This window comes from Mus caroli, unplaced genomic scaffold (assembly GCF_978045245.1).
Source record: "Mus caroli unplaced genomic scaffold, Mus_caroli_1 scaffold_15, whole genome shotgun sequence".
NCBI lineage: Eukaryota > Metazoa > Chordata > Mammalia > Rodentia > Muridae > Mus > Mus caroli.
This window is the reverse complement of record NW_028227270.1, coordinates 66,979,590-67,051,678: the sequence shown is the minus strand read 5'-3', so window position 1 is coordinate 67,051,678 and position 72,089 is coordinate 66,979,590. Positions and strand designations below refer to the sequence as shown.

Genomic DNA, 72,089 nt, shown 5'->3' with positions numbered 1-72,089 from the left:
GTGGATCTTGGGAGGATTTTGTTTTCTCGGGTTGGTTTCTCACCTTCCAGGTTTGGTGTCACAAGTTGGTGAGGTAATGGCTGATACTGGGAATGCTGTGGAAGTCCTTTAGCCTGGGATGGAGCTTCGTGTGTTTGTTTTGGAGTGGATCTTGGGAGGATTTTGTTTTCTTGGATTGGTTTCTCACCTACCAAGTTTGGTGTCACAAGTTGGTGAGGTAATGGCTGATACTGGGAATGCTGTGGAAGTCCTTTAGCCTGGGATGGAGCTTCGTGTGTTTGTTTTGGAGTGGATCTTGGGAGGATTTTGTTTTCTCGGATTGGTTTCTCACCTTCCAGGTTTGGTGTCACAAGTTGGTGAGGTAATGGCTGATACTGGGAATGCTGTGGAAGTCCTTTAGCCTGGGATGGAGCTTCCTGTGTTTGTTTTGGAGTGGATCTTGGGAGGATTTTGTTTTCTTGGATTTGTTTCTCACCTTCCAAGTTTGATGTCATAAGTTGGTGAGGTAATGGCTGATACTGGGAATGCTGTGGAAGTCCTTTAGCCTGGGATGGAGCTTCCTGTGTTTGTTTTGGGGTGGATCTTGGGAGGATTTTGTTTTCTTGGATTGGTTTCTCACCTACCAAGTTTGGTGTCACAAGTTGGTGAGGTAATGGCTGATACTGGGAATGCTGTGGAAATTCTTTAGCCTGGGATGGAGCTTCCTCAGGGTCACTGTCATCACTAAACCTCACAGATTTACGTCTTCTCAAGGAAGGGCTTCTGAGCTCATGGGCAGTAGCCACAACTGATTCAAAGTCAGTAGAGAACGTACCCCAGAGAAATGGACTGAGATTGTTTTGTGAAGGATGCTCTAGGACCCTGAGATAAGAGGACAGCTGTGAGAGAGGAAGAGCATCCATGTTCAGTCTGAGGTTCGCAAAGGGTTGTGGTGTGAAGTCCAGGTAACATTGCTTGTTGGGACTGCCAAAGACAGGAGGCAAAAGCATCAGCCCCAATCAGAGGATCAAGAGGCCCATCCGTCTCTGTAAATATGGCACCTCCATCGCCTACATATCCTATGCCCCTTAGTCTCATATCCAAGAAGATGCCTTCAAATCCCACCCTGCATAGCATATTCAGAATGAAGATGCCCAGACCCTGAGCCCACATCTGGTATGAAAATTCCATAGGACAAAGATTCTTACATTTCCATATGTTGTGATAGAGTCTTGGTCTCTTCCTCCTCTTTTCCTCCTTCCGTACAACCTGGAGATAATTAAGTAGGATCAGGATGAGGAATGAGAACACACAGGTGTGAGGCATCCTCTTGTGACTCCCCATGCTAGGACTCTAGTGCTCAAGCACCATAACACAAGGACAGAGAACTGAACCTGAGCAAGGGGAATGGAGGGGCCTCATCTCTCCATGTACACTTTTCTTGCCCCTACCTCAACCTTTATAATTCCACTTACAACATTGTAATAGCCACAGGATCTGAAAGAGAAATGCATTTGAGAGGTTGAAGCTACCTGCTGTCAGGTGAACCTGAGTCCCCCCCATCCAGGGTCACAGCATCACTCTAGTGCCTTGAACAACACTCCCATGTGTAGCACCCATCCCAGGCCAACCACAGCTCCTTTGTATCCCAAAACCTGGGGGTTCCATGATTTTCCTTTCCAGAAGCCGCCACGTCTTTCTTGCATACCATGTCCTCTTCACTAAAGGCTAGGCCAGAGGGAATGTCTCTCCTCAGGAAAGCATAAGCCTACCTTTTCTAGGAGCAGTTTTCTTACTCGTCTTCTTCTGCCCCCTCTTCACATCCTGCCAGTTAGAAACAACACACATGAGCTGGAGACCTTTCTTCCTTCTTCTGGTAGACAAGCTTCCTGCTCTCTTTGGTCCTCAAATACATGAAATCTGCATTTTCCAGGAAGTGTTCTCTCATCCATCCTTGACTCACTCATACTGTGCATAAACACATTTCCTTGTCATCTTGTTGGAAAAACAGAAGAAGGCACTGTCTATGCCACAGTTACCACAGAAGTCCACAGTTAGTGTTCATCCCACAAGCACCTACCCAAGGCTGAGCTCTGCAGCTGTGTCTGGGATGTCAGGTGATACCTGCTTTCTCAGAGCTGAGGAGACTGAAGCCCTGACCTGAGGCCCTTGGTCTCATCACCTGCTTCACATCAGCTCAGTACAATCAAAAGAAGCGCCTGAACAGAGGACTGATGATCTCCTCTGAGCTTCTCCTGTCCCCCCCCCCAACTCTGAAATGCAGTCTGTTCATGGAGCCTCACTCATCCTTAGTGGCCTCTCTGTCACCATGTACAGGTGGTCTGTGAGCTTCCTGAAGACACCTCAGGACCACTCTCACCTCTGCCCTGCCTGTCAATCCCATCAGACTCTTTCTAGAGATTTCCTCTTAATGTCTGTAGCTAAACATAAGCTACTTTCTTTGTCTTTCTTCCAATCTTCTCCACCCTTTTCCTTCCACCCATTCTATCCCCTAACAGTTGGTAGTAAAGGGGAGAAAACCATAGAGGGGAAATGGATAGTCATTATTAGAATACTTTCTGCTGATTGTGGGGCGGGGGTTGAGTTCCTTGGGGATATTTCACCTTCACTGTCAATATATCCTATTTCTATTTCTTCTTGTCTTCTGTCCACATAACTGCTGATCAAAGTACAAACACAAGCAAGCAATAAAAACCAACATCAAAGGACAACCCACCATGTCTCCCAGGAACTAGCATTTATGTAGTCTCTGAAACATCCCCAGAATCACTAAAGCTACCAGAACAGAGAAACTATCATCTTCTAGCAAAATCGTGCCCTGTCTTGAACATCAGGCAAGTCATACTCAGCTGCTGTGGATATTTTGAAGCAGCCCCATATCTCATATCTGATACTAAAACAAAAGATTATATTCTGTTACTTTTTTTTTTTAAATGTCACTAAACCAGCTTTCCTAGAAAATGTGAAAGCAACAGCCATGAACAACAGACTGCTGCTCCAGTGTGTGTGAACTAAGGTTCTCCTCACCTGTGGTTTGTCCCATACATTCTCAGATGCTGGTGACACTGGGTACTCCTTCAGGAAGGGGATAAGTAGGAAAAAGAGCCCAACTCCACACATAAAGCCAATGGTCATGTCCATTGCTATGTCCATGGAGCTGGGGCTCATCCATGAATCAATAATGCTATTCATCAGAGAGAGAAAATTCTCCATCTTCTGAATCGCAATGCAGCTCTCAGGCTACTGAGTCCTTGAGTGCAGTGTGAGATGTGTCAGGAGGGCTCAGGGCACATCACACAGGTGTGGCCTCTTCATCACAAAGGGCTGCTGGCAGTAGAGAGGCTGCCACAGCCCCTCACCAGCCTCCAGGAGAAGGTCACCTCCTGTGTCCTTTTCCTGCTTCCTTTTTCCCAAATCCTGCTGCTGAGTCAGGCATAAATAGACCTCTGGCCATGTGTTGTTCCTTATCCCTGAGTATCAGTGCTCCTCTGTGTAGGCATTTGTTTTGTTCAGCCTACTTTAACAAGGGTTAAATTCCCTCTAGCCCACAAACCACCAGATGAAGTGGGAAAGAAAGGTTGTTAGGATATGGGGGAAGCAGACCTGTATAGAAATCTTTCTACTGGGCAACTACAAACTTTGTTGGTCTCAGTCCAGTTCCCTAGCAAACACCAAACAGGAGTCAGTTCCTGCAGACCAGACCACTGGGCAGACACCACACAAGAGTCAGCGAGGGCAGTTGAATGTAGACGAATCTGTGAGACTGCCAATGAGGTCTGAGTTCAAGGAAGCAGCAAAATCCTCAGGAATCTCAGTAGAAGTTCTTTGGTGAGTTTCTCTGTAAGAGGACTCCATGGGTGAAGCTCAGCAATTGTAATGTGAACCAATACAAGCTTTACACCTGCAATGAGTAGCAAAATGGAGCGAGGCAAACCAAACCTCAAGCTCCAACTTTCTGTGGGATCATATTAATGATCCATCTAAACATTATTTGTCATTTCATATGTTTCCTATAGGAAACATTCTTTCACCTGTGTCTGCTTCAGCCAAACATTCTTTCAGGTGTATTTCAGGTGTCAACCAGAAAGTTACATTGTATGTTTGCCTCCTAGAAGATACCTACATGAGTAGATCAGGTTCTTAGTTTTTGAGAAAGTGAGCTTCTCTGTGGAACTTGAGTTGTTTCTTTGATATTGTCACTGTCACGCTGTCTTCTGTCTGCAGAACCCTATCTGTTCATTCTGTGATCACAGATTGTCTCAAGTCCGACACAAAGCTTCCTTTTGTCACTTATTTATTTAGATTTGTTACTATTTAATATAATCAAAACTAATGTACCTTTTTGTCTTCGGGTACAGAATTTTATGAAAATGAAATTCATTTCCTAACCATAAGAATGCATGTGGCTAATTAAGAACCAAACCGCCTATGATAGTTTGAATGCTTAGTAGTGTTTGCATACTTTCCTTTAATATTCAAATTTTCAAATTAGCAAACTCTAATAGAATTTATTTAGGTATTTTTACAATGCCTAATTGTCTTGCCATTGGGAGTAGGACCACAATCACCATGGATGTTCTTGGAAGGATGTAGACAGCATCCTTTGAGTCCAGGCTCAGAAATATTACACCAGAGCCTATGGTAGTTCTATTTTCAGGAAACTCTCTACCAATATCCACCATGGCTGTTCTAGTTTACACACCCAATTGCAGCTTCTGACATGTCCCTTCCCTCATCGTTGCTAAAATTTCTCCTTTTTTTTTTTTTTTAATCTTAGGTGTTGTCATTAAATAAAATGGTATCTCAGTGTTGCCATATTCTTAACTACCTGAAGGCAAAAAATATTGAAGTATTCCCTGTTGAGAATTTTCCATTATGCTCTGTACCTTATTATATGATTGGGTTATTTTGTCTGTTGCTATCTAATTTCTTGTATCTTTATATATTCTGAAACTGAATTAACCTGAAAAGCTGAGAATGTTGAAGTATTGGTAGAGTAATTATCATCCCCTGTGTATTACCTTTTAAAAACTATTCTTTAGTCCTTTATTGATTGGTTTAATTTTGATATTTAGTAAACACCATTGTTTGTAGATTCTAAATGTTCAGGCCACACACAGAATTTCATTGGTGGGATGATCTCTGACCATCTATGCCTGAGATGCCAGCTTCTTTTTCTGTACAAGACCTTTCAATTTCATGTTATTCCATTTTCAATTTTTAGGCTCTTTTCTGTGCTATTTGAGTTCCTTTATTCCCATTAAATTTTTACTCACTTTACATCCTGAATGTAATCCCTTCTTCCAGTCCCATCCTCACAGATCGCTCTGCCCATTACTCCCTTTCCTTCTCATCAGAGAGGGCAGACAACCCCCCCCCTTGGGTACCAACCAGCCTCAACAATCAACTGGAAGCAGTGCATCCTGTGCCACTGAAGCTCACCTAGGCAGTGCAGCTGAGGGAAGGGAATCCAAAAGAGACAACTCCTGCTCAAATTTTCAGGGACCTGCATGAACTCTAACCTGCACACCTGCTACAAATGTGTAAGGGGCCAATTTCCAAACTCTGCAAGCTCTTTGGTGGTGATACAGTCTCTGTGAGCCCCCATGTGCCCCAGTTAGTTGACTATGTCAACTAGGTCATCTGGTAGTGTCCTTGACCCTTATTGTTCCCTCAATCCTTACCCCAACTCTTTCACAATACTCCCCAAGCCCTGCCCAATGTTGGGCTATGTGTGTCTGCATCTAGTTGCATCTGCTACTCCTCCAACCCTGTTGTTTCCTTCCATCTACCTCTGATGTCTATTGTATTACTTCTTCTGAATGTGATTCAATCATCCTCTCTTGGGCCCTCCATGTTCTGTAGTGTCTCTCTGACTGTTAATTGAGGAATTTTATATTTTGTAATTAATGTCCACTTGTTATTGACTACTTACTATGCATGCCTTTCTGAATCTATGTTACATCACTCAGGTTGATATTTTCTAGTTTCATCTATTTGCCTGCAAATGTAATGGTGTCTTTTTTTATTTATTGTAAGTATTTATTATAAGTATTAGTATTAGTACTTAATCATTTTACAATCCAGTTGTTATCCCCTTCTCAGTCTTCCCTATGACAGTTCCTCACCCCATTCCTCCTTCCACATCTCCATGAAGATATTGCAACATCCCAGCCCACCCCACTCCATAGGGACTCAAGTGTCTCAGGGTTAGATACATCTTCTTCACTGAGGCCAGACCAGGCAGTCCTCTGCTCTATATGTGTTGGGAAGCTCATATCAGTTAGTGTATGCTGCCTAATTTGTGGCTTGTTGTCTGAGAGATCTTGGGGGCCCAGTTTGTTTGAGACTGCTAGTTTTCCTATGGGGTCACCCTCTTCCTCAGCTTCTTCCAGCCTGTAACCTACCCTCTCCCAGCCTTAATGGTTCTACTGTTTATATGTGGATGGAGCTTGCTGCTCAGTTGTTCTGCCACGCCCACTGCTGGAGCCCACCGCTTTGCTGTTCGGAAGCCATCATGTGGTCACCCTGCTACTGGACCCCAATAGTATTTGGCAAGAATCGGGCCCCTTCCCCTTCCTTCATAACAGAGTGCTGGAATAGTAAAAATTGAACCTTGAGCAGAGAGCTTTGTCTTGATTCCTTCCTTATCTAGCGCAGCCTAGCCCTTCTTCTCTTCCAGGTTTCCAACATGCCTTTCCAGCCTAGGACCCAAAACTTGTGGTCAGCTGGCCAGACACATCACCAGCCTTTCCCTAATTCAACCACAGGGGTCCCAGCTTCTGTCCTTTGGTTCACTGTAACTGCATCTGACTCTTAAATTTGCTTGTTGGAGCAGCCATGCTGGCTTCTGTATGCAAGCATACCATAACATCAGTAATAGTGTCAGGCTTCGGAATGTCGCCTTCAGTGGTATACTAATTTGGGCTGCTCACTGGACCTCCTTTCCCTCAGCCTTTTCTCCATTTTTGTTCCTTCGTTTCTATTAGACAGGGAGAATTCTGAGACAGAGTATTTGACTGTGGGATGGAAATGCCATTCTTCCACTTGATGCCCTGTATTATACTGGAGGTGGACTCTACAAGTTCCCTCTCTCCACTTTTGAGAATTTCATCTAAGGTCCCTCCATCTGAGTCCTGAGTGTCTTTCATCTTCCAGGTCTGGTACATTCTGGAGGCTTTCAACCTTGTTGAGTTCTGTGGATTGTAACTTATGTATTTTGTGCTTTTATGGCTAATATCAACCTATTAGTGAGTATATACCATGCATGTCCTTTTGGGTCTGAGTTACTTTTTCAGGATGATATTTTCTAGTTCCATTCACTTTCATGCAAAACTCATAATGTCATAATTCTTAATAGCTGAATAATAGTCCATTGTGTAAACGAACCATATTTTCTGTATGTATTTTTCATTGTGGGACATCTGGGTTGTTTCCAGCTTCTGAATATCACAAACAAGGCTGCTATGAACATAGTGGAACAGGTGTCCCTGTGGCATGATGGGGAATCTTTAGGTATATTTCCAAGAGTGGTATAGCTGGGTCTTCAGGAAGATCTATTTCCAATTCTTTGAGGAACCTCCAGATTGATTTCCAGACTGGTCTACCAGTTTGCAGTCTCAATAGCAATGTTGGAGAGTTTGACTTTCTCCACATTCTCCCCAACACGTGCTTTCACCCGAGTTTATGATCTTAGCCATTCTGATTGGTGTAAGGCAGAATCTCAGGATCATTTTGATTTGCATTTCCCTGATTACTACGGACTTTGAATATTTCTTTACATGCTTCTCGGCTATTCCAGGTTCCTCTGTTGTGAATTCTGTTTAGCTCCATGTCCTATTTTTTGATTAGGTTGTTTGCATTTTTAGAGGTTAGCTTCTTGAGTTCTTTATATATTTTAGATATTAGCCGTCTATCAGATTTGGGGTCAGTGAGGATTTTTTTCCCCAATCTGTAGGTTGTAAATTTGTTGTATTGGCTATGTCCTTTGTTTTACATAGGCTTTTCAGTTTCATGAGGTTCTGTTTATCAATTTTTGACCTCAGAGTTGTGTTTAGGAAATTTTGCCCCATGCCAATGAATCCAGGGCTCTTTTCCACTTTCTCTTCTATTAGAGTCAGTGTATCTTGTTTTATGTTGAGGTACTTGATCCAGTTGGATTTGAGCTTTTTGCAAGATGATAAATATGGATTTGTTATCATTTTTTTCTACATATCAACTGTCACTTAAATTAACACCATTTACTGAAGATGCTTTCTTTTTTCTATTGTATATTTTTGGCTTCTTTGTCAAACATCAAGTATCCATAAGTGTGTGAATTTATTTCTGTGTCTTCAATTCTATTACTTTGATCCATCTGCCTGTCTCTATTGCGGTTATTCTCACTATATTGCTTTGTGGTATAGATTGAGGACAGGGATGGTGATTCGCCTAGACGTTCTTTTATTGTTAAGAATTGTTTAAGTTCGATGACACCATTGCATACACTAGCAAGAGTTTGCTGAAAGGACCCTGATATAGCTGTCTCTTGTGAGACTATGCCAGTGCCTGGCAAACACAGAAGTGAATGCTCACAGTCAGCTAGTGGATGGATCACAGGGCCCCCAATGGAGGAGCTGGAGAAAGTACCCAAGGAGCTGAAGGGATCCGCAACCCTATGGGTGGAACAACATTATGAACTAACCAGTACCCCGGAGCTCTTGACTCTAGCTGCATATGTATCAAAAGAATGCCTAGTCAGCCATCACTGGAAAGAGAGGCCCATTGGACATGCAAACGTTATATGCCCCAGTACAGGGGAAAGCCAGGGCCAAAAAAAATGGGAATGGGTGGGTAGGGAAGTGGGGCGGGAGGGTATGGGGGACTTTTGGGATAGCATTGGAAATGTAATTGAGGAAAAGATGTAATAAGATGTAATATAAGAATTGTTTAAGTTATACTTGGTTTTTGTTTTTGTTTTGTTTTTTTTTATTTTTGTATTTCCATATCAATTTGAGAATTGCTCTTTCCATGTCTATGAAGAACTGTGTTGGAATATTGATGGCTATTGCATTGAATCTGTGGATTGCTTTTGGTAGAATGGCCATTTTGACTGTTAATCTTACCAATCCATTAGCATGGAATGTCAATCCGTTTTCTGAGGTTTTCTTTGATTTCTTTTTTTGAGAGACTTGAAGTTCTTGTCATATAGATATTTCCCCTGTTTGATTAGCGTTACTCCAAGATATTTTATAGTATTTGTGACTATTATAAAGTATGTTCTTTCCCTAATTTCTTTCTCAGTTCTTTTATCATTGGTATAAATGCAAGTTACTGATTCAAGTTAATTTTTTATACAGCCATTTTGCTGAAGATGTTTCTCAGCTATAGAAGTTCATTGGTAGAATTTTTTGGGTTGCTTATGTATTCTATCTTGTCATCTGCAAATAATGATACCTTGACATTTTCCTTGCCATTTTTTATCCCCTTGATATCCTTTTCTTGTCTTATTACTCTAGCTACAACTTCAAGAACTATATTGAATAGATACAAGGAGAGTGGTCAGCCATGTCTCATTCCTGATTTTAGTGGAATTTCTTCAAGTATCTCTCCATTTAATTTGATGTTGGCTGTTGGTTAGCTGTATATTGATTTTATTATATTTAGGTATGGACCATGCATTCCTGATCTTTCTAGTACTTTTAATATGAAGAGGTATTGTATTTTGTCAAATGCTTTTTCTGCACTGAATTAGATGATCATGTGATTTTTTTCCTTTTGTGTTTGTTTATATAATGGATTACATTAATGGATTTTTGTATATTGAACCACCCTTGCATCTCTAGAATGAAGCCTGTTTTTTGTGGTGAATGATGGTTCTCATGTGTTCTTGAACTCAGTTTTCTAGAAATTTCTGAGTATGTTTGAATCAATATTCATAAGCAAAACTGTTCTCCTTCTTTGTGGGATCTTTGTGTGGTTTGGCTATCATAGTAAATGTGGCTTCATAGAATAAATTAAGTAGTGTTCCTTCGGTTTCTATTTTATGGAAGAGTTGGAGGAGTGTTGGTATGTAGCTCTGCTTGTAAGGTACAGTAAAATTCTCTGCTGAAGCATCTGCGCATTTTAATTTTTTTATTTAGGAGGTTTTTAATGACTTGTTCTATTTCTTTAGGGGATATGGGACTGACTAGGTAGTTTACCTGCTTTTGACTTACTGTGTCGTCATTTTCATTGTACTCTAGGAAGTCTTTCAGTTCTTTCTTTATTTCTTCCCTACCAAGTTATCATTGAGTAGAGAGTTGTTCACTTTCCATGGCTATGTGGGTTTTCTGTGTTTTTATTGTTAATGAAGCCTAGACTTAGTCTGAGGTGATCTGATAGGATGCATTGGATTATTTAAATCTTCTTTTATCTCTTGAGACTAGTTTTGTGAGAGTTTTTATATGGTCAATTTTGGAGAAGGTACCATGAGGCACTGAGAAGAAGCTATATTTATTATTGCCTGCTGGCAGTTCGTATATATGAGTTGGCAATAGGGGAGAAGAAGGCTGAGACTTAGAGCTGTAAATTTGGGTAACAGTGGGAATTGAAGGGTATCCAGTAGGGTGTGATAGCTAGCATTGTATGTGGGTTGTCACTTGAGGGATTTGTTCAGGAGGACTGACACCTGTAAGTTTAAAATGGAGAGCAACTGTGCTGAGTCCAGCTAGCATGGCCTAAAGAATAAATATTTTTGGGTCAGTGTTGCAGGGACCATGTTCAAGAGCACCGTATTCCTAGCACAGTGTGTGGGGTAGCATTCAGTAAATCAAGGTCACAAAGTATGGAGGATGGACAAAATTTGTGCAGAAAAGCTCAGTGCATAACAGTGTGTATGTGGTGGCAGAGATCAGGGAAAGGTGTCCAGGAGGACCTGATTCCTAGCAGTCTTTGTGGAGTGCGTGTGTCTGTGTGTGCATGCATGCACACATGCACTGCTGGCCTGATATCATCTAATGTGTAACTGGGACATGTTGGAGGATTATTAGCAGAGGCTGATACCTAAGAGAGAATGTTGGTTAGGGATAAACATGCAACAGGACCTGATACCAAGTAGTATATTTGAGTATGTATCCTCCAGGGAAGGGGTGCCCAGCAAGTCCTGCCAAACACCTGTGGCATTGGCATAAGCACAGGGGAATATCTTGCAAGGTCTGCTTCTAACAGTATTGTGGAGTAGGAAGACTACATGCCCTGACACCTAGATGTGTGTATGTGGCAATGGCCCTTGTGTGTCCAGCGGCGCATGATGCCTAGTGGTCTTTGTAGGGGGGCAGAAGAGAAGACTCTGACATGTAGCATTCATTGTATGTGAAATGTGGGCCTGGGGGTGTAGTCCTGCAAAGCCTGATATGTATAAATTTTAACAGGAGGGCATCACCTACACCACTTTAGTTTAGATGACAATGATGATGGTCTATCAACAAACACAATATGTGTGGTTTAAGAAAGGGGGTAGTTCAGTGGGGCCTGGTACTTAGTTGTGTATGTATGGCTACAGAAGTTTGTGCAGCCTGACCTTACACTGAGACCCATGATGCTGTACAGTATGGAGGGAGTGTCGCGCTGGGGATGTTTTTTAGCAGGGGTGTTGGTAGTGATGGAGTCTGACACCCAACTAGGTCTCTAATGGGGTAGCATTTTTGTGCACTGTGGTAGGTTATCTCTGTCCTTCCTCACCTTCTAAAGCATCTCTGATTAGCTTTAAAAAAGACCCACAGGTCTATATCTGTACAGAATATGGAAGATGGGTCTTCTGTTCCAAGAGAAGAACTGTTGGAAGAATTGAGAGATGGGAGAGATTCACCAGCCAGACATGCAGGATATCAGATGTACTGAGTATGAGTTTATGAGACACGTGGCAAATGTGAATTAGAACAAAGGGGTTAATGAAGTTATACATGCTTGTTGTGGGGTAGCAAGGTAAGGCCTTAGGGACAATAAATGAAGGTAAGTCATCATGTTATTATTCAGGATCTGGTGGGTCAAGACATTCCTGCAATCGTTCTGTGAAGTTATTCAGGAAATAGCAGTGAGTATAGTCTGGGTTTGGGTTGCCACATGCCTGATACATAACAGTGCCTATGGAGTGTCATCAAAGTAGGGGGAGGTTATTTAACAAGACCTGGTATCTCTCTCGCAGTGCCTGAGGAAAGGGGAGGGCAGAGGGCATGGTACCTAGAAGTTTATGTGCTGGAGAGCTGTGTAACAGTACTCAATAGCCAGCTTCTTTCTGGATTGCAGGGGTGCCCAGCTGGCCCTGCTATGATTCCTGTTCATCCACAGTAAATGTCACATGTGCTGCTGTGGAACAGGCTTTCCAGGATGCCCTCCCAGGGATACTGTTTCATTACACTGGAAGAGTCTGTGCCATGGAGGCCTGCAATCTAAAAGTGGATATGTGGTGCTGACATGCTGGTGTCTGTCAGAGTTTGTTGAATCACTAGGCTGCTGGCTGCCCCCAGTGATGTGTGTAACAGGGCCTGATTTATAGCATGTTATGGGGCATGTACGTATAATATGGTGGATGCAAGTACAGTTAGGCAGGGCATATCAGGGCCAGATTATTTAGTGTGCAGGAAAACAGCAGTTTTGCAGGTAATGATCTAGAAGTGGGAAAGGGGTTTTGGAGGGGCAGGATGGGGTAGTTAGCTGTTTTCCCTAAATAAGCTGTTCTATACAGATTGGGTCTGTTGTCTCTTTTTGCAATAACCAGTTATCTGGGATAGGGTCAGTTGCATTTCTTCTGTAATCCCCAAACATCAGGCTTCCTGGACATGTGAGACCAGTTTAGGGAGTCAGCTTTCATGGAGGTCCATTTAAGAATTACATATCTTTCTTTTCACTAGGGAGGGAGGAATGAAGCTAGCCTCTCCTCTCCCCTAATATGCAGAGAGACCAGACATAGTGAAAGGGGGAGTTTGGGAGTGAGAGCTGCCCTGGCTGAATCATTCTATCGTACCTGTGACTTGAGAAAAAGCATACTTGTACTAGGTTGTTGACTAGTATCTAACAAAGAACAGGGAGTCTTTGACAAGTGGTGGGTACTTTCCTCGAGAGCATGGCAGGGAGGGGAGCCTGCAGAGAGGTCTTAGCTGTTCTGGGAGATGTGATGGCACAAACAGCTGTTGCAGCAGGCTATGCACTTATCCAAATGCTGATTATTCTCAGCTCCTAGGAGGTGTCAAGGCTACATCTCAATTCCCTGCAAGCCCAATATTTCCTTACATTTCCTGGGAGAAAAAGAGGTCTCAATCTTCCTGTTCTTCATTGTCATGAGCAGAAGAGTGGGAAGTCCAGCTGGGAGGCTGCATTGGACACAGGCTGTAACCCATGCTCTTCTGCACTGCAGTGGATGCCTGCTGTAAGCTGTGTCCTCCTGGGCTGCATGGAGCCCTACTCTAAACCAAACCCTCATGGGTTGCAGTGGAGACCACGTGTAAGCCGTGTTGTCCTGGGTTTCACAGGTGTCCCTGCTGGATCCTCCTCCACTGTGAACTGAGCCTAGGACAGCCTAAGGAGAGAGTTTGCTCTCCAGTCTCAGAGGGACCAAGGTCTGCCAACGAGAACAGGAAGAGCATACATTCATGGGGAGAAGATGTCAGTTGGCAATGTTGTCATCCCTCCCTCTTCATGGACTTCCCGAATTTATCAGAGTTCCTCTGGAGCCAGGAAGTAGAGCACACCCTGGTTTATCACACCTAGAAATTTAGTAACATTTTCCTGACCAGCCTCTTTTGTAAATACACTTGTGCTCTTATGAACAAAGGTATGTCCTCTGTAAGTTCATTGTCAATGATGTAGATAAGTGTCTTCATGAAGTGAAATATGAAGAAGAGGCTTAAAATGTACTCATGAAGGGAGCAATTTCCCTTGGTCATATTTATCCTCTGGGAGTCCTGTTTGTCCTTTGGACCTGAAATTTATCATAGCTCTGGGGGAACTCAAGCTCTCTGTCCTGGATTGGCCAGGAGCCCAAAGACCAGTCCTGGTCAAGAACCTGGTCTTCCTAACTTTGCCACATTTATCATAAGTAACCAAACCCAGAACAGGAATCACCCCAGGTCTCTTAAATTTCAAGTCTCCTGTAGGAGATTCATCTCACTCCTGAGTTCATGGTGCATTAATGTGGCTGTGGATTCCAAACCAGCATCTAGTGCTGCCAATCCCAGGGGCACCAGAGTTCTGCTTACCATGGCAGCAGGAGGCTCTGCTCTTACATGTTGCAATACTCTGGTATACAGCAACATCCAGGTAGGTCTGCTTCCAGCTACATCTCTCCTGGCCTAACTCAGGTTTCTGCACAGTCACAAAGAGATCATACTCCACCCAACTCTCAATTAAAGGGAAAGACAGGAAGACACAGGTCTCCTAGTATTTCCCCTCTTTCCAAAACAAGACACATTGGAGGCATAATCTCTGCTCTGACAGAAGTCACTCCGAGACTGTGATGGTCTGGGGTTCCCATACTCAGAGCACCAGGCTAAGAACCAGGTCTGTTAGAGAGCCTTTCCTTAGAATCCATAGTCTCCAATTTGCCTGGGAAGGAATTCTATATATGCGTCTTCCTGGGTTTCTAAAATTGAGGGGTACACCTATTGAAAGCAGAGTTGGACTTCATGTGTGACCCCAGGCATATAAACAGTTATCAGCTAATCCTGGAGACAAAGTGACAGCTCCTGCTGCTTTTGATAGTGTATACACATTAATTCTACTCTTTGTCCAGACCTAAGTATCATGCAGAAAGTTATGCCAGCCTGAAGGGTGCTCCAGTTCCATCCAAGAACAGGAATGAAATGTATATTCCTCCTTCCTGGTTACTGTCATTGCATCTTGGGATCCTAAAATGTATGGTGTGTGTGTGTGTGTGTGTGTGTGTGTGTGTGTGTGTGTGCAGTGACCCTGGTGATAATGATTTCTGGACAGCTTTGTCCCTTCAAGTGTGGTTTTGTTCTTCTTCCTGCTCTTCATCTCCTTCTCATTATCCTTTTCTTCATACTCCTTTTTCTTGTTTTTCTTCTCCTCCTTTGTTGAGATTGTACTACATCCTTCTGTGCATGAAGGGGCTCGAACAGTTAGAGTGACACTAGCCGAAGATGACAGTGAGATTTAGACCTGGTGACAGAAGAAGAATGCAAGTAAGGCAAAACAGGATAAAAAAAATTGAAAGCAAATTCAAGAAAAACTTTAGGGATACTGGTGAAAGAGTAGGGTATGTTTGAAGCAACCTATCAGAAATGATTATTTCTGTGATATCATTTCTCCAGGGAGCACCTGGGTGTCCTCACCTTGAGCATCATGCATGATATGCAGTTCACTCAAGTGGCAGGAGAGGTGTTGAGGGGATTCCTGGGGCAGCTGGTCACTCAGATAAATTGAGGACTTTCCAGGTGCACAAGCAAGTAACACTGGTTGGCATCATGATTCTCTGAATCCTGGTCTGGCTCCATTGCCACACCCACTCCAGTAGAGTGTGCATGACAAGTCCAAAAGCTTGACCTTAGTCCTGAGATAAAAAGTTTCACAGAAACTGGTCTCGTGGAGAGTCTTTGTCATTCCATAACAGGGATGTGGTCCAGATATGTCCTGGCGATAGTCGATGATAGGCTTAGAGTGCTTTCTTTCAGTATTGTTTTATTATAGGTGCCCCCAAGGAATGATTTGACTTATTCAGACAAAATGCCTTCAGTGTTGAAAGAGATAGTGAAACAAATCAGGCATTGCAGTTTACTGGGTAAGAGTAGAAATCTCAGGGCAAGTTCTACAAAGTAAATTTAGAATAACAGCCCAGTCACTCTCATATGCAGGAATTTACAATGGTCTAGGCTTAGGGGGTTGTGGTTTAAGGAGGAACTAGAGTATTGCATTATTCATGAAAAGTTTAGCTAGAGCAGAAGCCCCCTGTTGGTGGCTTATACAATAGACTAGAATTGTGACTAGGTTATGAAATCCTCACCAGGCTCCTAGAATAGCTGACTTTAGATAGGGCCGCTTTTTATCTCAATTGTAATCACAGCCTGGTTCCTGTCAGTCTTTATGTATGCATTACTCTGTTTTGTGTAAGGAAACATTATGCATCAGATGAACTCAATGTATCACCTAACTTCCTTGTTTTCTTCTGTAATATAATTCTGATGCTCACTTTGAAAAATTACGTTCAGTTCCAACACTCTCTGGTGTTCGTGTCTGTTTGTCACTCACCAACTCCTTTCAAACCTGAGTACAAGCAACCGGATTCCTCCAGAGGGCTGAGGACCCGACTGAGCCAGCCTGTGGCACTCCATGACAGGTCAGGGCCCTTCTTTTCTCCAGGCCTTCTGTACAGTACCAAATGATGTTTCCTTATCTGTATTAAGCAATTTCATTTCAGGAATGTCTTGAGATGAATCTGCAGTTTGATGGTAGGGAGCTTGTAGGGAGCCAATCTACAATGGATACCCCATGGAAAGAGCAAGGTAGAAAAGATAATAATCAGAATCCTCATCGTGAGTGGAAAGAGGAATAATGGCTAACTTCCCACCTACCAAGGGGTTGGAGAAAGGAAAGTCTGCACTGACTGCTCAGCCTAAGGTTTACTCTAACTCCAAGTGTAACTTTCTTCTGGATGAGTTTAAGTGCAAACATTCTCCTGAGGTCATCCTGTGTGCGGCATTGCCATATTTTGGCATCACCTTGGTAAGGATGGGTGGTCCATGTGGAAGCTGAAGACTGCTACCCTAAAGAACTCCCAGATCTCCATGGGTTGCAACCTCATCACTGCCTTGTCTGAGCTCCTGGAAAAACTGAGGAGTTACATATACCACCAGGTGTAGTGCACTGATAGATAGCACTTGCATTGCTAGTTGACAGGCCTTGCTTTACAACTTGTGCACTGTGTCAAATACATTCCTAAGTACTGGGCCATGAATGACTCCCTACCAATACTTTGCCAGTATTCTCTGCAATCAACAATAGCAGCTTCATTTCTGGGTTCAGGCCTTCCAAGGGTGAGAGATTGTCTTTCTGCTGAGTCTCAACTGATATATGGAGCATGAATCATTTACATAACAGACAATGGAGTCAGGCATCACAGAACAACAAGACTGCTTTAAGAGTTATATATCTGGGAAAGTGTCTTTCAAAGTGTGGGCAAAGCCTTCAAGGCAACACTATCATGTGAAAATCTCTGGATTAAAATTATCCATCACTAAAGCAGTGCAATGAATGATCAGAAAAGGCAGTGGAAAATAACATTTAGTTTTGAGACACTTTGAGAGCAAAATCAAGTATGACAAGCCATGACTATTTTATGATAAATCTTTGGAGTTCACTTGTTAATGGTATTAGCACACATGGCATGGCAGGCATTAAGAGCCCCCTCTCTGAGGCAAAGCCCAGTACACACTGTAGACATAGACACTGTTTAAATGTGTCGCACTTTTTCTTTTATACTGTGAGTTTTTTGAAAACAGGAATTCCTTCAGTCTTGTTGCCCTCCGGACCCAGTAGGTGATCCCTAGTGAAAGGTGAATGATCACTGACTGAATACATAACTGAAGGCTTTTGTACTCAGGGATGACCCACAGCTGAGAGTAAACTGAAAATCTGCTCTTCAGAAATAGGTCTGTATTTCGGGACCTGAGAAAGGAAATGCAATAGTGAGCGTGATCTCCTGTGGACAGAGGCAATGGGATGGGGAGGTGCACCCTAGCTGGCACAGTCCTGGAAAGGAAGCACAGAGCATGCAAAGCCTCTCTCCTTAACCCTGCTGTAATAAGACTGTCTGCTTGTGGTAGGGACATTTACCTTCTCATGTGCATACAGGAGTCACATGACCTCAGTATGACCAATCAGGAGAGTCCTGGTTCGCTAGCCAGTCTGATTGGCCAAGTTCTGGACATGTGACCAATTAGGTCTTGACCAGGAGTTACAGTTGGTGCGTGGTTGTTGAGACAGTTGGTAACTGACCTGTTCTAACTGAGGTTAAGTTTTCACTCCGGGGTTACAGAGGCAGAGACAGTCTGCTCAAGCATCATTTCAGGAGAGCTGCTCCTGTCTACTCCCCCAGCACCCAGGTACAACCTTGTTTTTCTTTTTCTTTTTTCTTTTTTTGTTTTTGTTTTTGTTTTTCGAGACAGGGTTTTTCTGTGTAGCCCTGGCTGTCCTGGAACTCACTCTGTAGACCAGGCTGGCCCCGAACTGAGAAATCCGCCTGCCTCTGCCTCCCGAGTGCTGGGATTAAAGGTGTGTGCCACCAACGCCCGGCTTTTTAAATGTGTAGACCAAGCTGTCCTTGAACTCCAGATCCTCCTGACTCTGCCTCCTTCAGCAAATCCTACCGGCCTGCGCCACCAGTATGGGCTAGTTTTTCTACTCCTGCTGATGATGTTATTCCATAACCTGCCTTCTCACCTTGTCAGAACCACTTTGGTTGTGTAGTAGGCACTGAACCTTTCTTCGCACTGCCTGGATATTGGAGGCCTTGGGGCTGCAGAATATAGATTCTGAACCTCCCAGGACTCTGTGCAGCACTCCCTGGACAGTTAGTTCGTGGTGGCTGAGACAAGCAAGCTCCTGCCTAGTACAAATCCTGTGGACCATCACAGGGAAGCAGAGCCTTGCCCCTCTTTCCTGTCCCCCTTTTATGTCCAGGATCCACCAACACGGGCACATTATGAATAGAAGTGAGAACAAGCACAGTTGTCTTCAGAGACTTGGCTTGTCACATGAAGCATTATCCTTAGTTCCACCTATTTTGTGGAAACGACACTTTTCATTCTTTCTTTTTGTTTGTTTGTTGGTTTTCAAGAGAGGGTTTACTCTATGTAGTCCTGGTTGTCCTGGAACTCACTCTGTAGGCTGGCCTTGAACTCAGAAATATGCCTGCCTCTGCCTCCCAGGTGCAATCAGATTAAAGACATATGCCACCACACCTGGCTGACACTTTTTATTTTTAAGGCTAGGTCCTTTTTTATCTCGTATACTCTTCACATGATTTTATTTATGGATTTGTGTATTTCAGACTCACCTTATATTCGTTAATGAACTGACGTTCATGAACATGAGCTTATAAATGTGTTGTTTATCGTGAAGTATCACAGACTCTCGTTAAGGTTTGTTACATCTTTTACATGAAAATATTGGTAATAGTGTTTGGTTTACTCTGGTTTTAATTGTTTGTGTGTGTCTGCCCACATGGGAAGGACAGAGGACAAATTGTGAGGCCAGTTCTCTCATTCCACCATGTGGGCTCCAGAAACAAAACTTGGATCATCTGGTCTGGTTGTAAGCAGCCCTATCCTCAGAAGCAGCAATCGTTCGGTTTGTCTGGTTTTGGTTACAGGGTAACATTGGCTTTCTGGAACACAGTGGAAAGTGTCCCTTCCCTTTTATTTCATGGAATTATCTTAGGAACATTGGTGTTCTTTAAAAGTCTGGTAGAATTCATTTATGAATATGTCAAACCTTGGATTTTGTTGATTTTTTCCAGTTAATGTTTTAATTTTATTGCTTGTTATTGATCTATTCAAGCATTTTATATGTATTTTGAAATTTGCCCATTTATTCATGTTTCAAAATTGGTTGCAGTATAGGTTTCCTATATCTGTTTCAAAGATTTTTAGATATGTTCTAATGGTTCTTTTCTTTTTTTTTTCTTTTTAAGATCTATACATTTTTTTTTTTTTTTTTGGTGAGTTAGTACAATGTTGCTGTCCTGAGACACACCAGAAGAGGGCATCAGATCCCATTACAGGTGGTTGTGAGCTACCATGTGGTTGCTGGGAATTAAACTCTGGACCTCTGAAAGATCAGTCAGTGCTCTTAAAGCCCAAGCCATCTCTCCAGCCCTGTTCTAAAGGTTGTTAGAGCCTTGCTGTATCTGCTACTGTATCACAGTCATTTGTCTCTAGTTTTACTCTGTATCTTCTCATATCCTTAGATTTGGGAATGCTTCCTCAGTTTCTCTCCTTTCCAAGGACGTGGATGTTTTTTTCAATGTTCATTATTTTCTGTTTAGTAAGTTTCAGCTCTCACTTTCAGCCTGTTTTATCAGCTACTGGTTTGGGGTTGTGTTTGTTGCTCTTTTCCTTTTTTTTTTTTTTTTTAATCTTAAAAATTTTTACGACTTGAATGCGTTATATACATCAAACATATAAATAATGAGTATTTTAGAGAATCAAATATAAAAATTTTGTTCAACTTTTATATTCATAGCCTTCCTTCCCCTAAAAATATCATTGATGAACATCTAATACTGCCCGTATCTGAGGATCCTATATCTAATGATGAATACTAAATGGTTTCAAAACATACAAAATATTCTTTAGGAAATAAGCATAGTATAAGAGCATAAAATATGAAAAATGAATCATTAAAAATATATTCAAAAGTCTTTATATGATACCACCTGACATAGGTATTGAAAACACACTATATGTCTGTGTACAGGGTCTAAGTATAAGTTTGCTTTAAAAAGATTATTAGTGTTTCTAGGAGAGAAATTATTTCATCAGTAAACGTTGTTTAAGAATTTTAAAATGGAAAAAACTCTTTGATGTTAAACATTAAGAAAATGCTAATTTCAAGCACAGTGATCAAAAATTACCAATAATAATTCCATGATGTTTGTAAAACATGATTTTAATATTTCCAACTGTTAATATTCCACAAATAGAATAATTATTTTAAGATATATTTCATTATGTCTCCCTTTTCTTTTTTTTTTTTTTTTTTTTTTTGGTTTTTTGAGACAGGGTTTCTCTGATAGCCCTGGCTGTCCTGGAACTCACTTTGTAGACCAGGCTGGCCTCAAACTCAGAAATCCACCTGCCTCTGCCTCCCGAGTGCTGGGATCAAAGGCGTGCGCCACCACGCCCGGCTTATGTCTCCCTTTTCATTTCTGATTTTATTAATTTTGATTCTGTCTCTGGTTAGTCTGGCTAAGAGTTTATCTATGTTGTTGATTTTTTCAAAGAACCACCTCCTGGTTTCGTTGATTGTTGTACAGTTCTCTTTGTTTCTTTTTGGTTGATTTCAGCCCTGAGTTTGACTATTTTCTGCCATCGACTCCTCTTGGGTGTATTTGCTTCTGTTTGTTCTAGAGCTTTCTGGTGTGCTGTCAAGCTGCTAGTGTAAGCTCTCTCCAGTTTCTTTTGTGAGGCACTCAGAGCTTTGAGTTTTCCTCTTAGCAAAGCTTTCATTGTGTCCTATAAGTTTGGGTATGATGTGTCTTCATTTTCTCTGCATTCTAAAAAGTTTTTAATTTTTTCTTTATTTCTTCCTTGACCAAGTTGTCATTGAATTGAGTGTTGTCCATGTGTATGTATGTTTTCCATTGTTTTTGTTGGTATTTAAGACCAGCCTTAGTCTGTGGTAATCAGATAGGGTGCATGAGATTATTTCAATCTTCTTGTATTTATTGAGGTCTGTTTTGTGATTGATTATATGGTCAATTTAGGCGAAGGTACCATGAGGCCCGAGAAGAAAGTATATTCTTTTGCTTTAGGATGAAATGTTCTATAAATATCTGTTAGATCCATTTGGTTCATAACTTGTTAGCTTCACTGTGTCTCTGTTTGTTTGTTTCCATGATCTGTCCATTGCTGAGAGTTGAGTGTTAAAGTCTCCCACTATTACTGTAAGTGGTACAATGTGTGTTTTAATCTTTAGTAAAGTTTCTTTTATGAATGTGAGTGGCCTTGCATTTGGAGCATAGATGTTAAGAATTGAGAGTTCATCTTGGTAGATTTTTCTGTTGACCAGTATGAAGTGTTCTTACTTATCTTTTTTGATAACTTTTGGTTAAAAGTTGATTTTATTTGATATTAGAATGGCTACTCCAGCTTGTTTCTTGGAACCATTTGCTTGGAAAATTGTTTTCCAACATTTTACTCTGAGGTCTTGTCTATCTTTGTCACTGAGATGGATTTCCTGTATGCAGGAAAATGCTGGGTTCTGTTTACATATCCAGTCTGTTATCCTATGTCTTTGTATTGGGGAATTGAGCCCATTGTTGTTAAGAGATATTAAGGAAATGTGATTGTTACTTCTTGTTATTTTTGTATTTAGAGGTAGAATTATGGTTCTATGGCTATCTTCTTTTAAGTTTGTTGAAAGACTCTTTTCTTGCTTTTTTCTAGGGTGTACTATCCCTCCTTGTGTTGGTGTTTTGCATCTGTTATCCTTTATAAGGCCGTATTTATGGAAAGATATTGTGTAAAATATGGTTTTATCATGGAACATCTTGTTTTCTCCAGCTATGATAATTGACAGTTTTCCTGGATATTGGACCCTAGGCTGGAATTTGTGATTTCTTAGGGTCTGTATGACATCTGCCCAGGATCCTCAAGCTTTCATAGTCTCTAGTGAGAAGTCTGGTGTAATTCTGATAGGTCTGCCTTTCTATGTTACTTGACCTTTTTCCCTTATTGCTTTTAAAATTCTTTCTTTGTTTAGTGCATTTGGTGTTTTGATTATTATGTTACAGGAGGAATTCCTTTCCTGGTCCAGTCTATTTGGAGTTCTGTAGGCTTCTTGTATGTCCATGGGCATATCTTTCTTTAGGTTAGGGAAGTTTTCTTCTACAATTTTGTTGAAGATTTTTACTGGCCCTTTAAGTTGGGAATCTTCGCTCTGTTCTATACCTATTATCCTGAGGTTTGGTCATCTTATTGTGTCCTGGATTTCCTGGATGTTTTGGGTTAGGATCTTTGTGAATTTTTCATTTTCTTTGATTGTTGTGTCAATGTCTTCTATGGTATCTTCTGCACCTGAGATTCTCTCTTCTTGTATTCTGCTGGTGATGCTTGCATCTATGACTCCTGATATCTCTCCTAGGTTTTCTAACCCCCAGGCTTGTCAGCCTTTGTGATTTCTTTATTGTTTCTATTTCCATTTTTAGATTTGCATGGTTTTCTTATTTTCCTTCACCTGTTTGATTGTGTTTTCCTGTACTTTAAGGGATTTTTGTGTTTCATCTTTATGGGTTTTTAGCTGTTTAACTGTGTTCTGCTATACTTCAAGGGAGTTATTTATATCCTTCTTAAAGTTTTCTATCATTATCATGAAAAGTGATTTTAGATTCAAATCTTGCTTTTCTGATGTGATGATGTATCCAGGACTTGCTCTGTTGGGAGAATTGGGTTCTGATGCTACCAAGAAACCTTGGTTTCTGTTGCTTATGTAGTTATGATTGACTCCCGCCATCCTGTTATCTCTAGTGCTACCTACCCTGGCTATGTCTGACTGGAGCCTGTCCTTCCTGTGATCCTGGTTTCAGAACTACTCAGAGTTCTGCTGTCTCTGGGATCCTGTGATTGTGAAATCCTGTGATTCTGGGATCCTGTAATTGTGAGATCCTGGGTGTGTCAGAGCCTCTGGGAGTCAAGCTGCCTCTGGGATCCTGCGATTCTGCAATCTTGCAATCCTGATATCCTGTGATTCTGCAAACCTGCAATCCTGGGGTTGTTAGAGAGCCTTGGAGTGGAGCTTCCTCTGGGTGTTGTGGGACTGACTGTGGAGTTTATGCTCAAGGTCTGCTCAGGGCAGGGACGCAGACCAAAAGGCACCTATGCCACTGGTCAGGTGGAGTTTCTGGGTGCCTAGATCCCGCTGGTCCCAGTAACTTCCAGTGTTGTGTTGTTAGTTTTCTATGACCCAGAAGTGCACTATGGGGCCATCTTACCTATCTCTTAGTTTCCTATGTGGTTATTTAGAACAGTAAGGCTTCTTCCAAACATGCTTGTCTTGTTTGTAATACCATGGTTTTCATCTCATTGTTTGCCAGCTTATATTAGGTGGAAATTGTCAAGCAGTTTGCAGGGAAGTGAAGAGAGCAGGCAGTGATCCAGCTGGACCTGGAGGTCAGGCCCTCTGATAGTGTGACCCTGTTGGTTCACCTCAGGATCCTCAGTAAAGGCAGCTTTACATGGCTCTGCCACCTCCTCAAAGAAGTGTGGTCTGCTGTCAGGATCTTCTGAAAGGGGTGAGAAAAATGACACAGACAACAGGACTGAAATTGACAAATTAAGCTTCTGGACCATCCAAACATCATGAAGCTGCTCCACCTCAGAAAACGCATCTTTATGGTGATAGAATGTACAGCAGAGGGAGATGTTTTGAGCCACAGAAGGTTGACAGTTTTCAGGAGGAGCAGGCTCAGCACATCCACACGCAGATAATGTGTTCATTTCACTATGCCATGAGAACACCTTCACACAGGGACATGAAATTGTATGTATTTGCCTGGCCATCAAAGGTCCCTCTGGGCAATAGTTCAAGGGTCCTAGTGGTATAGTGTGTGGTGAGGTTACACCAGATTCCCAACATATTTTGTGTGGCAGAGAGGGACTATCTATTGGATCTGATCATAGCAATGTTTTGTCAGGTAGTGTGGGATGGGGTGAGCAAAAAGACTTGATCTCCTACAGCCTTACATTAACACCCTATATACATTGTTACTTCAAGTACCTGAAGTACAATCACCATATAGATTTCTGGACATCAGTCCTAGCTAGACAGCAGCTGTTTTGCTATCTCATATACAATGCCAGGTGCCAGAACCTGTTAGGAGTTCCCCTAACCACATTGCCACCAGATATACTGGGACAGGTATCAGGACTTGCTTGTCATTCCACCCCCTGCCATTAACCAACATATCCTGCTAGATTCACATCTTGCAGGTCACCTCCTGTCCTGGCATATACCCCAGGTGTTATGCACTGTTAAATAGCACTTGTACTTGTAGGCACCAGGAATTACTGTACAACATCCCCAGTGCCTTGAATACATTCCCAAGTATTGGGCCATGCACTACTTCCCACCAAACACCACACTGACTGCTGGGTATTGAACCATGCTGAACAGGTCACCAACATATGCATCACATTAGTTCTGTGTATCCGGTCCTGATGCCTGACAAAACCTTATATTGACTTATAGTCATCAGGCCTTGATGGATACTCCCTGCCACTGTACCATCAACTCACTGCTATGTCATGGGCCCTGCTTGACAGCCTCACATTAATGAAGATCACATGTCCTTCTCAGTGTCAGGACCCTCTTAGACATCAGCCCCATTCAGCACCTACAACATTAGTTATCAGGCCTTGATGGAGACTCCTGTACTCCTGTCACAGACTATAATCTACTATGTCATAGGCCCTGCTGGATAAACTTAGGACATCAGTCTTGATGGACATGCCCTCAAGAGTCTGTGTGTGTACAATGCCAGCACGCTTCCCCCTAGGCCAAGCTGTGTGGCAGTGTCAATGGAAGTTCTAGTAAAGTCAGATAGCTAGCTCTGTGTGTGGGGTGGTATCCTAAGGGAAGAGGTATTTAGGTAGGCCTAGACACCTGAATGCTAGGTGGGAAGGTGCCTTTGGGTGTCCATCCTTGCCTGAATGGACATCCTTGCCTGTAAATAGCACTGTGAGTGTGGGCACCCAGCATGGAGTGATAAAAGCAATGTATTTAGGGCTGTTGGAAAGGGGAAAGGCAAGTGCAGCAGGAACTAGGGCCTAGCAGTTGTCCCTGATAGTGGAGGGGAATTCCTAGGGGGCTTCAAACCTCAGTGTGTGTCATGTGGATGGTGGAGAGTGTCCAGAAGGCTCTCAATATGGCACTATATGTGGGGCTTCATCAAGAGACAAGCTGTAGGGCCTGATTGCTTGCTTGTGTTTTTCAGATAGCAGCAGGGAGTTGGTGTGGTCCAGTAGCATCTGACATCTGCTATAGTAAGTGGTGTAGCCACTCTGGTGTGTTGTCCTTTGAGTCCTGACACCTTAAACATTACATGGGTTCTAGATAAGTGTGTCCACCCCTGTCTGAAAATTATCATTATATTTGAGGCAGCATCATGGGAGAGTGGATATTATAAATATTATTAACTTATAGGTAGCAGACCTTGCTGACACCTCTATCACAGATATACCATATACACTGGAAGCTATCAACGCCAGCTACATATTCCTGGGTGCATACAACCTTCCATAACTCAGGACCTACTGGGCCCTACCCCACATAAACAAATCATTGCAGGCGCTTCTGGGCTTCACTTAGAGCCCTACATATACTGTCATAAAACATATGCTCTGGAACCCTAGCGGCACTATTGGGTATTGGGTTTTATATCTGATCCTGCTGGACACATTCCCTCCCTGACCCCATCACTTATAAAGATGCTGCTATGTTTCAGTCTATGCTGGTAAATCCACTGTACCTCACCCCACATACAATACTAAGTCTTATACCCTGTGAGACCACCCTACCTCACATACATTGCTAGGAATCAGACCCTGCTGTTCCTAACCTCCTGTGTTCACTGCTAAGATTTGGTCTTGTTAGGAATTCAACTATCAAACTCAAGGCAGTCTGAAGAATCAGGACCCCCTCCTCCTGCCACCACTGTGCTTTGTATAGTGTCAGGTCCTACTGGACCTACCCAATACACAAAGTGTGGAGGCACAGGACCTAGGAAGGCATGCTCCCCTTTTCCCAATCATTTCCATCTGCACACATTGCACATTGTCAAGCCATGGTGGACACTGCCCTGCTTTTTTCCAATAGGAACTCCTAGATATCCAGCCTTTCCCCAGCTGCCCAGCTTGTCCCATGTTCACTAGTATATCAGAGCCTATTGGATTCCCTTGATCCCTGTAGCTAACTCACATCCTCTGCCAGCTCTCAGAGCATACTGGGCATCTGGATGCACACTTCCACCCTCTGCTACTTTACTGTTATGTTTCAGGAGTCGTTATGCATCTTCTGAGAAGCCTTCCCTCCTTCTTTCATAGTTCCATTCCTAGCAGCATAGGGGAGCAGCAGCATCATGGTATCATAGCTAGCAGCGTTTGTGTTTGTTTGTGTGTGTGTATGTGTATGTGTTGGCAGGTTTACCCTGCTGGTCCTCCATTTGCACATTTATGAGGCTGAACGGTCATGTCTTCTCTTTTCCAGCTGAAGCTGCAACAAAATTCCTGAACAGGATGCGAAAGTGTTTCAGCTGAGCCTCGAGAGGTGAATGTACCTTGGCACCTGTCCCCTGGATGGGACAACTTGAGGAAGGGCCATCCATTTTCCCGTTCCCTACCCAGGACACAGCTAGTATGCATATGAGGAGTAAGTCCACCACTAACTCTCTATCCCTGAAGGACTTTCACTGTCTTGAAGTAGGCACAACTGTGTAGACACAGCAGTTCTGGAACAAAGCATGGACAGAGGTCTATTTATGCCTGACTCAGCAGCAGGATTTGGGAAAAAGGAAGCAGGAAAAGGACACAGGAGGTGACCTTCTCCTGGAGGTTGGGGAGGGGCTGTGACAGCCACTCTACAGCCAGCAGGCCTTTGTGATGAGGAGGCCACACCTGTGTGATGTGCCCTGAGCCCTCCTGACACATCTCACACTGCACTCAAGGACTCAGTAGCCTGAGAGCTGCATTGCGATTCAGAAGATGGAGAATTTTCTCTCTCTGATGAATAGCATTATTGATTCATGGATGAGCCCCAGCTCCATGGACATAGCAATGGACATGACCATTGGCTTTATGTGTGGAGTTGGGCTCTTTTTCCTACTTATCCCCTTCCTGAAGGAGTACCCAGTGTCACCAGCATCTGAGAATGAATGGGACAATCCACAGGTGAGGAGAACCTTGGTTCAAACACACTGGAGCAGCAGTCTGTTGCTCATGGCTGTTGCTTTCACGTTTTCTAGGAAAGCTGGTTTAGTGACATTTAAAAAAAAAAAACAGTAACAGAATATAATCTTTTGTTTTAGTCTCAGATATGAGATATGGGGCTGCTTCAAAATATCCACAGCAGCTGAGTATGACTTGCCTGATGTTCAAGACAGGGCACGATTTTGCTAGAAGATGATAGTTTCTCTGTTCTGGTAGCTTTAGTGATTCTGGGGATGTTTCAGAGACTACAGAAATGCTAGTTCCTGGGAGACGTGTTGAGTTGTCCTTTGATGTTGGTTTTTATTGCTTGCTTGTGTTTGTACTTTGATCAGCAGTTATGTGGACAGAAGACAGAAGAAATAGAAATAGGATATATTGACAATGAAGATGAAATATCCCCAAGGAACTCAACCCCTGCCCCATAATCAGCAGAAAGTATTCTAATAATGACTATCCATTTCCCCTCTATGGTTTTCTCCCCCTTACTATCAACCATTAGGGGATAGAATGGGTGGAAGGAAAAGAGTGGAGAAGATTGGAAGAAAGACAAAGAAAGTAGCTTATGTTTAGCTACAGACATTAAGAGGAAATCTCTAGAAAGAGTCTGATGGGATTGACAGGCAGAGCAGAGGTGAGAGTGGTCCTGAGGTGTCTTCAGGAAGCTCACAGACCACCTGTACATGGTGACAGAGAGGCCACTAAGGATGAGTGAGGCTCCATGAACAGACTGCATTTCAGAGTTGGGGGGGGGACAGGAGAAGCTCAGAGGAGATCATCAGTCCTCTGTTCAGGCCCTTCTTTGATTGTTCTGAGCTGATGGGAAGCAGGTGATGAGACCAAGGGCCTCAGGTCAGGGCTTCAGTATCCTCAGCTCTGAGAAAGCAGGTATCACCTGACATCCCAGACACAGCTGCAGAGCTCAGCCTTGGGTAGGTGCTTGTGGGATGAACACTAACTGTGGACATCTGTGGTAACTGTGGCATGGACAGTGCCTTCTTCTGTTTTTCCTACAAGATGACAAGGAAATGTGTTTATGCACAGTATGAGTGAGTCAAGGATGGATGAGAGAACACTTCCTGGAAAATGCAGATTTAATGTGTTTGAGGACCAAAGAGAGCAGGAAGCTTATCTATCAGAAAAAGGAAGAAAGGTCTCCAGCTCATGTGTGTTCTTTCTAACTGGCAGGATGTGAAGAGGTGGCAGAAGAAGACGAGTAAGAAAACTGCTACTGGAAAAGGTAGGCTTATGCTTTCCTGAGGAGAGAAATTCCCTCTGGCCTAGCCTTTAGTGAAGAGGACATGGTATGCAAGAAAGACGTGGCGGCTTCTGGAAAGGAAAATCATGGAACCCCCAGGTTTTGGGATACAAAGGAGCTGTGGTTGGCCTGGGATGAGTGCCACAAATGGGAGTGTTGTTCAAGGCACTAGAGTGATGCTGTGACCCTGGATGGGGGGGACTCAGGTTCACCTGATAGCAGGTAGCTTCAACCTCTCAAATGCATTTCTCTTTCAGATCCTGTGGCTATTAAAATGTTGTAAGTGAAATTATAAAGGTTGAGGTAGGGGCAAGAAAAGTGTACATGGAGAGATGAGGCCCCTCCATTCCCCTTGCTCAGGTTCAGTTCTCTGTCCTTGTGTTATGGTGCTTGAGCACTAGGGTCCTAGCATGGGGAGTCACAAGAGGATGCCTCACTCCTGTGTGTTCTCATTCCTCATCCTGATCCTACTTAACTATCTCCAGTTTGTACGGATGGAGGAAAAGAGGAGGAAGAGACCAAGACTCTATCACAACCTATGGAAATGTAAGAATCTTTGTCGTATGGAATTTTCATACCAGATGTGGGCTCAGGGTCTGGGCATCTTCATTCTGAATATGCTATGGAGGGTGGGATTCGAAGGCATCTTTGTTGGATGTGAGGCTAAGGGACATAGGATATGTAGGCGATGGAGGTGCCATATTAACACAGACGGAGGGGCCTCTTGATCCTCTGATTGGGGCTGATGCTTTTGCCTCCTGTCTTTGGCAGTCCCAACAAGCAACGTTACCTGGACTTCACACCACAATCCTTTGCGAACCTCAGACAGAAAATGGATCCTCTTCCTCTCTCACAGCTGTCCTCTTATCTCAGGGTCCTGGAGGATCCTTCACAAAACAATCTCAGTCCATTTCTCTGGGGTACGTTCTCTACTGACTCTGAATCAGTTGTGGCTACTGCCCATGAGCTCAGAAGCCCTTCCTTGGGAAGACGTAAATCTGTGAGGTTTACTGATGACAGTGACCCTGAGGAAGCCCCATCCCAGGCTAAAGGACTTACACAGCGTTCCCAGTATCAGCCATTACCTCACCAACTTGTGACACCAAACTTGGTAGGTGAGAAACAAATCCAAGAAAACAAAATCCTCCCAAGATCCACTCCAAAACAAACACAGGAAGCTCCATCCCAGGCTAAAGGACTTCCACAGCATTCCCAGTATCAGCCATTACCTCACCAACTTATGACACCAAACTTGGTAGGTGAGAAACAAATCCAAGAAAACAATATCCTCCCAACATCTACTCCAAAACATCCACCTCCTTGTTTCAAAAGTAGGGCCAATGTAGTGTCATGTCCTACCAGTGAGAAAAGGTTACAGTCAAGCCTACCAGCTGGAAGCCTGCCTGCAAAACATGGACTGTATTCAAAAGACACCAAAGGTTATGATGATCAAAAACTTCAAAAAGCTATTAGCAAGCCCACTGAGAACTTGCCCAAGGGCTTTCTCTATTCTAAAGGTATCGGGCCAGCCATCATCCATCCTGAGCATGGCCAGAGCATTCAGCACCACAAGGAGCTAGGGAATAACCAAAATGCAACAAATTGGAAAGAACAACAAGGAACCACATTCAGATTCCTCCCCTACAGGAAACCAACCAAGGTTCAGGGACATTTCCCATCTACCACGGTTCATTGCTGCAAGAATAGGCCTCAACTCTCCCAGACTGTCCAGCCCTCCATCTTCAAAGCCAAACCCTACAAATGCAGGAAATGGAAGGGGCCTGTGCCTACAGGGCTGCCCTTAAAGAGGGACATAGCAAAACGTGATGTGCATAACACCATCAAAAAGGACCTTGGTGTTGGGGCACAAAAGGTGCCTGGCACTGCAAGCAGCAGCCCAGGGAAGGAACTGAGACCCAGGAAACCTGCACTGAGGTCAGAAAAGTGGCCCTACATGAAACCAGCTGAGCACTATTCCCTGCTTGAGGCAAAGACCAAAATTAAGCCAGCATCACACATCACAGACCTTCCAATGAAACACAGGAGACCCAATCTGCAGATGCTTGTGGCAAGGAATCTGACCCCACCTGGAGTTCCAGCCTCAAACCTCCCCCAGGTTGTGTATCCCGCCTCACCCATCTGTGATTCCAAGGCTCCCAGGGTCCTGGAAAAGTTGCATCACCAGGATCCAGGAGGAACAAGGATGAAAAGTGCATCAGTTGGGAGGCCAGAGAGAGCTGAGTTTATACACTCAACTGTAGAGGCTCAGGAGAGCCAAAGAGCCCCTCCCCCTGCTTCCAGCCATGGGTCCACAAAGTCCCATCCAGATCCATTGCTGAGATACCTGAGTGTTCAGAGACCTACTTCCTACTTCCAGGCAGCAAATCCCCAACAGATCAGGACCATCCGAGGCATTGGAAAGGGCAGTCAGAAGCCAAGTACCAATACCGAAATGGCCAAGCATGCAACACAGAAGAGCTTTCAGGAGGAGGACTTAAGACATCACCCCAGGATTATGACAATGGAAGGTCCTGGAGAAAGGGTCCAACCTTCAGCAGCTAAACAACCTACAGTGGAGGTGAAAGAAGAGTCACCTTGTGCATGGAGAGTGAGTCTGGGATCCAGTGAGAGTCACAATGGCAAGGACATCGATGTCAGTCCCAGGGTTTTTGGGTCTTTATGGGCCAACAAACTCCCAGCCTACAAATCTACAAATACCTACCTCACAACACTCGAGGGACGCAAGTCATAAAATTTTTAGTTCAAACCAGCAGGCAAAAGCCTGGCCTGTGAGTCACCATCCAGTTGGCCCCAGTAGAGTCCACCATGCCAGGGTCAGCCTGCCCTCAGAGGACTCTCTGCTCAGCTTCCAGGCTAGTTGCCAAAACACCAAGAGTCCCCAGGGCTTATGTGATGTGTTCCTGAAGAGACAGGAAAGGGTCGAAACTAACAATATCAGTGTTCCAAAGGATCAGAACAAAGTGATAGATCTCAATGGGTTTCACTTCCATGAAGAGAGGCAGAGCACTCTAAGATCTACAGGCATACGTCAGGGAGAAAGGCATGTGAGAGTAAGACATTCCATCCCGAGCTCCACCGAGCTCCAGGATACAGCCAAGACTTGGATACCAGAAAAAGGAGAGGCTATGTCTAAGACCTCTCCGAAGAAAATCCTAAGTAATGCTTTTCTGTGTCGAAACCTTAGCACAAAATGCAAGGGACAGCAGGATATTCTAAAGAATTCTAGCTCCCCACCAGCTACTGAGCAGACACAGAAGGTTGTAACAACAAAAGAGTCCATCTACCAAATGCTAGGTGAAATTACATACCTAGCAAATATTCTGTCCCAGATCTTAGAGAACACTGAAGGGAAGCAATCAAAGGTAAAAGAGTGGGGTAAAGTGGAATCACTGAGATCCAAGCTGGGTTCCTCATCCCAGACCTCTGAGAGTCTGTATAACACACACCATAACAGAGCAGCAAGCAGGATGAGCTGTGGCCATGCCAGCTCAGAGGAGCACAACCGTCCATTTACATACATGAGACGTAGAGACAAAGTGCACTCAGGAGTTGATGCCCAGAGAGCCTATGAACAACATCCAAAGCAAGTGAAGAAAGAAATGGCCTTTAAGCTGTTACCTACTCCCAAAGGGAATGAAAATCCATGTAGGTACAGGGTAACTGGAGACAAGCACAAGCCAGACCTTGCTGTCCAGAGAGCCTGTACACCTGGCAAAATTAGGATCAAGTTTGGATTAGGGCACTGTTCACATAGAAATCCTGAGGGGCACCACCGTTCCTTCAGATACACACAAATTGGAGACAAAGAGGAGGCTGGTTTTACCCATAAAGCCTTTGACCCACATCAAAGTACAATGAAAGGAATGGGTGTTGGCTGCCCTATAAGTTCCAAAGAGAACCATCCAGTCAATATCAAGGAGAACTGGAATCCAGTGGCACTCAGGTGTTGCTGGCCAGAGAGCCTCTGAAACCCAGTAGACCAGAATAGGTCAAGGAACAGGTGGCTCAGGCCACCCATGCCTCCACACACCAGGACTTTCTAAAAGATGTCCCATCTGCCCAGTCATCGTTTCCCCTGTGCCTCCTGGTAATAAACTTGGGTTTTTCCAACAAAAATCTTTTTCTTTCTCGAGCTCATCCTTCTGTGCTCATGGCTCCTTCCCAGAAAGGAAATGACACCTGGTTCACATTCCTGCTTTTGAGCAGAGCTGTTTCTGTCCTACAGTGATGGAGCAGGGGAAGGTTCCTCCATGCATGTTGGTATTAATAGCTTGTGTACTCCTTGGGCTCCAGCTCAGGAGTACAGGGGCTTCCTCTGGCACATGGCTGGGCTTAGTCTCTGGTCCTTTGAAGCCTGTTTTCCCAAGTCCACTCACTTCAGTAACTAGTATTAGCCAGTGGGGTTAGAAACTTTTAGTATGTTTGGGGACTGTTTATATTTGTGATTTATTACATATGCTGAGCCTTGAGCACTCTCCCAATTTACTAGCAGTCTTTCTCTGCAGTTTAGAAGAGCATATATTTTGGCTGTGAGCCCTTCATTGGTTGTATATTTTTGCAGGAAATTATCCTTTCCCCTGGAAATTGAGTTACAGGTGGCTGTGTAGCACCATGTGAGTGCAGGTAATTGAACATTAGTCCTGTCCAAGGCAGCCTGTGCTTTTAACTACTGAGCCACCTCTCCAGTCCCATATGTCCTAATATTGTAAGAAATGACTTTAACTAGTTCATTCCTCAAAAGAATTTCATTTTCCCCTTTACTTTTGCATAGTGTCAAATTCTAAGGAGAAAAAAAGCTTAAATTTTTCATGATTATTTTGAATCTTTTAATAGTATATTGAATTCTTGTTTTCATTACATTACAGTGTGTATCACTTACAATAACCAGTATCACTACAAAACTGATTTTTTTTCAAAGATTTCTGTTTTTATATGTAAGTATACTGTAGCTGTCTTCAGACATTCCAGAAGAGGGCATCAGATCTTGTCATGGAGGGTTTTGAGCCACCATGCGGTTGCAGGGATTTTTTTTTTTTTTTGGATTTTCGAGACAGGGTTTCTCTGTGTAGCCCTGGCTGTCCTGGAACTCACTTTGTAGACCAGGCTGGCCTCGAACTCAGAAATCCGCCTGCCTCTGCCTCCCGAGTGCTGGGATTAAAGGCGTGCGCCACCACGCCCGGCTCGGTTGCAGGGATTTTAACTCAGGAACTTTGGAAGAGAAGTCAGTGCTCTTAACCACTGAGCTATCTCTCCAGCACCAAACTTGATTCTTTTTAAAGATGAACATGATCCTACTATTTTAAGTTTAAAAGTATTTTTTTTTTTTTTTTGGTTGTACTGAAACTCACTCTGTAGGCCAGGTTGGCCTCGAACTCAGAAATCTGCCAGCCTCTGCTTCCCAAGTTCTGGGATTAAAGGCATGTACCACTACACCTGGCTCATGCTAGCTCTAAGTTTAGAACTATTAAATGTATCTTTTCATAATATTGTAAAACTTTCTAGGGTTTCCAGCTTGCATTATATATTTTTCTAAATGCAAGTTATGTTTTAAAATTATGGCCACTAGACCACTATAATTTATGTGGATTTGTTTTGTGTTCCTTAAGGTAAAAATATATATGTTAATGTGTAGTGAGGGAGATTTCTGGGAAAAGGAGTAGGAAGAGAAAGAATATGAATAAAATTTTGTATGAAAAACTTACAAACAAAACAAAACAAACAATGCTTTGGAAAGTAAAAATAGATGTACTATTACACCCAGTCATATAACATTAACTTAGAGTTCTCTCTGCTATACAGAAAAACAACTGACTGCTGCATATTGAACAGCTAACCAGATACTTTGCTCAGTTCTCAGAGATTTCCTCTCTGCAATTTTCCTATAAGATCTGCTATTGGGATGGACATGTGCTATCTCTGTTCCAGCCCACTTCACACTGAAACTCCATTCCCTGGTGTGATATAGGCTTTGGGATGAAACTGGGTCAAAAGCATTGCAGTGAAACCCTTGTACATAGAAATAGAGAAGAACTTTTATGTGCTCTGTCATCTATATGTAGTGTATATTTGTGTGATAGGTGTATTTGTGTATGTGTATTGTGTGGTGTGTGTGTGTGTGTATACCTCTGACAAGTGGTTGGTACTTTCCTCCCGAGCATGGCAGGGAGGGGAGCCTGCAGAGAGGTCTTAGCTATTCTGGGGGATGTGATGGCATAAACAGCTGTTGCAGCAGGCTATGCACTTATCCAAATGCTGATTATTCTCAGATCCTAGGAGGTATCAAGGCTACATTTTCAGTTCCCTGCAAGCCCAATATTTCCTTACATTTCCTGGGAGAAAAAGAGGTCTCAACCTTCCTGTATTCATCTTCATGAGCAGAAGGGTGGGAAGTCCAGCTGGGAGGCTGCATTGGACACAGGCTGTAACCCATGCTATTCTGCACTGCAGTGGATGCCTGCTGTACGCTGTGTCCTCCTGGGCTGCATGGAGCCCTACTCTAAACCAAACCCTCATGGGCTGCAGTGGAGACCACGTGTAAGCTGTGGTGTCCTGGGTTTCACAGGTATCCCTGCTGGATCCTCCTCCACTGTGAACTGAGCCTAGGACAGCCTAAGGAGAGAGTTTGCTCTCCAATCTCAGAGGGTCCAAGGTCTGCCAATGAGAACAGGAAGAGCATACATTCATGGGGAGAAGATGTCAGTTGGCAATGTTGTCATCCCTCCCTCTTCATGGACTTCCCGAATTTATCAGAGTTCCTCTGGAGCCAGGAAGTAGAGCACACCCAGGATTATCACACCTAGACATTTACTATCATTTTCCTGACCCACATCTTTTGTGAATACACTTATGCTCTTATGAACAAAGATATGGCCTCTGTGAGTTCATTGTCAATGATGTAGATATCTGTCTTCATGAAGTGAAATATGAAGAAGAGACTTGAAGTGTACTCATGAAGGGAGCACTTTGCCTCTGGTCACACTTATCCTCAGGGTGTCTAGTTTGTCCTTTGGACCTGAAATTTATCATAGCTCTAGGGGAACTCCAGCTCTCTGTTCTGGATTGGCCAGGAGCCCAAAGACCAGTCCTGGTCAAGAACCTGGTCTTCCTAACTTTGCCACATTTATCAAAAATAACCAAATCCAGAACAGGACTCACCCCAGGTCTCTTAAATTTCAAGTCTCCTGTAGGAGATTCATCTCACTCCTGAGTTCATGGTGTAATAATGTGGCTATGGATTCCAAACCAGCATCTAGTGCTGCCAATCCCAGGGGCACCAGAGTTCTGCTTTCCATGGCAGCAGGAGGCTCTGCTCTTACATGTTGCAATACTCTGGTATACAGCAACATCCAGGTAGGTCTGCTTCCAGCTCCATCTCTCCTGGCCTAACTCAGGTTCCTGCACAGTCACAAAGAGATCATACTCCACCCAACCCTCAATTAAAAGGAAAGACAGAAAGATCCAGGTCTCCTAGTAATTCCCCTCTTTCCAACACAAGACACATTGGAGGCATAATCTCTGCTCTGACAGAAGTCACTCTGAGACTGTGATGGTCTGGGGTTCCCATACTCAGAGCACCAAGCTAAGAACCAGGCCTGTTAGAGAGCCTTTCCTTAGAGTCCATAGTCTCCACTTTGCCTGGGAAGGAATTCTATATATGCATCTTGCTGGGTTTCTAAAATTGAGGGGTACACCTATTGAAAGAAGAGTTGGACTTCATGTGTGACCCCAGACATATAAGCAGTTATCAGAAAATCCTGGGGATAAAGTGACAGCTCCTGCTGCTTTTGATAATGTATACAAATTAACTCCATTCTTTTTCCAGACCTAAGTATCATGCAGAAAGTTATGCCAGCCTGAAGGGTGCTCCAGTTCCATCCAAGAACAGGAATGAATTGTATATTTCTCCTTCCTGGTTACTCTCATTGCATATTGGGATCTTTAAATGTATGGTGTGTTTGTGTATCTCTGTGTGTGTGTGTGTGTGTGTGTGTGTGTGTGTGTGTGTGTGTGTGCAGTGACCCTGGTGATAATGATTTCTGGACAGATTTGTCCCTTTAAGTGTGGTTTTGTTCTTCCTCCTCCTGTTCTTCATCTCCTTCTCATTATCCTCCACTTCATACTCCTTTTTCTTGTTTTTCTTCTCTTCCTTCTTTGAGATTCTACTACAACCTTCTATGCAGGTAGGGGCTCCATCAGTTAGAGTGACACTAGCCAAAGATGGCAGTGAGATTTAGACCTGGTGACACACGAAGAATGCAAGTAAGGCAAAACAGGATAAAAATTTAAAAGAAAATTCAGGAAAAACTCTAGGGATACTTGTGAAAGAGTAGGGTATGTTTTAAGCAACCAATCAGAAATGATTATTTCTGTGACATCATTTCTCCAGTGAGCACCTGGGTGCCCTCACCTTGAGCATCATGCATGACATACAGTTCACTCAAGTGGCAGGAGAAGTGTCGAGGGGAATCCTGGGGGATCTGGTCACTCACGTAAGTTGAGGAATTTCCAGGTGTTCAGGCAAGTAACCCTGGTTGACATCATGATTCTCTGCATCTTGGCCGGGCTCCACTGACACACCCACTCCAGTGGAGTGTGCATGACAAGTCCAAAAGCTTGGTGTTAGTCCTGAGATACAAAGCTTCACAGAAACTGGTCTCGTGGAGAGTCCTTGTCATTCCATAACAGGGTTGTGGTCCAGATATGTCCTAGCGATAGTCGGTAATAGGCCTACTGTGCTTTCTTTCAGTATTGTTTTATTATAGGTGCAAGGAATGATTTGACTTATTCAGACAAAATGCCTTCAGTGTTGAAAGAGATAGTGAAACAAATCAGGATTTGCAGTTTACTGGGTAAGAGTAGAAATCTCAGGGCAAGTTCTCCAATGTAAACAGAATAACAACCCAGTCACTCTCATATGCAGGAATTTACAATGGTCTAGGAAGTAGGAGGGTTGTGGCTTAAGGAGGAACTAGACTATTGCATTATTCATGAAAAGTTTAGCAAGAGCAGAAGCCCCCTGTTGGTGGGTTATACAATAGACTAGAATTGTGACTAGGTTATGAAATCCTCACCAGGCTCCTAGAATAGCTGACTTTAGATAGGGCTGCTTTTTATCTCATTTGTAACCTATGCCTGGTTCCTGCCAGTCTTTATGTATGCATTACTCTGTTTTGTGTAAAGAGTCATTATGCATCAGATGACCTCAATATATCACCTAACTTCCTTGTTTTCTTCTGTAATATAATTCTGATATTCGCTTTGAGATATTACATTCAGTTCCAACACTCTCTGGTGTTCTTGTCTGTTTGTCACTCACCAACTCCTTTCCCACCTGAGTACCAGCACCCTGATTTCTCCAGAGGGCTGAGGAGCCGACTGAGCCAGCCTGTGGCACTCCATGACAGGTCAGGGCCCTTCTTTTCTCCAGGCCTTCTGTACAGTACCAAATGATGTTTCCTCATCTGTATTAAGCGATTTCATTTCAGGAATGTCTTGAGATGAATCTGCAGTTTGATGGTAGGGAGCTTGTAGGGAGACAATCAACAATGGCTACCCCATGGAAAGAGCAAGGTAGAAAAGATAATAAGCAGAATCCACAGAGTGAGTGGAAAGAGGAAAAATGGCCTACTTCCCACCTACTAATGGGTTGGAGAAAGGAAAGTCTGCACTGACTGCTCTGCCTAAGGTTTACTCTAATCCCAAGTATAACTTTCTTCTCGATGAGTTTAAGTGCAAGCTGTCCCCTGAGGTCATCCCTTGTGTGGCATTGCCATATTTTGGCATCACCTTGGTAAGGATGGCTGGTCCATGTGAAAGATGAATACTGCTGCCCTAAAGAACTTCCCAGATCTCCATGAGTTGCAACCTCATCACTGCCTTTTTCAAGCTCCCAGAGAAACTGAGGAGTTACATATACCACCAGGTGTAGTACACTGATAGAGAGCACTTGCATTGCTAGTTGACAGGCCTTGCTTTACAACTTATACACTGTGTCAAATACATTCCTAAGTACTGGGCCATGAATACTTTCCCACCAATACTTTGCCAGCATTCTCTGCAATCAACAACAGCAGCTTCATTTCTGGGTTCGGGCCTCTCAAGGGTGAGAGATTGTCTTTCTGCTGAATATAGATTGACATGTGGAGCATGAATCATTTACACAACAGACAATGGAGTCTGGCATCACAGAACAACAAGGCTGCTTTAAGAGTCATTTTTCTGGAAACGAGTCTTTCAAAGTGTGGGCAAAGCCTTCAATCAAGGCAACATTATCATGTGAAAATCTCTTGCAATTCCAGTGACATTTACACTCAGTGTGGTGTTGTAAATAGGTTTGTCCCCTTAGACTCTTGTGGTTGAATGCTTGGCCGACAGGGAGTGACATTATTATGAAGTGTGTCTTGTTGTAATGAGTGCTCTTGACAGAGGAATTGTATCACTTTATGGGTGGGCTTTGAGATCCTCCTTCTACCTGCATGAACTAATCTTTTCCTGGCTGGCTTCTGATCAAGGCATAAAACTCTTAGGCTTTTTTTTTTTTTTTTTGCAGTACCATGCCTGTCTGAAAGATGACATGCTTCTGGCCTTGGTGATAATGGACTGAACCTCTGAACCTGTAAGTCAGTCCCCATTTATATAAGTAGCCTTGTTCGTGGTTTCTCTTTACAGCAATGGAAGCTCTAAGAAACTCACCTTTCAGAGAAATGGGGGCTATTAAAAGGAATCATTGAGAACACACATAGACATTTTTGTGTCCAAGTGTGTACTTAATTTAAATGAAATTATAACACTTGGGTTGATAATGATTCTCCCAAGGACTACACTTAAAACAGTCCTGATGCCTGGGAAATCTCCCTTTCTCAGAGCTCAAGAGTCTCCACCAACAAGATGAACTCTCACTATTGCTCTTTGCTCTCTCCCTGAAATTGAATCTCAGACCCTGTACTTATTATAAACACATACATGTGCAAGAATAAAGAAACCATGAGTTGGGTGGGGGATGGGAAAAGCTGAGAGGCTGGGGCATGATTGAAATGGACACAGTTCCCCTGTACAGAGTTATCAAAAATATATTCAATCATTAAATTAAAAAAAAAGTCAAAAATGGAAGGTTTGGAAGAAACATAGAAAGACAGTGAGGGCCAGTTAGCAAGAGATTGAAACTATTTTCCAAAAGTACTAGAGAAGTCATGAAAAAATTGGGGACATTGCTACAGCTGAGAAAAAAAAATCTGGATTAAAATTATCCATCACTAAAGCAGTGCAATGAATGATCAGAAAAGGCAGTGGAAAATAACATTGAATTTTGAGACACTTTGAGAACAATACCAAGTATGACAAGCCATGACTATTTTATGATAAATCTTTGTAGTTCACTAGTTAATGGTATTAGCACACATGGCAGGGCAAGCATTAAGAGCCCCCTGTCTGAGGCAAAGGACAGTACACACTGTAGACATAGATACTGTTTAAATTTGTCGCACAATTTCTTTCATACTGTGCGTTTTTTGAAGACATAAATTCCTTCAGTCTTGTTGCCCTGCAGCCCCAGTAGGTGATCCCAAGTGAAAGGTGAAGGATCACTGACTGAATACATAACTGAAGGCTTTTGTACTCAGGGATGACCCACAGCTGGGAGCAAACCGAAAATCTGCTCATCACAAATAGGTCTGTATTTCAGGACCTGAGAAAGGAAATGCAATAGTAAGCTCTCCCGTGTACAGAGGCAATGGGATGGGGAGGTGCACCTTAGCTGGCACAGTCCTGGAAAGGAAGCACAGAGCATGCAAAGTTTCTCTCCTTAACCCTGCTGTAATAAGACTGTCTGCTTGTGGTAGGGACATGAACCTTCCCATGTGTGTAGAGGAGTCACATGACCTCAGTATGACCAATCAGGAGAGTCCTGGTTCGCTAGCCAGTCTGATTGGCCAAGTTCTGGACATGTGACCAATTAGGTCTTGACCAGGAGTTACAGTTGGTGTGAGGTTGCTGAGACAGTTGGTAACTGACCTGTTATAACTGAGGTTAATTTTTCACTCCGGGGCTGCAGAGGCAGAGTTTGTGTGCTCAGGCATGATTTCAGGAGAGCTGCTCCTGTCTACTCCCCCAGCACCTAGGTACAGCCTAGTTTTTCTAGTCTTGCTGATGATGTGACTCCCTAACCCTCCTTCTCAGCTTGTCAGAACCACTTTGGTTGTGTTGTAGGCACTGACCCTTCCTTCGCACTGCCTGGCTATTGGAGGCCTTGGGGCTGCAGAATATAGATTCTGAACCTCCCAGGACTCTGTGCAGCACTCCCTGGACAGTTCGTGGTGGCTGAGACAAGCAGGCTCCTGCCCAGCACAAGCCCTGTGGATCATCACAGGGAAGCAGAGCCTTGCCCTCTTTCATGTCCCCCTTTTATGTCCAGGATCCTCCAACACGGGCACATTATGCATAGAAATTAGAACATATCACAGTTGTCTTTAGAGACTTGGCTTGTCACATGAAGCATTATCCTTAGTTCCACCTATTTTCTGGAAAATGACACTTTTCATTCTTTGTTTTTTTGTTTGTTGTTTGTTTATTTTCGAGAGAGGGTTTACTCTGTGTAGCCCTGGCTGTCCTGGAACTCACTCTGTTGGCTGGCCTGGAACTCAGAAATATGCCTGCCTCAGCCTCCCAGGTGCAATCAGATTAAAGACATATGCCACCATGCTGGGCTGACACGTTTTATTCTTAAGGCTCGGTCCTTTTTTATCTCGTACACTCTTCACATGATTTTATTTATGGATTTGTGTATTTCAGACTCACCTTATATTCGTGAGTGAACTGATGTTCATGAACGTGAGCTTATAAATGTGTTGTTTATCGTGAAGTATCACGGAATCTCGTTAAGGTTTGTCACATCTTTCACATGAAAATATTGGTAATAGTGTTTTTTTACTCTGGTTTTAATTGTTTGTGTGTGTCTGCACACATGGGAAGGACAGAGGACCAATTGTGAGGCCAGTTCTCTCATTCCACCATGTGGGCTCCACAAACAAAACTTGGATCATCTGGTCTGGTCATAAGCAGCTCTATCCACAGAATTAGCAAGCTTTCTATTTGTCTGGTTTTGGTTACAGGGTAACGTTGGCTTTCTGGAACACAGTGGAAAATGTCCTTTCCCTTTTATTTCATGGAATTATCTTAGGAACATTGGTGTTCTTTAAAAGTCTGGTAGAATTCATTTATGAATATGTCAAACCTTGGACTTTTGTTGATTTTTTTCCTGTTAATATTTTAATTTCATTGCTTGTTATTGATGTATTCAAGCATTTTATATTTATTTTGAAATTTATCCACTTCTCCCGGTTTCACAATTGGTGTCAGTATAGGTTTCCTATATATCTGTTTCAAAGATTCTTAGATATGTTCTAATGGTTCTTTTTTTTTTTTCTTTTTAAGATCTATATATTTATTTGTTGTGAGTTAGTACACTGTTGCTGTCTTCAGACACACCAGAAGAGGGCATCAGATCCCATTACAAGTGGTTGTGAGCCACCATGTGGTTGCTGGGAATTAAACTCTGGACCTCTGAAAGATCAGTCAGTGCTCTTAAAGCCCAAGCCATCTCTCCAGCCCTGTTCTAAAGGTTGTTAGAGCCTTGTTGTATCTGCTACTGTATTACAGTCATTTGTCTCTAGTTTTACTCTGTATCATCTCATATCCTTAGATTTGGGAATGCTTGCTCAGTTTACTCTCTCCTTTCCAAGAACCAGGATTTTTTTTCAATGTTCATTATTTTCTGTTTGTTTAGTCTCAGCTCTTACTTTCAGCCTGTTTTATCAGGTACTGGTTTGGGGTTGTGTTTGTTGTTCTTTTCATTTTTTTTTTAATCTTAAAATTTTTTATTACCTCAATGTGTTATATACATCAAACATATTAATAATATTGAGTATTTTAGAGAATCAAATACAAAAATTTTGTTCAACTTTCATATTCATAGCCTTTCATAAACTAAAAGTATCATTAATGAACATTTAAAACTGCCCATATCTGAGGATCCTATATCTAATGTTGAATACTAAATTATTTCAAAACATACAAAATATTCTTTAAGAATTAAGCATAGTATATGAGCATAAAATATTAAAAATGAATAATTAAGAAATATATTCAGGATCAGCACCAGGGGAGCTAGAGCGCAGGATCGGCTGACACCCGCCAGCTACCCACGAACCCCGCCACAGGATTTTGAGACTGCTGGTGAGTGGAACACAGCTTCTGCTCCAGTCCAATCGCGCGGGACCTGAGACTGCTCTGGTTGGGGAGAGAGAAATCCGGCCTACATAGGGCCACAAGCCTCTTCCGGTCAGAAAAGCACCTGGGAAGCTAGGGCGCAGGGTCCGCAGACACTCGCCAGCTACCCACAACACCCGCCACAGGATCTTAAGACTTCTGGTGAGTGGAACACAGCTTCTGCTCCAATCCAATTGCGCGCGGGACCTGAGACTGCATTAGTTAGGGAAGCAGAAACCGGCCTGAGTAGGGCCACAGGCCTCATCCGGCCGGATCAGCACCAGGGGAGCTAGAGCACAGGGTCGGCTGACACCCGCCAGCTACCCACGACCCCCGCCACAGGATTTTGAGACTGCTGGTGAGTGGAACACAGCTTCTGCTCCAGTCCAATCACGCGGGACCCGAGACTGCTCTGGTTGGGGAGGCAGAAATCCGGCCTACATAGGGCCACAAGCCTCTTCCGGTCAGAAAAGCACCTGGGAAGCTAGGGCGCAGGGTAGGCTGACACTCGCCAGCTACCCACAACACCCGCCACAGGATCTTAAGACTTCTGGTGAGTGGAACACAGCTTCTGCTCCAATCCAATTGCAAGCGGGACCTGAGACTGCATTAGTTAGAGAAGCAGAAAACCGGCCTGAGTAGGACCACAGGCCTCTTCCTGCTGGACCAACACCGGGGTACCGCCAGCTACCCACGACCCCAGCCACAGGATTTTGAGACTGCTGGTGAGTGGAACACAGCTTCTGCTCCAATCTTTAAACAGTGACAACGACAACAACTAACCCCAGAGATTACCAGATGGCGAAAGGTAAACGTAATAATCTTACTAACAGAAACCAAGACCACTCACCATCATCAGAACCCAGCACTCCCACTTCGCCCAGTCCAGGGCACCCCAACACACCGGAAAAGCTAGACACGGATCTAAAAGCATATCTCCTGATGATGATAGAGGACTTCAAGAAGGACTTTAATAACACACTTAAAGAAATACAAAGGAACGCTGGTAAACAGGCAGAAGACAATAAAGAGGAAGCACAAAAATCCCTTAAAGAATTGCAGGAGAACACTGCTAAAGAGTTACAAATCCTTAAAGAAAAACAGGATAACATAATCAAACAGGTAGAAGTCCTTACAGAAAAACAGGAAAACACATCCAAACAGATGATGGAAATGAACAAAACCATACTAGACCTAAAAAGGGAAGTAGACACAATAAAGAAAACCCAAAATGAGGCAACACTGGAGATAGAAACCCTAGGAAAGAAATCTGGAACCATAGATACGAGCATCAGCAACAGAATACAAGAGATGGAAGAGAGAATCTCAGGTGCAGAAGATTCCATAGAGAACATCGGCACAACAATCAAGGAAAATGTAAAATGCAAAAAGATCCTAACTCAAAACATCCAAGAAATACAGGACACAATGAGAAGACCAAACCTACGGATAATAGGAGTGGATGAGAAGGAAGATTTTCAACTCAAAGGACCAGCAAACATCTTCAACAAAATTATAGAAGAAAACTTCCCAAATCTAAAGAAAGAGATGCCCATGAACATACAAGAAGCCTACAGAACTCCAAATAGACTGGACCAGAAAAGAAATACCTCCCGACACATAATAATCAGAACAACAAATGCTCTAAATAAAGATAGAATACTAAAAGCAGTAAGAGAAAAAGGCCAAGTAACATATAAAGGCAAGCCTATCAGAATTACACCAGATTTTTCACCAGAGACTATGAGAGCCAGAAGATCCTGGACGGATGTTATACAGACACTAAAAGAACACAAATTCCAGCCCAGGCTACTATACCCAGCCAAACTCTCAATTAACATAGATGGAGAAACCAAAGTATTCCACGACAAAACCAAATTCACACATTATCTCTCCACGAATCCAGCCCTTCAAAGGATAATAACAGAAAAAAACCAATACAAGGACAGGAACCACGCCCTAGAAACAACAAGAAGGTAATCCCTCAACAAACCTAAAAGAAGACAGCCACAAGAAAAGAATGCCAACTTTAACAACTAAAATAACAGGAAACAACAATTACTTTTCCTTAATATCTCTTAATATCAATGGACTCAACTCCCCGATAAAAAGACATAGACTAACAAACTGGCTACACAAACAAGACCCAACATTTTGCTGCTTACAGGAAACTCATCTCAGAGAAAAGGATAGACACTACCTCAGAATGAAAGGCTGGAAAACAATTTTCCAAGCAAATGGTATGAAGAAACAAGCTGGAGTAGCCATTCTAATATCTGATAAGATTGACTTCCAACCCAAAGTCATCAAAAAAGACAGGGAGGGACACTTCATACTCATCAAAGGTAAAATCCTCCAAGAGGAACTATCAATCCTGAATATCTATGCTCCAAATACAAAGGCAGCCACATTCATTAAAGAAACTTTAGTAAATCTCAAAGCACACATTACACCTCATACAATAATAGTGGGAGACTTCAACACACCACTTTCACCAATGGACAGATCATGGAAACATAAACTAAACAGGGACACAGTGAAACTAACAGAAATTATGAATCAAATGGATCTGGCAGATATCTACAGAACATTCTATCCTAAAACAAAAGGATATACCTTCTTCTCAGCACCTCATGGTACCTTCTCCAAAATTGACCACATAATTGGTCACAAAACAGGCCTCAACAGATACAAAAATATTGAAATTGTCCCATGCATCCTATCAGATCACCATGGACTAAGGCTGATCTTCAATAACAAAATAAATAATAGAAAGCCAACCTTCACGTGGAAACTGAACAACACTCTTCTCAATGATACCTTGGTCAAGGAAGGAATAAAGAAAGAAATTAAGGACTTTTTAGAGTTCAATGAAAATGAAGCCACAACATACCCAAACTTATGGGACGCAATGAAAGCATTTCTAAGAGAAAAACTCATAGCTCTGAGTGCCTCCAAAAGGAAACTAGAGAGAGCACACATTAGCAGCTTGACAACACACCTAAAAGCACTAGAACAAAAGGAAGCAAATTCGCCCAAGAGGAGTAGACGGCAAGAAATAATCAAACTCAGGGGCGAAATCAACCAAGTGGAAACAAGAAAAACTATTCAAAGAATCAACCAATCAAGGAGCTGGTTCTTTGAGAAAATCAACAAGATAGATAAACCCTTAGCCAGACTCACTAGAGGGCACAGGGAAAGCATCCTAATTAACAAAATCAGAAATGAAAAAGGAGACATAACAACAGATCCTGAAGACATCCAAAACACCATCAGATCCTTCTACCAAAGGCTATACTCAACAAAACTGGAGAACCTGGATGAAATGGAGAAGTTCCTAGACAGATACCAGGTACCAAAGTTGAATCAAGATCAGGTTAATGATCTAAACAGCCCTATATCCCCCAAAGAAATAGAAGCAGTCATTAATAGTCTCCCAACTAAAAAAAGCCCAGGACCAGATGGGTTTACTGCAGAGTTCTATCAGACCTTCAAAGAAGATCTAATCCCAGTTCTTCACAAACTATTCCACAAAATAGAAACAGAAGGTACTCTACCCAACTCATTCTATGAAGCCACAATTACTCTGATACCTAAACCACAAAAAGACCCAACAAAGATAGAAAACTTCAGACCAATATCCCTTATGAATATTGATGCAAAAATCCTCAATAAAGTTCTTGCTAACCGAATCCAAGAACACATCAAAACAATCATCCATCCTGACCAAGTAGGTTTCATCCCAGGGATGCAGGGATGGTTCAATATACGGAAATCCATCAACGTAATCCAGTATATAAACAAACTCAAAGACAAAAACCACATGGTCATCTCGTTAGATGCGGAAAAAGCATTTGACAAGATCCAACACCCATTCATGATAAAAGTCTTGGAAAGATCAGGAATTCAAGGCCCATACCTAAACATGATAAAAGCAATCTACAGCAAACCAGTAGCCAACATCAAAGTAAATGGTGAGAAGCTTGAAGCAATCCCTCTAAAATCAGGGACTAGACAAGGCTGTCCACTTTCTCCATACCTATTCAACATTGTACTTGAAGTCCTAGCCAGAGCAATTCGACAACAAAAGGAGATCAAAGGGATACAAATTGGAAAAGATGAAGTCAAAATATCACTCTTTGCAGATGATATGATAGTATATATAAGTGACCCTAAAAATTCCACCAGAGAACTCCTAAGCCTGATAAACAGCTTCGGTGAAATAGCTGGATATAAAATTAACTCAAACAAATCAATGGCCTTTCTCTACACAAAGAATAAACAGGCTGAGAAAGAAATTAGGGAAACAACACCCTTCTCAATAGAGAGAAATAATATAAAATATCTTGGCGTGACTCTAACTAAGGAAGTGAAAGATCTGTATAATAAAAACTTCAAGTCTCTGAAGAAAGAAATTATAGAAGATCTCAGAAGATGGAAAGATCTCCCATGCTCATGGATTGGCAGGATCAACATTGTAAAAATGGCTATCTTGCCAAAAGCAATCTACAGATTCAATGCAATCCCCATCAAAATTCCAAATCAATTCTTCAACGAATTAGAAAGTGCAATCTGCAAATTCATCTGGAATAACAAAAAACCTAGGATAGCAAAAACTCTTCTCAAGGATAAAAGAACCTCTGGTGGAATCACCATGCCGGACCTAAAGCTTTACTACAGAGCAATTGTGATAAAAACTGCATGGTACTGGTATAGTGACAGACAAATAGACCAATGAAATAGAATTGAAGACCCAGAAATGAACCCACACACCTACGGTCACTTGATCTTCGACAAGGGAGCTAAAAACATCCAGTGGAAGAAAGACAGCATTTTCAACAAATGGTGCTGGCACAACTGGTTGTTAACATGTAGAAGAATGCGAATCTATCCATTCCTATCTCCTTGTACTAAGGTCAAGTCTAAGTGGATCAAGGAACTTCACATAAAACCAGAGACACTGAAACTTATAGAGGAGAAAGTGGGGGAAAGCCTTGAAGATATGGGCACAGGGGAAAAATTCCTGAATAGAACAGTAATGGCTTGTGCTGTAAGATCGAGAATTGACAAGTGGGACCTCATGAAACTACAAAGCTTCTGCAAGGCTAAAGACACCATCAATAAGACAAAAAAACCACCAACAGATTGGGAAAGGATCTTCACCTATCCTAAATCAGATAAGGGACTAATATCCAATATATATAAAGAACTCAAGAAGGGGGACTCCAGAAAGTCAAATAACCCCATTAAAAAATGGGGCTCAGAACTGAACAAAGAATTCTCACCTGAGGAATACCGAATGGCAGAGAAGCACCTGAAAAAATGTTCAACATCCTTAATCATCAGGGAAATGCAAATCAAAACAACCCTGAGATTCCACCTCACACCAGTCAGAATGGCTAAGATCAAAAATTCAGGTGACAGCAGATGCTGGCGAGGATGTGGAGAAAGAGGAACACTCCTCCATTGTTGGTGGGATTGCAAGCTTGTACAACCACTCTGGAAATCAGTCTGGCGGTTCCTCAGAAAATTGGACATAGTACTACCGGAGGATCCAGCAATACCTCTCCTGGGCATATATCCAGAAGATGTCCCAACCGGTAAAAAGGACACATGCTCCACTATGTTCATAGCAGCCCTATTTATAATAGCCAGAAGCTGGAAAGAACCCAGATGTCCCTCAACAGAGGAATGGATACAGAAATTATGGTACATTTACACAATGGAGTACTACTCAGCTATTAAAAAGAATGAATTTATGAAATTCCTAGCCAAATGGATGGACCTGGAGGGCATCATCTTGAGTGAAGTAACACAATCACAAAAGAACTCACACAATATGTATTCACTGATAAGTGGATATTAGCCCAAAACTTAGGATACCCAAGATATAAGATACAATTTGCTAAACGCATGAAACTCAAGAAGAATGAAGACCAAAGTGTGGACACTGTGCTCCTTCTTAGAATTGGGAACAAAACACCCAGGGAAGGAGTTACAAAGTTCGTAGCTGTGATGAAAGGATGGACCATTTAGAGACTGCTGTATCCAGGGATCCATCCCATAATCAGCTTCTAAACGCTGACACCATTGCATACACTAGCAAGATTTTGCTGAAAGGACCCAAATATAGCTGTCTCTTGTGAGACGATGCCGGGGCCTAGCAAACACAGGAGTGGATGTTCACAGTCAGCTATTGGATGTATCACAGGGCTCCCAATGGAGAAGCTAGAGAAAGTAACCAAGGAGCTAAAGGGATCTGCAACCCTATTGTTGGAACAACATGATGTACTAACCAGAACCCCGGAGCTCTTGTCTCTAGCGGCATATGTATCGAAAGATGGCCTAGTCGGCCATCAATGGAAAGAGAGGCCCATTGGACTTGCAAACTTTATATGCCCCAATATAGGGGAATGCCAGGGCCAAAAGAATGGGAATGGGTGGGTAGGGAAGTGGGGGGCGCTATGGGGGACTTTTGGGATAGCATTGGAAATGTAATTGAGGAAAATATGTAATAAAAATATTAAAAATTAAAAAAAAAAAGAAATATATTCAAAAGCCTTCATGTGGTACCACCTGACATAGGTATTGAAAACACACTATATGTCTGTGTACAGTATCTAACTATAAGTTTGCTTTAAAAAGATTATCACTGTTTCTAGGAGAGAAATTATTTCATCAGTAAATATAGTTTAAATACTTTTAAATGGAAAAAACTCTTTGAAGTTAAACATTAAGAAAATGCCAATTTCAAGCACAGTGATCAAAAATTATCAGTAATAATTCCATGATGTTTGTAAAACATGATTTTAATATTTCCAACTGTTAATATTCCACAAATGGAATAATTATTTTAAGATATATTTCATTATGTCTCCCTTTTCATTTCTGATTTTATTAATTTGGATTCTGTCTCTGTGCCCTCTGGTTAGTCTGACTAAGAGTTTATCTATGTTGTTGATTTTTTCAAAGAGCCAGCTCCTGTTTTTGTTGAGTATTGTAAAGTTCTTTTTTGTTTCTTTTTGGTTGATTTCAGCCCTGAGTTTGACTATTTCCAGCCATCGACTCCTCTTGGGTGTATTTGCTTCTGTTTGTTCTAGAGCTTTCTGGTGTGCTGTTAAGCTGCTAGTGTAAGCTCTCTCCAGTTTCTTCTGGGAGGCAGTCAGAGCTATGGGTTTTCCTCTTAGCACTGCTGTCATTGTGTCCCATAAGTTTGTGTATGAGGTGTCTTCATTTTCATTAAATTCTTTTATTTTATAATAAAAAGAATTTTATTTTTTTAAATCTGGTCTTCAGAGTTTATTTCAGTAGTATTTGTATTTAGCATGTTTAGAAAAATAATATTTATTTCTTTTTTTTATTTTATTAGGTAATTTCCTCAATTACATTTCCAGTGCTATCCAAAAAGTCCCCAATACACTCCCCCCCCCAGTCCCCCACCCACCCACCCCCCACCCCTTAGCCCTGGCATTCCCCTGTACTGGGGCATATAAAGTTGGCAAGTCCAATGGGCCTCTCTATCCAGTGATGGCCTACTAGGCCATCTTTTGATACAAATGCAGCTAGAGACAAGAGCTCTGGGGTACTGGTTAGTTCATAATAATGATCCACCTATGGGGTTGCAGTTCCCTTTAGCTCCTTGGGTACTTTCTCTAGCTCCTCCATTGGGGGCCCTGTGATCCATCCAATAGCTGACTGTGAGCATCCACTTCTGTGTTTGCTAGGCCCCGGCATTGTCTCACAAGAGACAGCTATATCTGGGTCCTTTCAGCAAAATCTTGCTAGTGTATGCAATGGTGTCAGCGTTTGGAAGCTGATTATGGGATGGATCCCTGGATATGGCAGTCTTTAGATGGTCCATCCTTTCTTCACAGCTCCAAACTTTATCTCTGTAACTCTTTCCATGGGTGATTTGTTCCCAATTCCAAGAAGGGGCACAGTGTCCACACTTTGGTCTTCATTCTTCTTGAGTTTCATGCGTTTAACAAATTGTATCTTATATTTTGGGTATCCTAAGTTTTTGGGCTAATATCCACTTATCAGTGAGTACATATTGTGTGAGTTCCTTTGTGAATATGTTACCTCACTCAGAATGATGCCCTCCAGATCCATCCATTTGCCTAGGAATTTCATAAATTCATTCCTTTTAATAGCTGAGTAGTACTCCATTCTGTAAATGTACCACATTTTCTGTATCCATTCCTCTGTTGAGGGGCATCTGGGTTCTTTCCAGCTTCTGGCTATTATAAATAAGGCTGCTATGAACATAGTGGAGCATGTGTCCTTCTTACCGGTTGGAACATCTTCTGGATATATGCCCAGGAGAGGTATTGCTGGATCCTCTGGTAGTATTATGTCCAATTTTCTGAGGAACCGCCAAACTGATTTCCAGAGTGGTTGTACCAGCTTGCAATCCCACCAACAATGAAGGAGTGTTCCTCTTTCTCCACATCCTTGCCAGCATCTGCTGTCACCTGAATTTTTGATCTTAGCCATTCTGACTGGTGTGAGGTGGAATCTCAGGGTTGTTTGGATTTGCATTTCCCTGATGATTAAGGATGTTGAACATTTTTTCAGGTGCTTCTCTGCCATTCGGTATTCCTCAGGTGAGAATTCTTTGTTCAGTTCTGAGCCCCATTTTTTAACGGGGTTATTTGATTTTCTGGAGTCCACCTTCTTGAGTTCCTTATATATATTGGATATTAGTCCCTTATCTGATTTAGGATAGGTAAAGATCCTTTCCCAATCTGTTGGTGGTCTTTTTGTCTTATTGACGGTGTCTTTTGCCTTGCAGAAGCTTTGCAACTTTATGAGGTCCCATTTATCGATTCTCGATCTTACAGCTCAAGCCTTTGCTGTTCTATTCAGGAATTTTTCCCCTGTACCCATATCTTTGAGGCTTTTCCCTACTTTCTCCTCTATAAGTTTCAGTGTCTCTGGTTTTATGTGGAGTTCCTTAATCCACTTAGATTTGACCTTGGTACAAGGAGATAGGAATGGATCAATTCGCATTCTTCTACATGATAACCGCCAGTTGTGCCAGCACCATTTTTTGAAAATGCTGTCTTTTTTCCACTGGATAGTATACACTTATGTATACTATCATATCATCAGTTTTTGCTCCCTTGTCAAAGATCAAGTGACCATAGGTATGTGGGTTGATCTCAGGGTCTTCAATTCTGTTCCATTGGTCTACTTGTCTGTCGTTATACCAGTACCATGCAGTTTTTATCACAATTGCTCTGTAGTACAGCTTTAGGTCAGGTATGGTGATTCCTCCAGAGGTTCTTTTATCCTTGAGAAGAGTTTTTGCTATCCTAGGTTTTTTGTTGTTCCAGATGAATTTGCAGATTGCCCTTTCCAATTCGTTGAAGAATTGAGTTGGAATTTTGATGGGGATTGCATTGAATCTGTAGATTGCTTTTGGCAAGATAGCCATTTTTACAATGTTGATCCTGCCAATCCATGAGCATGGGAGGTTTTTCCATCTTCTGAGATCTTCTTTAATTTCTTTCTTCAGGGACTTGAAGTTCTTGTTATACAGATCTTTCACTTCCTTAGTTAGAGTCACGCCAAGGTATTTTATATTGTTTGTGACTATTGAGAAGGGTGTTGTTTCCCTAATTTCCTTCTCTGCTTGTTTATCCTTTGTGTACAGAAAGGCCATTGACTTGCTTGAGTTAATTTTATATCCAGCTACTTCACCGAAGCTATTTATCAGGCTTAGGAGTTCTCTGGTGGAATTTTTAGGGTCACTTATGTATACTATCATATCATCTGCAAAAAGCGATATTTTGACTTCTTCTTTTCTGATTTGTATCCCCTTGATCTCCTTTTGTTGTCTAATTGCTCTGGCTAGGACTTCAAGTACAATGTTGAATAGGTAGGGAGAGAGTGGGCAGCCTTGTCTAGTCCCTGATTTTAGTGGGATTGCTTCCAGCTTCTCACCATTTACTTTGATGTTGGCTACTGGTTTGCTGTATATTGCTTTTATCATGGTTAGGTATGGGCCTTGAGTTCCTGATCTTTCCAAGACTTTTATCATGAATGGGTGTTGGATATTGTCAAATGCTTTTTCAGCATCTAACGAGATGATCATGTGGTTTTTGTCTTTGAGTTTGTTTATATACTGGATTACATTGATGGATTTTCGTATATTGAACCATCCTTGCATCCCTGGGATGAATAATACTTGGTCAGGATGGATGATTGTTTTGATGTGTTCTTGAATTCGGTTAGCGAGAACTTTATTGAGGATTTTTGCATCAATATTCATAAGGGAAATTGGTCTGAAGTTCTCTATTTTTGTTGGGTCTTTATGTGGTTTAGGTATCAGAGTAATTGTGCCTTCATAGAATGAGTTGGGTAGAGTACCTTCTGATTCTATTTTGTGGAATAGTTTGTGAAGAACTGGGATTAGTTCTTCTTTGAAGGTTTGATAGAACTCTGCACTAAACCCATCTGGTCCTGGGCTTTTCTTGGTTGGGAGACTATTAATGACTGCTTCTATTTCTTTAGGGGATATGGGACTGTTTAGATCATTAACCTGATCTTGATTTAACTTTGGTACCTGGTATCTGTCTAGAAACTTGTCCATTTCATCCAGGATCTCCAGTTTTGTTGAGTATAGCCTTTTGTAGAATGATCTGATGTTGTTTTGGATTTCTTCAGGGTCTGTTGTTATGTCTCCCTTTTCATTTCTGAATTTGTTAATTAGAGTACTTTCCCTATGCCCTCTAGTGAGTCTGGCTAAGGGTTTATCTATCTTGTTGATTTTCTCAAAGAACCAGCTCCTCGATTGGTTGATTCTTTGAATTGTTCTTCTTGTTTCCACTTGGTTGATTTCACCCCTGAGTTTGATTATTTCTTGCCGTCTACTCCTCTTGGGTGAATTTGCTTCCTTTCGTTCTAGAGCTTTTAGGTGTGTTGTCAAGCTGCTAATGTGTGCTCTCTCTAGTTTCTTTTTGGAGGCACTCAGAGCTATGAGTTTTCCTCTTAGAAATGCTTTCAGTGTGTCCCATAAGTTTGGGTATGTTGTGGCTTCATTTTCATTAAACTCCAGAAAGTCCTTAATTTCTTTCTTTATTCCTTCCTTGACCAAGGTATCATTGAGAAGAGTGTTGTTTAGTTTCCACGTGTGTGTTGGCTTTCTATTATTTATTTTGTTATTGAAGATCAGTCTTAGTCCATGGTGATCTGATAGGGTGCATGGGACAGTTCTTGTGTCACACCTACTAAGCTTGCTGTCACAATTTGATAAGGCAATGACTGGTCCTGGGAGAACTGTGGACGTCCTTGTGCCTGGGATAGAGCTTGGGCAGGACCACAGGCATCACAAAAAGTCAGATATTTACATTCTTTTGAGGTATGGCTTCTGAAGATCTGCGCAGTAGCCACAACTGACTCTGAAAATGAAAGATCCTGGCAGAATGTAAAAGGACACAGAAGCCCTGAAATTGGCAAGATAGACGTCAGTGTTAGCAGAACTAGCTTAACTGATTTAGTAAAATAGAGGTACACAATGCTCTGGCCACTCCTTGAACCTGTTTGTCTGCCAATGTTCTGACCAGGTGTGTGCCCATTACTGCACCTTCATTAGATTCTTTCCTTGTTTCCCTCCCATACCCATTTCTTGAGGAATCAATCATTTTAGAATAGATATTGTTTAGATCTGGAATTCCCTTCTCCCCCCTTCTCCTTTCTGCCCTGAGGGCCTATAAAAACTGGGACCTCTCTCCCCTCGAGGTCGACTCCTCTACCCCTGCATGGGATAGGAGTCGTCCCCAGAGCTCTGGCTTTCCACAAATAAAGCCTCATGTGGTTTGCAACAAGCTCAGTCTGTCGTGAGATCTTGGGTGTCTGCTATTGTCCTGAGGCCTGAGTGAGGGGCTCCTTTCGGAGTCTTTCAAAAACACAGCCCTTATAGCCCAGAAAACTCAGTTAAATTTTGTCTGTATTAGATGCTCCAAGAACTTGAGATAAAATAACAGCTGAGAGAGATGAATATTATCCATTTTTTGACTAGGTTTCCAAAAGGGATATAGTGGGAGCTCAGGACGTTGTTTGGTGGGACTGCAAAAGACAGCAGACAAAATCATCAGCCCCAAGCGGTGGATCAACCAGTCCAAGTCTGTGTAAATATGGCGCCTTAAGCTTTATAGTCCCTCCATTGTCTACATGTCCCATGTCCCTTAGTCTCACATCAAACCAAGATATCTTCAAATCCCACCCTGCACAGCAAATTCAGAAGGAAGATGCCCAGACCCTAGGCTCTCATTCTGGTATGAAAATTCCATAAGACAAAGCCTTTTTACATTTCCGAAGGTTGTGATGGAGTCTTGGTCTCTTCCACATTTTTTCCTCCATCTCTACAGCCTGGAGACAATTAAGTAGGATGACCAAGAGGAAGGAGACCAAACAGGAATGAGGCTTCTCTCTTAGGACTACCCATGCTAGGACTCTAATGCTCAATCAACATAGTGCAACAACAGAACACTGAATATTTGTAAGGGGAATGGGGGGCTTCAACTTTTTATTTACACTTTCCTTGCACCTCCCTCTGCCCACTCCAGTCATCCCCCTTACAAGAGTGCAAATCCACAGGATCAGTTATCTCAAAGAAACCGCAGCTGGGAGAATTGAAGCTATCTGCTTTCAGAAGGACCTGGGAATCTCACATACAGACCCATATCACTATTCCAGTGCCTTGAATCACACTCCCTTGTGTAGCTCCCAGCCCAGCCAACAACAGCTTCTTTCTATCACACAAACTGCCGATTCCTAGATGCTGATTTTCTTCCCAGCATCCCCGTCTTCCTTCCTGTATCTGATGTCCTCAGGGAGCATGGCTCTCATCCTGACCCTCTTCACTGAAGGGCAGGCTGGCTGGAATTCCTCTCTACAGGAAAGCAGAAACCTACCTTTTACAGCAGCAGTTTTCTCTTGGTGTTGCTCTGCCCCCTCCCACATCCTGCCAATTAGAAAGAACACAAATGAGCCAGAATCCCTTCTTCCTCTCTCTGGCAGACAAGCTGCCTTCTCTCTGTGACCATGGATGTCATGAAGTCTCTATTTCCCTGGGAGATCTGTCTCTCATCCATCCTTGACTCACTCATACTGTGCATAAACACCTTCTTTTTAGCCTCATTGTGAAAATAGAAGTAGGCATTGTCTATGCCACAGTTACCAGGGATGTCCCCAGCCAATGTTCCTCAGACATGATCCTACCCAAGGCTGAGCTCTGTAGCTGACTCTGGGCTGTCAGGTGATATCTGCTTCCTCAGAGCAGAGGAGACTGAAGCCCTTGTCTGAGGCCCTTGCTCTCATCACCTGCTTCACATCAGCTTTGCATACACAAAAGCAAGCACCTGAGAAAAGGGCAAATGAACATTCCTATAGTTCCTCCTGTTCTCTCACCAATTCAGTAATGCAGTGTCTTCATGGAGACTTGGTCGTCCTTACTGTCCTGTCACCCTGTACAGTTGACCTGAGAAATTCAGGAAGACAACTCAGTGACACTCTCATCTCTACACTACCTGATTGCTCCTTCAGTCTCTGGAGATTTCCCCTCACTTGTCTGTAGCTAGAATTTAGCTAGTTTGTAGGTTCATCTCCCTTCCATCTTTCTTCACCCTTTTTTTCCACCCATTCTATCCCCTAACACTTGATAGGGGGAAAAATGGATAGAGGGAAAGGGGTAGACATTACTGTTAGACTATTTTCTGCTGACTAGGGAAGTTTAGTTCCTTGGGGAACATTTGAGATTTACTCTCAGGATATCCAGGATATCTTCTTCTTCTTTCTTCTGTGCACACCACAACTTATCAAAGCCCAAACACCAGCACTCAGTAGAAAACAACAATGGATAACACACAAGGCCTTTCAAGGGCCTAGCACGTACATATCTTCTAAAAATTCCTCAGTATTCCAAATGTTGCAAAAACATGGAAATTATCTGCCGCTGATTAAATCACACCCCTGTTTGTATATGAGACAAATCATAGTCAGATGCTGTTGACAATATGAAGCTGCCCCATTTCCCACACCTGACATTTAAAAAAACCATATTCTTATATTTGTGTTTAAAAAAAATAACAAAAATTCCCACTACTCCTCATTTTCTAAAAAACATTAGAGTAACAATCATGAAGAACAGAATGCTGCTCCACTCTGTATTAACCAAGGTTCTCCTCACCTTGGGGATGTCCCTTTTGCTCCCAGATGGTGGAGACACTGGGTACTCGTTCAGGAATGGGATTAGTAGGTAAAAGAGCCCCACTCCACACACAAAGGCAATGCCCATGTCCATTGCTATGTCCATAAAACTGGGGCCCATCCATGAGTCACTAACGCTATTCATGATTGGGAGAAAATTCTCCATCTTCTGAACAGCAGAGCAGCTCTCAGGCTACTGAGTCATAGGGTGCAGGTTGATATGTGTCAGGAAATCTCAGTCCACATCACACAGGTGTGGCCTCCTCATCATGAAGGTCTCCTGGCAGAAAAGAGGGTACCACTGCCCCTCCCCAGCCTCCAGCCCTGGAGCCCCTCTTGCCTCCTTTCCCTTCTTACCCCTTCCAAGTCCTGATGCTAAATCAGACAAAAATAGATCTCTATCTATGTGTTGTTCCTTTTTTCTGAGTCCCAGTTTTTCTCTGTGTCGGCATATGTTTTGTGTAACCTTCTTTAAAATGGCTTTAGCCTCCCCTGTAGCCCATAACCCACCAGAGGTAGTAGAAAAGAAAGGCTATTAGGTTATGGTGAGAGCATACGTGCTTAGAGATAGTTCTTTTATGCAATTCCAATGTTTGTTGTTCTCAGTCCAGTCCTCTAGCAAACACCATACAGCAATCAGCTCCTGTAGAACAGTCCACTGGGCAGACCCCAACCATGAATCAGCAGAGGCAGTTGAATGCAGAAGAAACTCTATGGATCGCAGATGGAACCTGAGTCCAAATTAGCAGCAATAATTGTCACTAGCAGTGCCCAGAAGAAGTTCTTTGGTGAGTTTCTCTCTAAGAAGACTCCCCAGACAAAGCTCAGCAATGCAATATAATGTGAACCAGTGCATGCTTGCTGTCAACAAATTCGAGCAAGGCAGTGCTGGGTGAAGCAAAGCTGGAGCTACCAATGTCTGGGTGGTGATATCAATGTCCCTTCTAAACATCATGCGTCGTTTCTCATGTTTGCTATAGCAAACATCCTTTCACTAGTGTCTGCTTCAGCCAAGCATTCTTTGACCTGTCTGCCCCATCAAAACATAAGTATAACCCGAGTCTCCAAAGAAACAAGAAGTTTACACTTTACCTTTCCCCCTGGAAGGTTTCTGCTTTTGTCCATCAGGTTCTTAGTTATTGACACAGTGGGCTTCTCTGTGGACCTTGAGTTCTTTCTTCGGGATTGTTGCTGACTCTGGGCTGTTAGGTGATACTCACTACCTCAGAGGAGTGATGTGACTCAATCCCTGATCTGAGGACCAGGGTCTCATCACCTCCTTCACATCAGTTCAACACAGACAAAGCAAACACTTGAGCACAGGAAAGAAAGATGGTGTGCTTCATAGCTTGTCATGCGTCCTCACCAACTCAGAAATACAGTCTGTCCAGGGAACATGGTCATTCTTAGTGAGCTCTATGCCACTCTCCAGATGGTCTGAGAACTTGAAGCAGACACCTCAGGGGCACTGTCACCTCTGCTCTACATGACATTTGCTGCAGACTGAGGTGATCCTCTTTCTAGAGAGTTCCCCTCTCCTGTCTGTAGCTAGACTTGGAATGTTTTTCTCTTTCCAACCTTCTCCAACCCTTTCTCTTCTACCCTTTCAACTCCATGACACTAATTAAGAGGGTATTATGAATTGTCCTTCCCCTCTCTTTTGATTATTTTGGTTGAATTTCTATTTCACTAGATATTCGAGTTGCTATTTCAGCTTGCTTATTAGATGTGCTTGCTTGGAGAACCCTTGTCTAGCCCTTTACTCTTTGGTAATATCTTTTTTTTTTATTTTAGTTTTTTTTAAATTAGGTATTTTCTTCATTTACATTTCCAGTGCTATCCCAAACGTAATATCTTTACACTTTGTTGCTGAGGTGTGTTTTTGTTATGCACCAGAATGATGGATTCTGTTTTAACATCTATTTTGTTAGTCTCTTTCTTTTTATTGTGGAATTGAGTCCATTGATGTTGAGAGATATTAATGACTCATATCTGTTAATTCCTGTTATTTTGACTTTGGTGATGGTAGAATGTGTGTGTGTGTGTGTGTGTGTGTGTGTGTGTGTGTGTGTATGTGCAGGCACACACACACACACAATCAGGTACTTCCCTTCCTGTAGTTTGCTGCTTTTGTGTTATTATTTCCTATGCTTTCTTGGGTGTAGTTAGGCTCCTTGGGTTAGACTTTTCTTTCTCATATCTTCCATATGGCTCTATTTGTGGATCGATATTGTTTAAATTTGGTTGTTTCATGGAATATCTTGTTTTCTTTTTCTAAGTTGATTGAAAGTTTTTCTGACCATTGTACTCTGGGAAGAAGTCTTTGCTATTTTAAATTTGCAAGACATCTTCCAAGGCTCAATGGCCTTTAAATTCTCTGTTGAGAAATTTGGTATAATTGTGATAAAACACACATTTTATGATACTTGGAATTTTTCTCTTGAAACTTCTAATACTCTTTTTTTGGTTGTTCTGTACATTTTAGTGCTTTGATTATTGTGTGGTAGGAGAATTTTCTTTTCTGGTCCAATCTATTTTGTGTTCTGTATGCTTCCTGTATGTTGATAGGCATAGCTTTCTTTAGGTTGGTGAAATTTTCTTCTATGATTTTGTTGAAAGTATTTCCTGGGTCTTATAGCTGGGAATTTTCTCCTTCTTCTGTTCCTGGGATTTTTGTTTGTTTGTTTGTTTGGTTTGTTTTTTTTTTTTTTTTTTTAAGGTTTGGTCCTTTCGTCATGTCCCAGTTATTTTCAATGTTTTGTGTCATGAACTTTTTAGATCTAGCATTTTCTTTGATCCATTGATTTCTTCATATCATATATTCTATACCTGAATTCCTCACTTTCATCTCTTATATTCTGTTGGTGATGCTTCCATATTTAGTTCCTATTTTTCCCCTTTTTTTCAAGCTCCATGATTCACTCAGTTTTTTTTTTCTTTATTACTTCTGTTTCCATTTTCAGATCTTGAGCAATTTTAAGCATTTCTTTCACATGCTTGATTGTGCTTTTTTATATTTCTTAATTGATTTATTAATTTCTTCTCTAAAGACCTGTATCCCCTTCATATATTTAGATTTAAAGTCATTGCTTTGTCCTTTGGCTCTTAGTGGATAAGAATGCAGAGAGCAGACATCCTTGTCACACTGCAAATTTTAAGGGACATACTCTCAGTTTTGCTGTGTTTGATATAATGTAGGCACTATGTCTATCATATAAAGCCTTTATTTCATTCAACAATGTTCTGTCAATTCAGAATTTGTTAGGAATTCCCATCATTTAATCATGTTAAACTATGTGTATCTATGTGGCTGTGTGGGTATGTATGTGTGTGTGGGAACACACAGAGTCTAGAAGGGATAACTGGTGTCCTTCCTGCTGGAATCACAGCAATTGAGAGCTGTTTGACGTGGGTGATAGAATCTGAGTGTTATACAAGAACAGGAAGTGTAAGTAGTCTTCACCACTGAAATATCTCTCCAGTCTTTTTCTTTTTTATCAGACAGGATTTCACTGTGGAACATGGAGGACTGTTTGGTTTGGAACTCACTATGTAAACCAGGATGTGGTCACATTCACAGAGACTGGCCTTGTTTGCATCCGAACTACTACTGATATTTAAGGCATGTTCCACCATTCTTGGTTCCTAATTATTTTGATATGTCATAGTGGATTTTCTATTTATTCCACATTCTCAAATTTTTTTCCTATATGTGTCTTCAACAAATCCCCACCCCCAATAATCCTCTAGATTTCATCAGAATCTGTTATAGCATCTGTCCTGTCATCTCTAATTTTGTTGTCTGGGACTCTACATCTTTGATTACTTTGAGTAGGTTTTCGATCCTATGTATTTTCCAAAGAACTAACTATTGTTTAGCTTAATGTTTATAATATTCCTTTAGTATCTATTACATTTGTTTCTGCCCCAGTCTCTATTGTTTCTTGCCATGTACCACTTGTAGAGGGTGGCAGCTTGCTTTGTTTTTCTAAGAGCTTAGGATGCATCATTAGGTCATTTGTTTGAGATTGTGCTGGGTTTTTCCTTTCTGTTGTTTTTGTTGTTGTTGCTGTTAAGGCATGCACACATTGCTACAAAATTTCCCTTTGGAAGTGGCTTAGCTATATACCAAAGGTTCTTATAAACTGTCTTTACTTTCCTTTGGTTATAGAATTTTAAGATTGTGCCCGTAAGATTTTTGTCCACAGCTTTCTGGTCATTGAAGAGGTTCATGGTCATTCTCTACTAACTTGTGTAACTTCTCCTGTTACTGGCTCTGCTTTGATTCTTCTGTTCTTTGGCATGATACATGAAATTACTTCCCTTTTTTCCTAATTATTAAGGCTTTAGTGTGGCCTAGAATATGACTCTTATAGAGATACCTTGGGCTGTTTTAGGAATGTTTACCTTTGTCTTGTTTTGTTGTTCTTTATCGTTTTTTATTAGATATTTTCTTTATTTATATTTCAAATGTTTTCATCCTTCTTGGTCTCCCCAAAAGAAACCCAATATCCCATCCTCCCCCTGGTTCTATGAGGTTTCTCACCCACCCACCCACTCACTCCCATCTTCCTGCCCTGGCATTCCTTTACATTGGTTCCTCAAACATCCTCAGGCACAGGGGCATCTCCACCCACTGATGCCAACAAGGCCATCCTCTGCCTTGTATAGATTGCATCGGCTATTTAGAGTAATGTGTCCCTTTGTCTTATTAATAGACTATTCTGTACACATCTATTATGTCCTTTGTAACTTTTAGTATACTTTATGTGTAAAGTTTGTTAATTCTTCATTTAAGTGCCCAGTTTACCAATGATGTTGTAATATTGAAGCCATCTTGTTTCTTTTTGTTTATAGTATAGATGGTTATTCATTTGTATTTTTTTAAAAATTATGTATTCTTCTATTATACAATACATTCTCACCTCAGCTTCGCCTCCCTGCACTCCTCTCAGTTCCCTCTTAGCTCCTGTGTCCCACAGGTTAAGCCCCCAAGTCCCCCCAGAAAAGAAGAGGCCTCCCAGGGTTATCAACCAAACATACCACAGCCACAAACCATCCCATCGAGGTTGGCTGAAGCAACTTAGTAGGTGGAAAAAGGTCCTAGGATCAGTGACAAGAGTGATACATACCCCTACTTCCACTCTTATGAACCAGCCTGCCAAATCCTAAGCCAACAATTGTTACATATATGAATATGACCTAGTGCAGGCCCTTACATGCACCAAGATTGCTGCTCCAGTCTCTGTGACCACCCAGTCCACAGCCATGACTAATTGATCCAGAGCTATGCTCTCCTGGTTCCTTTGACCCTGCCCCCTCTCTCATAGTTGCTCACCCACCATTTCCATGGGATTTCCTTAGCTCCAAGGGGAGAAATCTGATGGAAACCTTCAATTTGGGCCATCTCTGTGCCTAATCTTTGGCTGTGGGTCTCTGCATCCTTGCCCAAAGCCTGCAAGGGTCAGCTTCTCTGATGACAATTGAACCAGTCCATGAAAATAGCTGAATATCATTCAGATTCATTTCCCTGATTTGGGGGAGGGGTGTAGTGATATTTTGTTTTACCCTAGGACTCTGGGCTATGCAGCGTCTGGTTCCTGTTCATCTAGAGAGTTTAAGTCATAGGCTGTGATCATGGCATGGGGATTGCCAGGGTAGCCTGTCAGGTAGAATATGAGAACTATCAGTATATGCAAATTGACTAAGTGGGTGTATGTCTACTAAGACCTCATACCTAGCATTGTATGTTAATTGGTGGCCAGAGAGGGAACTGATTCAGCAAGGTCTGGTTCATAAACGGTAAGTGCAGAGGTGGCTTGGGATGACCCTCAGTGCCTATAAATAGCCTGGGATATATGGCAGCAATGTGATTGTGGGTATCCAGTGGGAGGAACAACAACTAGTGTATTTTGGGCTACAGCGATGGGGGAAGAGAAGTCCAGCACTGCCTGGTACCTAGCAGTATACTTGGGGATTTAATGACAGGGGGATGGGGCATCTGGCAAATCCTGATATATAGCAGTGTATGAGAGATGGTTGTCTCTCAGGATAGCTCACAACCTGAGGTTGGGTGGTCTCAGGGCTGTGTGTGTTTCCCTGAATATGTTCCTAGAAGCATATTCTGACCTTGATGACCCCGACTGTCCAGTGCCAATGCCCTCTTCTACCCTGGGTCTGTGGATTGCCAGGGCTACCATGAACTGAACAAGGTTTCTCTGGCCCACACAGCAGGAGGCTGCCTTTGTGATGAAAAGCAGGGGGGCTTTAAACTTCATGCATTCACAACCAAAGTTTTGAACCAAGAAAAATTTCACAGGACCTAAAGTGTGTCTATAATTGTAATACAGGTGTGTCAATCAAATATTTATTATTAAATAAACCGTCCTCATATCAGCAAGGTGATGGCCTGGGCAGGATGGATCCAGGTCTTCAGGGAGGACACTGAGTGGACTCAATGGGATGTCTCTGGTTTCTCTGCAGGCTTTGCTGTGTTTCTGGACAGGCCTGTGTGATATGGCCCTCAGTAACCACCCATGGTCAAACACTGCAGGATCTACTCTGGATCCTGCTCTTGTCAGAGAGAAAGGCAGACTATGGGGATTTACTCTGGACCCTGCTCTCATCAGAGAGGAAGGCAGACTATGGACAGTCACTGCCCTATCACCCAGGCTTAGGTAAGTGTTGATAAGGGCTCAGGTTGCTTCAAGTTGAGTAGGGTCTCCTGGGATAGGTATTCTCTGTTCCTGTCCTACTCATGCAGATAGATATTCTCCTATCTTGCACCTGGGGATTAAACTTTGTGATTGTTGTCTCTGCACATCATTCTGTACAGTGACAAATATATCAAGGTGGGGCAGCAAAGAGAAAACATTGGGCCACAGACCTGGGTGGATATCTCAGACAGCTGGGTCATCCAGGAAAATGTGTAGCCTTTTGTTGTCTCTGTTATGACAGAAAGATTAATACTAACTGCACATTGATGGGACAGTATGAGAATGACGCCTGTAAGTGACTGTGCCTTCCCACCTACTATGTCTCTCCATAAAGTGCATGGAGGCAGATGCAATGCTGACCTTCCTTTGCTCCATCACTGTAGGACAGAAACCACAGTGCTAAACGACAATAGCAGGAAGGAAGAAGCAGCTCCTGTCCGGGAAGGAGCCATGAGCAGGCAAGGAAGAGCTCCAGAAAGAAAGAGTTTCCTTATAGGGAGAAAACCAAGTTTATTACCAGGACAATGGCTGTCAAGATGGGACATCTTCTAGAAGATCCTGGTGTGGGAAGGCATGGATGGCCTGAGCCACCTGCTCCTTAACCTATTCTGGTAAGGTATACCTGGAGTCAGAGGCTTGCTGGGCAGCAAGACCTGGCTCCTGTTTGGCTCCAATTCTCCTGTACTCAAATGGAAATTCTTTCCCTTGGGCATGTGGAGCTGGTCAAAGCACATCCCTCTCTTCTCTTGGTTCATATATGGGTCACAGGCTCTTTGGGCTTTAAGCCCTGACTTCAGTTTGTCTCCCATTCCTCCATATGTGAAAGAATAGTTATGCACCTCAGGGCTGGAATGGCCACAGCTCCTCCTGCTTGCCAGTCTGCTATAGTTTGTGTCATACAGACTCTCAGAAGAGTGGGATGTCAGCTGGGGTGTCAGTGATTCCACTTCACACCCTTGTACCTCTGATGGGCCCCCTTCAGTGTCCTCCAAGATCTGGAACAGAACATCCACAAGGGATTTCAGTGCAGATATCATCCTGTGGATGACCATTTTAATTGTTAATCCTTTTGTCTGCTCAGCATCTGGTGTGGGGTGATCAATCCTTAAAGAATCCCCTTGACCACTGTCTTTTTTGCTGAGGTTTCTTTCTGGTAAATCATTAAATAAGGTGTTCTTCCAATAGCTTTTAGAAGTAGCCTCTCCTTTTTCTGCTATCCTAGACTTGGATGTATCCTTGAGCTTTATTGAGCTCAGGATCCAAGGCCTTACTTCTTCAAGCCTTTCTGCCAGGCGAATGGCCCTAGATTTTATACTCTGGCTCTCTACATGGGGATGAACCCCATCATGATCCTGAACTTTGATCTTATCAGCTAGGACCCTGTTCTCTTGAATATCACCCCTCTGGTGTCTCCTCATGAAGCCTGTATTCTAGAAGCTGGGCAAAGAGTCTGTTGAAGGCAAGTTGATATCAGCAGGGTGGGCTCTACTGAGGCCAACTGGATGTCTTGGTCTCTTCTGCATTTTTTTCCTCCATCTGTACAAACTGGAGATAGTTAAGTAGTATCAGGATGTGGAATGAGAACACACAGGAGTGAGGCATCCTCTGACAGTCTGCCCTCTGACAGTTCCTTACCCCATTCCTCCTTCCACATCTCCATGAAGATATTGCAACATCCCTCCCCACCCTACTCCATGGGGACTCAAGTGTTTCGGGGGTTAGATACATCTTCTTCACTGAGGCCACACCATGCTGTACCCTGCTGTATATATGTTGGGAAGCTCATATCAGTTAGTGTATGCTGCCTAAATTGTGGCTCATTGCCTGAGAGATCTTGGGGGCCCAGTTTGTTTGAGACTGCCGGTGTTCCTATGGGGTCACCCTCTTCCTCAGCTTCTTCCAGCCTTTCCCTAATTCAACCACAGGGGCCCCAGCTTCTGTCCTTTGGTTCACTCTAACTGCATCTGACTCTTTCAATTGCTTGTTGGGCCTCTCAGAGGGCAGCCATGCTGGCTTCTGTGTGTAAGCACACCATAACATCAGTAATAGTGTCAGGCTTTGGAATTTCCCCTTCAGCTGGATACCAATTTGGGCTGGTCACTGGACCTCTTTTCCCTCAGTCTGTTCTCCATTTTTGTTCCTTCATTTCCTTTAGACAGGGAGAATTCTGAAACACAGTTTTTGACTGTGGGATGGCAACACCATTCCTCCACTTGATGCCCTGTCATTCTACTGGAGGTGGACTCTACAAGTTCCTTCTCTCCACTGTTGAGAATTTCATCTAAGTTCCCTCCATCTGAGTCCTGAGTGTCTTTCACCTTCCAGGTCTCTGGTACATTCTGGAGTGTTCTCCCACCCCCTACCTCCTGAATTTGCCTGTTTCCATTCTTTCTGCTGGCCCTCTAGGCTTCAATACTGTGTCTTAAGCCCCACTTCAATTATGATCATGTTTCCACATTCCCTTCCCTGTCTCCTCTCCCACACAAGTTCCTCTCTGTCTCTCTGCCCCCCACCCCTGAGATTGCTTTGTTCTCCCTTCCAAACTGGGTTGATGTATTTTCTTATTGTTAACCTTCTTGAGTTCTTTGGATTGTAACCTATGTATTATGTGCTTTTATGGATAATATCTACTTATTAGAGAGTATGTACCATGCATGTCCTTTTGGGTCTGAGTTACTTTTGAAAGATCCTGACAGAATGTAAAAGGTCACAGAAGCCGTGAAATTGGCAAGATAGATGTCACTGTTAGCAGAACTAGCTTCCCTGATTTAGAAAAATAGAGGTGCACAATGCTCTGGCCACTCCTTGAACCTGTGTGTCTGCCAATGTTTTGACCATTCCTTGAACCCATGTGTGTGCCCACTGATGAAGCCCATTGCCAGGTGTTTGTAATATTGGTTGCTGAGAAAGAGTCAGAAAATCTCCCCAACAATCACAGCCTGGCCAATCCTGAGTTGCTACACCTGCACCAGACTCTTTCCTTGTACCCCTCCCATACCCATTTCTTGAGAATAGACATTGTTTAGATCTGGAAATCCCCTACTCTTCCCCTTCTCCTTTCCCCCCTGATGGCGTATAAAAACTGGGACCTCTTTCCCCTCGAGGTCAACTCCTCTACCCCTGCGTGGGATATGTGTTGTCCCCAGAGCTCTGGCTTTCCCCAAATAAAGCCTCATGTAGTTTACATCAAGCTTGGTCTATCGTAAGTTCTTGGGTGTTCGCTATTGTCCTGAGGCCTGAGCGAGGGACTCCTCTTGGAGTCTTTCATTTGGGGGCTCGTCCTGGGATTGGCGTGACCACCCACATCTCCGTAGACCCACTTGGAGGTGAAATTTTTTTGTCTAAAAACATTTCTGTGAGCCGGTGAGGTTCAGTGCTGAAATTTGCAGCAGCTACATCTCATGAGAAAGGGAGACCTTTGCCTTGGGATGAGGCACTGCATGTGAACCACAGATGTGCTGGAATCACTGGCTGCTGCTCACTTGGGCAATGCCCCGAGGGAGGGGAAGGACTCCAAGAGTGAAGAGTTGGTAGTCTTCCTAGATTGGAAGACTTAAGCACTTCCCCGACTTTTTTACATTTCTTAGTTGGTTTTTGTTTGTCCATTAAAAGACGGGCATTTGTCAGTGTGTGTTTGTTTTTTGTGTCTGTTTTCAGGTATTTGTCAGTGTGTGTGTGTGTGTGTGTGTGTGTTTTGTGTCTGTTTTCCGTAATATTGGACGGACTGTAAAGACCTCCCCCCCCCCAAGTTTGACTTTAGACCACTGGACTGAAATTAGATCAAGGGCCCATAATCTTTCAGTAGAAATTAAGAAGGAACCTTGGCAGACTTTTAATGTAAAATGGTCACTGGAGGGGACTTTTGGTTTGACTGTTATTTTTGAAGTTAAAGCCATTGTTTTTCAGAGAGGACCTGGGTCCCACCGAGATCAACAGCCTTACCTCATCCAGAATTCACTGCCATAAATCAAACCATAGATTCCCTGAATGTCTCGGAGCCTACCTCAGCTGCTTCCATGTGCGCGGGTGGGTCAGCACAGAGCTCTCACTTTCTGCCCTAAGAAGCAGTAAGCACAGAGGTGGTGGCAGGGCAGTGAGGACCCTGCCTGGACCAGTGCACTTTCTGGCCTGGTGAATAGAAGGCGAGGAGCTCCTCCTCCGGCTGATCCCACCCCTGGGCAAGAGCGCAGCCCCCAGGCCTGAACAGAACTGAAACCACAGGCTTCCCCGAAACAGAGCCTCCTCTTCAACCCACAGCTCCCCCCAAGATCTATCCTGAAATTGAAGTGGCCAGAGTCCCCTCCCCCTCTGCCCTATCTACTGCCTCTGCAGGTCCCTGTGCCCAGCTCTGGGATTGCTGATGGCAGTCAGTAGACTGAGGACAGGCAGCCAGGACCCGGAGCCGACTAGCCCAGAGTCCCAGAGTAGATAGAGCTCCTGACACCACTTCTGCCTTTTCCTTTGTGAGCTGTAGGTGACCCGCCTACAGATCCACAGTCTCTGCAGACACTCCAATATTAGTCTTTTGTCATCAGCTGATCTGTATAATTGGAATGCTGGGTTCCCTCTGGACCAGCCAGATTAGAACTACAACACGGCTCAAGGTAGGGAGAGGTTGACAGTTTACCAGCCGGGCTCTAGTCTAAAGGGAGCGATGAGATGCCACACCAATTTGGCTCAGGTAAGAGAAGAGATGCAGGGCCCAACAAAGCCCCTGTCTGTTTTTCTAGAAAGATTGATAGAAGCTTATAGATACTATACTCCTTTTTACCCGACCTCTGAGGGTCAACAAGCCGCAGTTGCTATGGCTTTTAAAGATTACATGCCATGGCTTTACAAGATTTAATTAAGGAGGCAGAAAAGGTATATCACGAGAGAGAAACAGAGGAAGAGAAGAGAGAGATGGAAAAGCGAGAAAAAGAAGAGAGGGAGAATAAAGGGAAAAAAGACAGGAGAGGAATTTAAGCAGGATTTTGGCCGCAGTAGTAGGCGAATGAGAAGGAAGGAACAGGCCAGAGAATAGACTGACAGGGTACCTGGGCAACAAGGAACCCAGACCTGAAGGAAGAAGATCTGTCCAGAAGATTTTAGAGAAGGACCAATGTGCCTATTGCAAGGAAAAAATACATTGGGCACGAGAATGCCCAAAGAAAAAGGGAAGGGCCCCAAGGTCCTGACTCTGAAAGATGATGAATAGGGGAGACAGGGCTCAGACCCCCTCCCTGAGCCAAGGGTAACCCTGATGGTGGAAGAGACTCCCATGGGCTTTTTAATTGACACAGGGGCAGAACATTCTGTGTTGAAACATCCACTGGGAAAATTAAAAAATAAAAGAACCATAGTGATTGGAGCCACTGGTCAGAAACAATACCCCTGGACCACTGCGCACACTGAGATCTGGGGAAAGGCCAAGTGGGTCATTCCATCTTGATTCATTCCAGAGTGTCCCACACTGCTTCTAGGAAGAGATCTTCTGACTAAATTAAAGGCCCAGATCAGATTTCCCCAAGAAGGGCCGAGAGTAAGTTGGGAATCTCCCACCTCCGTAGTCTTAGCCCTGCAGCTTGAGGAAGAATGCAGATTGCATGAAGGCATAAAGGAAACGGAGGTGCCAGACCTAAAAGATTGGTTGACTGCTTTCCCTAGAGCATGGGCAGAGACTGGAGGCATGGGAATGGCTGCCAGAGTCCCCCTGTGGTTGTGGGACTGAAAACGGATGCAACCCCTATAGGAGTGTGACAATACCCAATGATCCGTGAAGCAAGAGATGGAATCAGGCCACATATTCAGAGACTATTACAATTAGGTATTTTGGTACCTTGCCAGTCACCCTGGAATACTCCTCTACTGCCTGTAAAGAAACCTGGCACAAGTGACTATCGACCAGTCCAAGACCTGAGAGAGGTCAATAAGAGGGTCCAAGATATTCACCCAACTGTTCCTAGTCCCTATAACCTCCTCAGCTCATTCCCTCCGGAGCAAAAATAGTACACAGTACTTGATTTAAAAGAAGCTTTCTTTTGCCTGAAGTTACATCCCTCCAGCCAGCCCATATTCGCCTTTGAGTGGAGAGATCCTGACACTGGACAAACAGGACAATTGACCTGGATGCGGTTACCCCAGGGGTTCAAAAACTCCCCCACCCTTTTTGATGAGGCTCTACATCGAGATTTAGCCTCCTTCCGAGCTGAAAACTCCCAGATAACTCTGCTTCAATATGTTGATGACTTGCTCCTTGCTGCAACCACGGAGAGAGAATGCTGGCAGGGGACCAAGAGATTGCTAGCAGAACTGGGTGAGTTGGGTTACCAGGCCTCTGCTAAAAAAGCCCAGCTATGTCAGATGGAAGTAGTCTACTTGGGATATACCCTCCGGGATGGAAAACGGTGGCTGACAGAGGCTAGAAAAAGGACTGTGACTCAAATACCAACACCGGCTACTCCAAGACAGGTGAGAGAATTCTTGGGCACCGCTGGGTTCTGCAGACTTTGGATACCTGGGTTTGCAACACTGGCCGCCCCCCTGTACCCCCTGACCAAGGAAAGTGCAGAATTCAGATGGACATCAGAACATCAGAAAGCCTTTGAAAAATATTAAGGAGGCCCTGCTGACAGCGCCAGCCTTGGCATTGCCAGATCTAACCAAGCCCTTCATCCTTTATGTTGATGAGAGGGCAGGGGTGGACAGAGGAGTTCTTACTCAGGCTCTAGGGCCGTGGAAGAGGCCGGTGGCATATTTGTCTTAAGAAGCTGGACCCAGTGGCCAGCAGATGGCCCACATGTTTAAAGGCTTTTGCTGCAGTAGCCCTACTTATTAAGGATGCTGACAAATTAACACTGGGACAGCAAATAACTGTGGTAGCTCCCCACTCTCTTGAAAGCGTTATCTGCCAGCCCCCCGACCGATGGATGACAAATGCCCGGATGACTCACTACCAGAGTCTGATGGTGACTGAATGGGTCATGTTTGTTTCTCCTGCTATTCTCAACCCTGGAACCTTACTGCCTGAAACGGATGATTCCTCACCCATTCACTGCTGTGCAGACATCCTTGCAGAGGAAATTGGGATTGGAAGTGATCTACGTGATCAGCCATGGCCAGGTGTTCCAAACTGGTACACAGACGGAAGCAGTTTCCTAGTGGAAGGTAAGAGGATGGCAGGGGCTGCGGTGGTAGATGGTAAGCGAGTCGTGTGGGCTGGCAGCCTGCCAGAAGGTATGTCAGCTCAAAAAGCTGAATTAATTGCCCTGACCCAGGCCCTTCGGATGACTGAGGGGCAGTCCATCACCATTTACACCGATAGCAGGTATGCTTTTGCTACAGCCCACGTCCATGGTGCCATCTATAGACAAAGAAGGTTGCTGACGTTAGCAGGCAAGGACATACAAAATAAAGAGGAGATTCTGAGCCTCCTTGAGGCTAGTCATCTGCCTGCCAAAGTGGCCATTATACATTGTCCTGGACATCAAAAAGGACACGATGCTGTGACAAGGGGGAATAACATGGCTGATGTTAAAGCTAAACAGGCTGCACTCGGCCCTAAGATACTGCTCTTCAGGACTCAACAGATAGAACCTCTTCAGAAAGTTGCTCTGCCACAACTGGAACTGTGCAGCCAGAGTTTTGAGTATACCCCTGAAGATATAAAACTAATGGACAATTTAGGGTTTACTGCAAAAAAATTCACAGGGCCAACGAGCAGTCAGTAATGGTAAAATAATATTACCACAAAAAGAAGGGGAAAGATTTATTGAAAATATACATCTGCTATCCCACCTGGGAGTCAAACCCTGCAAACACTGGTCAAAGCATCTACTTTTTATGTTTTAAGACTCTCTGATGTTGCAGAAGCAGTAGTTAAGAACTGTGTACTGTGTGCTATGACTAATGCAGGAAATTCAAGATATCCTCCAGGGAGAAGACTATGAGGAGATCGCCCTGGAGCCT

The 72,089-nt window shown here is 43.0% G+C and overlaps 2 protein-coding genes and 1 long non-coding RNA gene across 4 annotated transcripts in view; 2 read left to right on the top strand and 1 right to left on the bottom strand.

The window, feature by feature from the left end:
- Window positions 1-1,242, bottom strand: part of LOC147000962 (uncharacterized) — a 3,812-nt gene extending 2,570 nt beyond the window's left edge. Inside the window, exons 1-2 of the mRNA XM_085830745.1 lie at window positions 1,188-1,242; window positions 1-963 (exon numbers count right to left, since the gene is read on the bottom strand). The exon at window positions 1-963 is cut by the window's left edge and continues 2,570 nt beyond it. Coding sequence (XP_085686871.1) covers window positions 1-963; window positions 1,188-1,195 — 971 coding nt within the window. The 5' untranslated portion in view covers window positions 1,196-1,242. The remainder of the gene's footprint in view (window positions 964-1,187) is intronic.
- A 16,720-nt stretch (window positions 1,243-17,962) lies between these two features.
- On the top strand, window positions 17,963-67,256 carry LOC147000960 (uncharacterized). Of its 2 annotated transcripts, none has more exons than XR_015045426.1 (8): window positions 17,963-18,074; window positions 19,022-19,112; window positions 25,685-25,733; window positions 26,962-27,117; window positions 28,860-28,911; window positions 39,500-39,565; window positions 63,910-64,103; window positions 64,526-67,256. It is a non-coding gene; the product is annotated as an uncharacterized LOC147000960 (long non-coding RNA). The 2 variants fall into 2 exon arrangements; XR_015045425.1 differs by having other exon boundaries at window positions 26,956-27,117.
- Window positions 29,165-33,020, top strand: LOC147000961 (uncharacterized). Its single transcript, XM_085831074.1, is given in 3 exon segments — window positions 29,165-29,475; window positions 29,701-31,636; window positions 31,638-33,020. Coding segments are annotated over 3 exon segments (3,225 nt in total). The 5' UTR covers window positions 29,165-29,467; the 3' UTR covers window positions 32,919-33,020.
- Window positions 67,257-72,089: the final 4,833 nt, after the last annotated feature.